This window comes from Carassius auratus, chromosome 3 (assembly GCF_003368295.1).
Source record: "Carassius auratus strain Wakin chromosome 3, ASM336829v1, whole genome shotgun sequence".
Classification (NCBI taxonomy): Eukaryota; Metazoa; Chordata; class Actinopteri; order Cypriniformes; family Cyprinidae; genus Carassius; species Carassius auratus.
Genome location: NC_039245.1, coordinates 24248651 through 24315297, shown reverse-complemented (window position 1 = coordinate 24315297; position 66647 = coordinate 24248651). Strand labels below are relative to the sequence as shown.

At 38.1% G+C, this 66647-nt stretch overlaps 5 protein-coding genes and 1 long non-coding RNA gene across 11 annotated transcripts; 2 read left to right on the top strand and 4 right to left on the bottom strand.

The window, feature by feature from the left end:
- Positions 1-6417: 6417 nt before the first annotated feature.
- On the bottom strand, positions 6418-15120 carry LOC113051855 (HMG box-containing protein 4). 5 transcript variants are annotated; one of them, XM_026216037.1, is made up of 13 exons: positions 15016-15120; positions 13270-13332; positions 13090-13199; positions 12328-12406; positions 11010-11642; positions 9819-10040; positions 9526-9701; positions 9364-9445; positions 9215-9279; positions 8351-8453; positions 7692-7867; positions 7489-7611; positions 6418-7343 (listed from the first exon to the last, which is right to left on the bottom strand). In XM_026216037.1, the coding sequence occupies exons 2-13, from the start codon at positions 13304-13306 to the stop codon at positions 7299-7301; spliced, it is 1851 nt and encodes a 616-aa protein (XP_026071822.1). In that variant the 5' UTR covers positions 13307-13332; positions 15016-15120; the 3' UTR covers positions 6418-7298. The 5 variants fall into 5 exon arrangements, with proteins under 5 accessions (XP_026071822.1, XP_026071797.1, XP_026071813.1 ...); XM_026216028.1 differs by having other exon boundaries at positions 7299-7343; positions 13060-13199; positions 14733-15120; XM_026216020.1 differs by having other exon boundaries at positions 7299-7343; positions 13060-13199; positions 14737-15120.
- Positions 15121-15258: 138 nt separating this feature from the next.
- On the bottom strand, positions 15259-19027 carry LOC113051889 (ankyrin repeat domain-containing protein 54-like). Its single transcript, XM_026216058.1, has 8 exons — positions 18418-19027; positions 18086-18133; positions 17904-18002; positions 16965-17036; positions 16810-16857; positions 16606-16730; positions 16311-16418; positions 15259-15630 (listed from the first exon to the last, which is right to left on the bottom strand). Exons 1-8 carry the CDS (start codon positions 18776-18778, stop codon positions 15556-15558), a joined length of 936 nt encoding a protein of 311 aa, XP_026071843.1. The 5' UTR covers positions 18779-19027; the 3' UTR covers positions 15259-15555.
- A 3420-nt stretch (positions 19028-22447) lies between these two features.
- LOC113051898 (heme oxygenase) lies at positions 22448-25072 on the top strand. The gene is made up of 7 exons (XM_026216068.1): positions 22448-22536; positions 22620-22662; positions 22837-22948; positions 23523-23738; positions 23831-24103; positions 24557-24605; positions 24685-25072. The coding sequence occupies exons 2-7, from the start codon at positions 22622-22624 to the stop codon at positions 24810-24812; spliced, it is 819 nt and encodes a 272-aa protein (XP_026071853.1). The 5' UTR covers positions 22448-22536; positions 22620-22621; the 3' UTR covers positions 24813-25072.
- A 95-nt stretch (positions 25073-25167) lies between these two features.
- LOC113051849 (DNA replication licensing factor mcm5) lies at positions 25168-30537 on the bottom strand. Its single transcript, XM_026215989.1, has 16 exons — positions 30192-30537; positions 29518-29644; positions 29190-29318; positions 28870-29042; positions 28565-28720; positions 27737-27906; positions 27481-27652; positions 27285-27396; positions 26939-27082; positions 26794-26859; positions 26512-26688; positions 26306-26418; positions 26086-26214; positions 25838-25980; positions 25623-25750; positions 25168-25535 (listed from the first exon to the last, which is right to left on the bottom strand). The coding sequence occupies exons 1-16, from the start codon at positions 30359-30361 to the stop codon at positions 25434-25436; spliced, it is 2211 nt and encodes a 736-aa protein (XP_026071774.1). The 5' UTR covers positions 30362-30537; the 3' UTR covers positions 25168-25433.
- Positions 30538-31358: 821 nt separating this feature from the next.
- On the bottom strand, positions 31359-36799 carry LOC113051881 (2-amino-3-ketobutyrate coenzyme A ligase, mitochondrial-like). The gene is made up of 9 exons (XM_026216049.1): positions 36495-36799; positions 35546-35676; positions 35356-35457; positions 35127-35273; positions 34685-34839; positions 32676-32758; positions 32342-32513; positions 31923-32044; positions 31359-31819 (listed from the first exon to the last, which is right to left on the bottom strand). The coding sequence occupies exons 1-9, from the start codon at positions 36715-36717 to the stop codon at positions 31668-31670; spliced, it is 1287 nt and encodes a 428-aa protein (XP_026071834.1). The 5' UTR covers positions 36718-36799; the 3' UTR covers positions 31359-31667.
- Positions 36800-37160: 361 nt separating this feature from the next.
- LOC113051905 (uncharacterized) lies at positions 37161-41979 on the top strand. Of its 2 annotated transcripts, none has more exons than XR_003276961.1 (4): positions 37161-37374; positions 38260-38340; positions 38439-38539; positions 40084-41979. It is a non-coding gene; the product is annotated as an uncharacterized LOC113051905 (long non-coding RNA). The 2 variants fall into 2 exon arrangements; XR_003276964.1 differs by lacking the exon at positions 37161-37374 and adding an exon at positions 37612-37889.
- Positions 41980-66647: the final 24668 nt, after the last annotated feature.

Sequence of the window (66647 nt, the reverse complement as noted above, 5' to 3'; positions counted from 1 at the left end):
TTTCCAAACCGCGTTTTTGGCTTGTCCTGAATCACTAGGGTGCACCTATAATAAGTGTTTATATTCGGACTATTTTAGATTGCTTCGGGGATACCGCGGCGGAGTAACCCAGTACCTTTGTGATTCTTCATAGACATAAACAGAGAGAAGTAGTTCCGGCTACGATGTTCTTCCGCAAGACGCAAGCAGTTCTGTTTATTAACCACTAGAGCGTCAAAAGTTCCCTACCTCAGCTTTAATGAATGGCAGAGACGTGCGGGTTTGTTTACTACATAGACTGAAGCGCGTGACGCCTGCATTAATTTCAGCATCTGAGCTTCACAGTTCTCTCTCCATCAAGCGATCTGAACTTTTCAGGTCATCTCAATGGAAACACAGCGCACCTGTATTTGATGCTCTGCAAACTCTGTGTGAAGGCGCACGACTCACCGTCACTTTACTGATAGCGCTGTTTCTCACAGATGCAAAGAGAGAGAGAGAGTCTTACCACGCTGAATCGACACGCTATATGTAAACTATATTCTTTGTTGTCTTCTCCTGTCAAAATAATGGAGTTAATTTAGAATTATTCATATTCATTTTCGAACAAGCAGAAGACACACCGCGTTTCTCCAGTAGTGGGCGGAGCTAATGCGCAAATGGCAATTTTATTGGCTGGCGCTGATTTAGTACCGTCCATGTTTTGATTTCAGCAAATCAGTTTGACCTAACGCAGACAACGTGATTAATATTCATGAACCCACACTGTAAAAACTAATCTATAGGATTTACCCAATAAATGTGAGGTAACAATTTGCATCGACTTTGGTGGGGTAGATTTAATCCCATTTATTGAGTATAAACTATCTGAAGTAAAAAGCTATTAAATGCTTGCATAAATTGGGTAACAATACCTCATATTTATGTATATATTCAACAGCTACTTACTCATTAAAATAAGCTAAAAAATATCTCAGCAAAAATAAAATTTAGTTATTAAAAAGTTAAAAAGACAGTTCAGCTCATAATTTATTCATGCCGCAATGCATGATGGGAGCAATGGATGAGTTTTTATTGGCTACAACATGCTTTTTTGATGGTCACCATTGTTGAGATGCTCACGCTGATTCTTGATGTCTGTGTTTCTAAACGTTATAATTCTTTCTTTATGTAGAACTAACTTTTAAAAACATTTCATATTATGCCAAAAAATGCTGGATTCCTATCCCCCCACCACCACTTGATTTATGTATACATTAAAGAAACCTGAACTGACGCATTCAGGTCATTCCATGACAATTAGTTCTAGTGGTGGAAATTATGATTCTTTCTAGTGATTCGTTCATTTTCAGTTCGTTCACCAAAATGATTCGTTCAGAATCGTTCACTGATTCGTTCAGTGACCATTTCTTCGTATTACATAAAATAAGCCAGCAGATAGCAAAAAGTGTATTGTGTTGTTATGTCTTAAGTCAACGAACGTATTCACTTGTTACAAAAACTGATCTGGCTTTATTAAAATGTGTGTATAATCGCATTCAATATAAGTTGTTCAAATGAACAAAGCACAAGGTTTTCTTGCCTAAATAGCATTTTAATTGTTTGGTCAGACAGTTTATTCACATTCATCAATCGTGGATTAAACGTGGAGTTGCTAAATATCAAAACAAGCGTATGTGCACAATACAGTACCTATAACTGCGCTTTGCATTTTTGCGAGATTGACATGCTAAATGGCAGACTGACCCGGTTTACTCTCATTCATTTCGTTCACGAACGAGATAAGCTATGTACCAGTTCATTTCATTCACGAACGACATGTATCCGTTCATTCAGCTCGTTCACGAATGACATGTGTGCCAGTTCAGTCATTTCATTCACGAACGAGATTTTCTAAATCATTCAACTCGTGCACGAACGACATGTGCTTTGCCGATTGAGAAACGTGATTGGTAAACGGTTTGCCAGAATATACCCTGACCATCAGGTCAGTCATTTCATTCACGAACGAGATGTATCATTCAACTCATGCACGAACGACATGTGTGCCAGTTCAGTCATTTCATTCACGAACGCTATGTATCAGCTCATTCAACTCATTCACGAACGACATGGGTACCAGTTCAGTCATTTCGTTCACGAACGATAAGATCTCTAGATCTAGTTCAGACTCATATGAAACTCGTTCATTGAAGGGCGTATTCGTTCACTACATTCAACAAATCAAATACTCTGTCACATCTCATACTCGAAGGCTATTGGCTCGAGGTTGAGCAATTCTTTGACAGGATGAAACAGTTGTTACCTGGTGCACTGAGCTGCGCATGCGCTGCTTATAGCGCCGCGCTGCTGTGGAGGGAGGAACTTCACTGAACGAGAAATATGAGTCAGTGGATTACGTGAACGAGAACGATTCGTTCACCTAAAAGATTCGTTCAAAAAGAACGATTCGTTCACGAACGACACATCACTAATTAGTTCTAACAACAATCAATAGCACACATGATTGTCTTTGGGCTGGTCTGTCTGTTATCATTCTGTTAACACAGCCCCACAAAGTCTAAAGTAAGCATCTGAAGGTTCAAGAACCCAACTAAAGGAAACATTGACCACTATAATGGTAACACACAAATTGTGATTTTCTAGTTTGGTGAGTCTGCTTGTTAACATCAGATGTCTTCAATAATGGTCAATCATGACCCAATTAATTTCTTAATTATCTCATTAACTTCAACTCTGCTTCAGTGTTACTTTTAACACTGCTTCAGTGTTTATATGAGTCCACACTCAATCAAAAACGCGGGCTGACGCATGCGCAATTTAAAGCAAAATAACTCACGGTTTGGGGGTATATTTTACTGCATTTTTCTATGTGATGGTTCTTACTGTTGATGAATGGGTAGCATATGTAGAATTTACCCATTACTTTAGAATTCGTTGGCTGGCTGCAATAATCATGTACATTTTATATGGTTTCCACAGATTATATTTACAACTCTCCAAAATCACTTTTTTCAGTGCAGCAGCTCATCAATTCATAGTGCATTGTATATACATTAGTATGATAGTTGAATTAGTAGTAGTATAATTAATTTGATCTATTACTATTTTTTTACAGAAACCCTCAATGACCAAAAATATCTTAAGCATCACCACCAGTCTTAAGTTCAGTTAAAATGACAAATATGTATTCATTAGGCCTAAAAGTTAATTTTTACATGAGGGCATTGTGCTAGAAATATTACTATTATTTAGTAAAATGTATGCGATACTGTTACTTCTGTTGAAAAAATAAAAAAACTTGAATTTTTTAAGAAATAAATTACAATATTTCTTCCATGTTTTAATTTTAATAGCAAATCCCCTTCATTTACCAAAAATAAAATGTTTAAATTTCATAAATTAAAAGACAAATTAAATTTGGGTGAAACTTGTTTACTGTTTTTCGTAATTATATAACTTGTAGAAAAACTTTAAACACAATTGTAAATAAGTATAAAGAATGGCATAGGTTTTATTTTTAGTGCTAAAAAGTAATTTTTTTTAATTACCATATTTTTGTGTTTTGCTTTGGTACCGAAATTGGTACCGAGAACTGTGGATTTTCACTGGTATCGGTACAGAATACTGAAATTTTGGTACCGTGACAACACTAATATGCACTGCAAAGTTGTTTTGCAACCTGGTCTTTTGCTGGTCCTTTGCTGGTTTATGCTGGTCTTTTGCTCATTTATGCTGGTCCTTTGCTGGTTTATGCTGGTCTTTTGCTCGTTTATGCCCATCCTTTGCTGGTTCATGCTGGTGCTTTGCATAATGGTCCTTTGCTGGTTTATGCTGGTCTTTTGCTGGTTTATGCTGATCTTTTGCTGGTTTATGCTGGTCTTTTGCTGGTTTATGCTGATCTTTTGCTGGTTTATGCTGGTCTTTTGCTGGTTTATGCTGATCTTTTGCTGGTTTATGCTGGCCCCATGCATAATGGTCCTTTGCTGGTTTATGCTGGTCTTTTGCTGGTTTATGCTGGTCTTTGCATAATGGTCCTTTGCTGGTTTGTCCTTGGGATGAGACATTAAACTGGGGTCCTGACTCTCTGTAGTCATTAAAAATCCCATCCTGGCTAAATTCGCCCATTGGCCTCCGACCATCATGGCCTCCTAACAATCCTCTTATCCACCGATTGGCTTCATCACTCTGTCTTCTCTCCACCAGTAAGCTGGTGTGTGGTGGGCGTTCTGGCGCACTATGGCTGCCGTCGCATCATCCAGGTGGATGCTGCACACAGGTGGTGGATGAGGAGATACCCCGACTATGTAAAGCGCTTTGAGTGCCTAGAAGGTGCTATATAAATGTAATGAATTATAATAATAATTATTATTATTATATATGCTGGTCTTTTGCTGTTTTACATTTATTCATTTAGCTGACGCTTTTATCCAAAGCGACTTACAATTGCTATAAATGTCAGAGGTCACATGACTCTGGAGCAACTAGGGGTTAAGTGTCTTGCTCAGGGACACATTGGTGTCTCACAGTGGATTCGAACCCGGGTCTCTCACACCAAAGGCATGTGTCTTATCCACTGCGCCAACACCACCCATAAGGTTTAGGTTTATGAGGTTATGGTTATGGTCCTTTGCATAATGGTCCTTTGCTGGTTTATGCTGGTCTTTTGCTGGTTTATGCTGATCTTTTGCTGGTTTATGCTGGTCTTTTGCTAGTTTATACTGGTCTTTTGCTGGTTTATGCTGATCTTTTGCTGGTTTATGCTGGTCTTTTGCTGGTTTATGCTGGTCCTTTGCTGGTTTATGCTGGTCTTTTGCTGGTTTATGCTGATCTTTTGCTGGTTTATGCTGGTCCTTTGCTGGTTTATGCTGGTCTTTTGCTAGTTTACGCTGGTATTTTGTTGGTTTATGCTGGTCCTTTGCATAATGGTCCTTTGCTGGTTTATGCTGGTCCTTTGCATAATGGTCCTTTGCTGGTTTATGCTGGTCTTTTGCTGGTTTATGCTGGTCTTTGGCTGGTTTATGCTGGTCTTTTGCTGGTTTATGCTGGTCCTTTGCTTGTTTATGCTGGTCCTTTGCTGGTTTATTCTGGTCTTTTGCTGGTTTATGCTGGTCCTTTGCTGGTTTATGCTGGTCTTTTGCTGGTTTATGCAGGTCCTTTGCTGGTTCATTCTGGTCATTTGCCAGCACATGACCAGCATAAACCAGCAAAGGACCAGCATAAAAACATACCTAATCTGCATATGCAGTTTTTTTTCAACAGGGCAGTTTCCTCTCTCAGTGTGCTATACCAAACAACTGATGTCTGCTTCTGATTATGTGAAAGCTGACACACAGACTTGAGAAGCTTACCTTCAAGTCAGGGACTGCTCTTTTGTGTACAGTTTGCTTATGTACTGGCCTGGTCTGTGTTCTTCTGTACTTCATGTTTCTCCTCCTGCAGTTCAGCTGTGTCTCTGCCCGAACATGTGATGCTGTTGGGCCGCCCTCCTCCTCTCTCTGTCTCTGAATCACTCCTTTTTATTGAGACTTCTTAAAGGTGTGTCTGTTTTCATGAATTGGGTGGATAAAGGGCTACAGATACCGCATTTATATCAACTGTAATCACAAACAGGAAGTTGAGCACTCTTCCTCGGTTCAGTCAGCCAATGCTTCATACATTTATATGCTAAATGCAGCAGTTCATCTTATCTTTATAATGTTTAGTCTCTGTTGTGACATTATGTTGTCGCTGTTGTAATTTAATCTTGAGGCAACACAAAGTTTTCTTGGAAAAGCTTCAATAGGAATTTCTGGCTTGAAAAGGCATTAAACCCCTAACAATAACTCTGTTTTTATCATAGCAACACATGCAACATATATGTATAAATACAATGTGTTCTAACAAAATCTGATGTTCTGATTCTTTGGCGTTCTTTAACCAATTACAGAAAAAAGATGATTGTTCGAAATGGTTTTTAAATGTGATAACAACATTTAACATTTATGAGACACATGTATGAATGTATGTCTTTATAGAACTAAGAAAAGAAAGTCAAGCATTAAAGAGTTCAATCCCAATTTTTTTTAATTCTGTCATCATTTACTCACCTGAATGACTTTATTTCTTCTGTGAAACATTAAAGATATTTGGAGAAATGTTGGTAATCAAACAGTTTTGGTTCCCACTGACTTCCATTATATTTTTTTCAGTGCAGTCAATTGGAACCGAAACGTTTGTCCAAATATCTTTAATGTTCCACAAAAGGAAAAAAGTCATAAAGTTTTGGAATGAGTTCATTTTGATGGAATTTCCGTTTTCGAGGGAACTATGTTTTAATGGAACATGATCATATTAAATGTGATACTACATAAATGTAGTTACATTTGAAATTTATTATCTAGCACATGTGGAAAAAACTCCCTTTATAAAAGTCTTTTATAACAACAAACCCACTTAAGTTCTTTGAGATTTAATGAAAATAAGTTGATGCAAAATACACATAACAATGCAAATATATTTTACTTTTTTCCCCATCTTCTAAAACTACCAACATTCACTTGTTTAAAATGTTCACTTTAAAGGTAAATTAAATTGTTGGTGCAGTAAGTTTTTTACTGCATCAAGCAAAAATGTTTCCATTATTGATTCAATTTAAAAAAGATTTCAAAGGCATATTTGATAAAGTAATACCAAATAAGTGTTATGTCAGGGAGGACCTTGTCCACTGGTTTGGTTGGGGTCTTCATGCCTGTTCACATTATTATAAAAATATCTGTGAAATTTGAATTAATTTCCTAAGGTGTAAAAAGACAAAAACAAAACTTACTGCACCTTTAAAATGATATTTTAAATGCTTGCCCTGTAAACGTGCTAAAACTTGAAAATTATAATATTATCACAACATTTGGATTACAAAAATACAATATGCAAGACATGAAATTATGACAGTGCAGTTAAACTGCTGTTGATATAAATTAACTCAACACTAAATTAGAAAAAACAACAACAACAACAACTTTTGGCCCTAAAATGAAACTGCACATATATGTATAAAACATCAAATGTTTTAGAAATTATGAAAGCATGTGAATCAGATCACTCTCACAAACACATCTTAAAACATTGAAACTAAACACATCTTTAAAAGTGTCCTCTAAAATAGAAGATCTTTTTTTTTACAACAATAAAAAATGACCTTTTAAATACGATGATGTCAGAGGGCGAAGAATGTCCACTGATCAGAAAAAGTTTAAAAAGGAAACTCCGGTCCTCTGTTTGGTGCTTCTGGGAATGTGTCCATATGTAACCCAGTCTGTTGTAAGTGCCTTTCAGGAGATTCATAATCCAGGCATTATGTAAGCGATGTTGTCCAAAGTATTCGACTGCAAAAAAAAAAAAAGTGGGTAAAGAGTGGAAATCATACACTTTCTTTTTAAACAGCAATAGGAAACGTTTGTTATGGTTCTGGATAGAAACTTTGCATTTTTAAGGACTTCATAATAAAAAACTCTAGTGTGTGTGTCTCACCAAAATACTGCGTGGACATCCGTTGAGCTGGGGAACCTGTGCTGTCAAGCAGGTCAATGGACCAAGAGCACATAAAATAGAGTCTAAAAGCACTGAAAGACTGCCAGACACTGCCACCATCCCCTACAGGACGAACAGAGACGTTTATGGACATGACTTCTTTGTGAACAGACCTTTACAAGGGACAGTTGTGCGACACAAACCTCCGTCTCCTGAAGTCGATGTCCAATCAGAGACAGCGATTCGCCCAGCAGCTGCAGGTGAGCTGCTGCATCTATGGGATCCACATCAGGTATCCGCGCCGGAGACAAAGACATTCCCAGAGACGAGCGGCCCAGCGGGGCCAAGCCCGCTCCCAAACTGACAGCTTTACTGGAGCCTGAGATAAACAGAGAAGTAGGAAAAATGTTGATGCATGCGTACAAATTACATTTCTTCGATAACCTGGAATTCTGTCATGAAAACTCTCGGAGAGTTTAGTGTGGTAATGTACATGACAATGTTAATGTGTCTTAATGACAATGTTAATGTGCTGCTGCTGCGGCAAATCAAGTACCAAAACTTGTTACTGCAATACATCCAGAGACATGCTGCTGCTGCTATATAAAATTACCCCCATACATAACATACATGAAATCACCCTTTAGAAGATCTATACAGGTGGAGCTGGGGAAGGAGGAGGTGTGTTGCAACTGAAACTTTCAAGTGTTTGAATGTTGAGCAGCAAGTGCATTGGCTGCTGGTGTGAAAAGAAACCAATCAGCTGTGCCAAGTCAATAATAATGTGATTATGAGACTGAGTAAGAACCTATTGATAGTTTCATGACTGAACTTTGTGTAGACTGATCAGCTTCGGTCTCACCTTTACTTTTACTGTCTGAGGTTGCTAAAGTTTTCCGCTTGACCGTCATAGCTTCAGCTTTATTCTGCTTGTGCTGGAGATATTGAGCTTTCTGTCTCCAAACCTTTGGTGTGAGAAAGAGGACAAAGAGAGGAAATGCATCACTGTCCCACAACTGACTGAAATGACAAAACAAGCACCGCTCGAGCACTTGAAACAACCCATCTTACTTGTTACTTATGTCATGATTTTTCTAATTATTTGCTATGATTGCCTCTTCTGAAACTATACGTTTTTGGTTTGTTTTAACTTAACTTAACTTTTTAACTGTTTGTTAAAAGCTGAAATAAAAGAAAAAAATTAAATAAAGATGAAAACTTAAAATTAGAAAAATGTGACACAATTTTAGTAAGTTTTAGTTTGAAATAAAAATAAAGCTAAAAATAAATTACAAAAATGGCAAACGCACATCAAATTACTTAATAATCAAATGAAAACTGGAAATATAAAATTCAGTTAAAAATATAAAACGTAATTCAAATGATTAATAAATACTTCAGTAAAAAATAACAGTAAAATAAGCATTAAATTAAGAATTTAAATGCTTCGTATTTAATAGCCATTAAATTGCCGTTAATAATAAATAATAATAATTTATTCAAATAAATAAATAAATAATATGGAAGTCAATGGCTACAAGCAAATGTCTGGTTAATGTTCTTCAAAGCATTTTCTTCTGTGTTTAGCAGAAAAAAAGAAATTCATCCAGGTTTGGAACGACATGAGAGCGAGTAAACATTAGCAATATTTCTGTATCCCTTTTAACTCTCCCAAAATAAAGTCAGTTTATTTGAAATCTATAAAGTAAAGGTAAAAAGTGCTTACCAGTTTGTCTTTTTCAGGCAGCTGATTCCACACTTCTGCGAGTTTCTTACTCAGCTCCCCGAAGACTGAGGCGGAAAATTAAGCTGATTTCAACCAATTGTGAAACAGCACAGATGATTGACAGATGTGCACACAACAACAGCACTCACCTAATCCGGGCTGCTCCGCGTTGATATTGACCCTGTACTCCTTACAGAACACCTGATAGGCCGTCGTGTTCTTCTTCTTCGGCTGACAGGATGTACAGAACATTAATTAATGGTAAAAACCTCAAGGCATTTCCACTGGTGGAGGGAAGTGATTTAATTTACCTTGTCCTTGTCATGCTTGTCTCTGTCCTTTTCCTCCTTCTTTTTCTTCTTCTCGCCCACCAGTTCAATGCTTTGATGGGGATGGGATGAGGTGGGTGGAGCCATCACGAACATCCCACCAGAAGAGCTGTGATTGGAGGAGCTGTGAGAGTGGGCGTGGCTTCTAGACTGATCACCTGTTTTGCAGAGAAAAAGAAATTTAAATAGAGTTGAACTCAATTTCATGTAACAATGACAAAATGACAATACCAAATAATAAGTAGTAGCTTTAAAGAAAGTGAAATACGTCTCACCTGGACAGCTTTTCTTCCCTCCACTTCCTCCTTTGCTGTGTTTCTTCTCTCTGGATCCTCTCTCTCGGTCTCGGTCTCGCTCTTTATCTTTTTTCTTTTTGCTCTTCTTGCTCTTTTTCTTCTTTTTCGAGAGATGTGTGTAGGAGTCGTCAATCACCAGCTCGCCGGCCTCTAGTTCTCCTGCTGAAGACGAGCTGCCTGCGTAAGAGCCGCCGTAATGACCTGATGAACACAAACACACACATTTAATACTGCTATCAATTCACGTCAGGGCTTAGATGAGGATCTCAATCAACAGCACGATCTTCTCATTTATGCAGAAAATCGATACAAATTCAGTGCAGACAAAATCAGAGCATTTTGAACATTAGTGGTTAGTGTCTGAGGGATTTTTTTTTTATTTTTAAGAGTTTTTTTTTTTTTACGACTGAAACAGATCATGTTTGTTTCAGTTAAACAAAAATAAGATTTGGATTAGCGTAGATTTTTCTCAAAAACTAATTATTTGATTTTTACTTTCATTTAGGTTTTATTTCCGATTTTGGACAAAAAAAAAAAATCATTAGAATACAAAATAAAAACAGTAAAATATATATATATTTTTTTTTACTTTTTTTTAGTCAATTTATTACTTATTATTTTTGTTGATATTGATGGTATTATATTTCTGCAGAGCTGTTAATGTTCCAAATTAATCAAAAAGCATATTTTTATGTTTTTTATAAGTCTCTTGTGCTCACTAAGGCTGCCTTTACATGATCAAAAATACAGTAAAAACAGTAATATTGTGAAATATTATTACAATTTGAATTAACTGCTTTCTATTTGAATAGATTTTAAAATTTAATTAATTTCTTTATGAAACGCAGTATTTTCAGCATCATGACTCCAGTCTTCAGTGTCACATGATCCTTCAGAAATCATTCTGATATGCTGATTTTTCTGCTCAACAAACATTTCTGATTATTACAAATGTTGAAAACAGTTGTGCTGCTTAATATTTTTGTGGAAACCTTGATACTTTTTTTTAAGGATTCTTTACTCAATTTCATTGCATGTGAATACAGTTGTGTGGTGCTTTTCTTGAAAGATTTTCAGCAGACCTGCTTTTAAAGAACTGACTAAATCAAAAAGTGAAATACAGGTCAATCTTTAATCATAGAGATATATATATATCGAGTTCTTACTCACCCACCACCTCCACCTCTTTCCCCACTTCAGGCAACGGCTCTCGGCTGTGCTGCTTTTTCTTTGGTGGCTTCGGCATCATTTTATCTTTGTCTTTCTCCTTCTTTATCCCTCCTTTCTTCGAGCTGGAGGACGGATGATGGCCTACGACACCCGAAGAGGAAGAAGAATGTGTCGGGAAGGAGAATCCCTCGTTCCCCCCTACACTTTCATTCTTCTCTTTTGAGGAAAGGACGAGCTTCATCTTGAGGCCTTCAGCTTCACAGAGCGTCAGCGGCTCTCCTTTCCCAGCTCCTCCGTGGAACAGCAGAGACTTCGAGGAGGAGGAATGTTTTTTAGACGACGATGAGCCGGGCGGACGAGAGTGTGAGTAGGAGTGACTGCTCTTGGAGCTGCCGTCATGTTTGCGGTCTTTGGAGGAGTGTGAGGAGGTGTGGGGAGGGTAGGAGGGTTTTTTGTGGAGGTGAAGGGTGGGCTCGGAGCCCGTGGTCAGCGGGGAGGTGATGGCCTCCAGGAGGCCCATAGCGGTGTCTGTGGAGTGGGACGGATGAGAGGAGGACGAGGAAGAGAGCGAAGGCGAGCGATCTGAAGACTTGCGCTTCTTCTTGTGGGGCGTCTGACCAGAGCTCTGATGATCTGTGGGGAGAGATTAGAAGTGATTTAAAATCCCAAATCATATGTGACCCTGGAGCACAAAACCAGTCTTGAGTCGCTGGGGTATATTTGTAGCAATAGCCAAAAACACACTGTATGGGTCAAAATGATCGATTTATCTTTTATGCCAAAAATCATTAGGATATTAAGTAAAGATCATGTTCTATGAATATATTTAGTGAATTTATTTCGGTAAATTTATTAAAACTTAATTTTTGATGAGTAATATGCATTGCTAAAAATTTATTTGGACAACTTTAAAGGTGATTTTCTCAATATTTAGATTTTTCCAGATTTCAAATAGTTGTATCTCGGCCAAATATTGTCCGATCATAACAACCTATCATAGCTTATTTATTCTGCTTTCAGATGATGTATAAATCTCTTTTTTGAAAAATGTACCATTATGACTGGTTTTGTAGTCCAGGGTCACCTATTTGATTCAGTTAAGGTACCTTTTTTAAATATTCAAATTTAAGAAATAATATTTTATATGATATAACAGTCGTGCTAAACATAAAAAAAATATATAGATACAATAATATAGCAACAAAAATATAAAAGTCATATAAAAAACATTTTTTTGTGCTTAGATAATAAACATGCAGTTGTCTGCTCCCATAGAAAGTAACATCCTAACGAGAGCTAAAGAGACAAACCTCCTCACCTCTGTCATAGTGGTCATCACTCAAGTGCTTCTTTTTCTTCTTGTGAGAGTCTCCTCCTAATAGGAAAAGCTCAGAATCCTAAAAAGACAACAGTGCATGGTGAAATACGCACCTCAAAGGTAATGTAAGTGAGGAAACAATCCACATACGGTTACTGATCTACTACTACGACTGCACAAACAATGGGAAGAGTAGGGATGCTCTGACCAGGCTTTTCACAGACTACTGTTAATGCTCTTTAATCTGGAGTCCTTTAATAAAGACATCTGAAGCGTATTCCACTTTGGATCCCATATTGATATTGTTCTTACGCTTAAAGAAAACTGAGGAGGAGTATACATATCTCATCGTTCCTCAACACTTATCACACTGGTGATGACTTTAAAGTAATGCTAAAGTCTTACAGGAGAAGACTTCCAGCTGATTCACAGGAACTGATCGCAGCATCCCTAAACAAGAGTCAATGACAAGTGGCCTGATAGGGGAAAACACAGGTCCAAATCCTTCTCAGACCAGAAGTCATATCTACCTGGGTAACAAAACATCAAGTTGCGCGTTTATTAATGCCATTTGAGTTTACAAACAGACTCTGTGGTAATTATTTCTGGCACAACACAGTTATGGCACATATGTGTATACTGACAAATCAATGGATGACAATAATTCCTGTCAACCACTTGTTGAAATGATGCAACTTGATGTTAGATGTTACCCTAACTCCCTGCTGTTACCTTGAGGGGTTTCTTGGAGGTTTTGCGCACCTGCGCTGCGATTTCTTCTTCCTCTCTCAACAGATCTTTATACGAGCGCCTCTTCTCTCTTTGGCTGCGACCCGCAACAAGACCGACCTCTCCTTCCATCGCTGACATATCTACAAGGAGAACTATGTTTCAGAGTAGGTTCGGACGGGACATATCTGACATTATTATGATAATTATTACCCATCATTCGTTTCTTCTTGATCTCCTCAAAAGCCATGGTCAGTCCTGGTCAGTGTTGTGATTCTAGTGCACAAGAACAGATTTAATTCATAAAGTTCAGCCAAAAAAAACTTCATTCAAAACTTTCTAGTTACAATGACCTTTCCTGCTTAGATAACTGATAATGTGTGATTGCACTTCTGTATTTACTAGTTATCCATGCTACTTTTTTAAGCAATGAATATTACACAACAAAAATTACAAATATGTTAAATGTATTCAGGCCGTCCAGGATGTAGATGGGTTTTTTTCTTCATGGGAACAAATTTGAGAAATTTAGCATCACTTGTTCACCATTGGATCATCTGCAGTGAATGGGTGCCGTCAGAATAAGAGTCCAAACAGTCCAGTCCAGTCAAGTGCAAAGTGCATGTATGAAACAAATCCTACATAAAGGCATTTTAACGTTAAACTGCAGATTCTGTCTAATATATGAGTGCATAATCCAATAAGTCCATCCACTGTTGTCCTCACACATCAACATCCACCAACATATTTGGTTAGATCTGTTTTGGTGTGTTTTTGCTTTTAAACACTGCTTGATCCATGCATATTTCTCTCCTGATTCAGACGAGACAACTTTTTCACTGGAAAAAAATGAAATTATGGATACAGGATTTTAGACAATAGCCAGTTTAAAGTCAAAAGGATTTTTTTTTTTTTTTTACATGCAGCTTTTTGCTTCGCAAGACATTAACTGTTGGACTGGAGTGGTGTGAATTACTAGTGGATTATTGTGATGTTTTTATCAGCTGTGTGGATTCTCATTCTGACGGCACCCAGTTGAACTATTCCTTTACATCACATTCGCGTTCAAAATAGCATTTTATTGGACAGACACACCAACAAGCAACATATATATATATATATATATATATATATATATATATATATATATATATATATATATATATATATATATATATATAAAATCATAATTTATAAAATGTCCTTTTCACTGCAAGATAATGAAATATGCGAAAATGCTAAAAATACATTTTGATCATGGACTAAAAGCAACAACAGTTTTCTTCAGAACATATAGCCATATAATCAGATGCTTAACATTAAAGACATACAACCAAATAAATAATCACTAATACAGGAAAAACAACAAAGAAAACAAATCTCATCACAAAAACCAAACTAAATAGCCACACCTTAAAATTCTAATAAAAGCTTCTTCTAATTGCAATAACGCTGCGTGCAGAAGTGTTGAACAACTCTGAAGATGTGCTACAGAAAGCACACACACACACACTCATTAGTGACAGATCAGAATCAGCACCACACATCAGCTTGCTAGCTTTCCAACAGCCACAACTTTAGTCAAGCTGCCATTGACATTTGCACGATCGAGAAGATCAGCCTCAACATGCATTATTGCACTTTTCCCGCCTACTTTCGAAGAAATGCACACTCACACACCCCCTTCCCCTCTCTTCATCAGGATCCAGCGCTTCCCTGTTTCAGCTCAAGAGGATTCGGGCAGCTGCGGACGTGTCGCGAGTCTCTGCCGGATCGTCCCGCGCGCTCGGTCCCGCGGCTGCGGCGCACTTAGGCCGGTATCGGGTTACAACTCGGTTAACGGTGCCTTCCCACCATGCAATTTTAACGGATTTCTACAGTACTGCAATAATGGCACGGAATGCATGCGATTTATGTGAAGATATTAGAAGTGTTGTGTAATAATCAGTGAGATATTACCTCGGGTTGGATGTGGGTTTAGTTGGCGCGCGACGCCATCTTTGATAGGAGTCAACAACAAAAGCAGCCAGAGATGAGGAGGAGGGACTTTGAGAGCAGAGAGTGTATCAAAGCAATGAAAGCAAGCACCCATTTTTGCTCACATTTAAAAGGAGAATAAAAGCGATTTGCATATGCACAGCTTATACTTTAGTGTTAAAGTTACTACATCGTTGTTTCAAAAAACAGAGTCCACATACATTCTTGGCATTATGTAATTTATTTGGCTCTTTCAGTCACTTACAAAAATTAATATACAGTAAACAGCGACATAACAGGCTACAAAAAAGGCATAACAGAAACGAATGAGAATTGTTTCAGGAACAAAAATAAAATGAAGGCAATTTAGAATTTTCTCAGGTAAAGTTGGATTTAAATGACCATAATTACACAGTTGTGCTGTATATGTTGGCATGTCATTAATATATAAACTGTATATAAATAGTTTCTATAAAACCCACAGTTGTCTCATCCTCCATGTCTTTTCTTCCATCCATCTCTCTACCTGTCTCCTGTATTCTGCATCTGAATACTGAGAGACGTGAAGCTGGCCAGTAAATCGGTCACCTCGTCCACCTGTGGATCATATGAAAAGAATTACAATGTCCCAAAACTACAGTGAAATCAAACATACAGTGTAGAATTAACACTATAAAGCCTACTGTACTGTATTGTATTTGATACACAACGTTCTAAGGCCTCTAAATCATCAACACGGACCTAGCTGAAAAACCTACTCTACAATCTACTTTGCACTACAATCTGATTTCTAATTTATACTTTTGTTAAACAAGAATCTTTCGGTTTCATTTTAAACACCCCCCTTTAGTGGTTTCCCATTAAACAATATCTTAAAGAAGAACTGGAGTAAATCAACTCAGGTTTACCTGATTATCCCAAAATCATGTTAAAATGTGTATGTCAGATATGATATATCAGGCTTGAGGACTTTGCATTTGTACGTTTCCCATCATATTTTGCCCCCACAATAAAAACTACAGAGCCTTAAACATAAAACATTACTATTCGCTGACTTGTAGCATACAAGCTGTAATGCATTTCATTTTTAATAAAAAAATAAATAAAATGTACATTGATTATTTTAATAATTACTGGCTTATCCAAAAAGGCCATAGTTTAGATACTAAATATGAAAGATTTCAGTTGTTTCCCTGAAATATAGCTCTTGGAACTGAACAGTGCTCTTTATTTAAAAATATTGAAGGGAAAGAGTAGGTGAACTCAGCGGCTGTTACCTGTTCTCTGGTGCATGTGTTCTGCAGCTGGTTTGAGATATTCTCCAGTTTCTCCCTCTCTTCGCTCTGTCCCATTACATTCAGATATACCCGCAGCATCTGAATAATCTACAGACATATTCAGACATCATTCTGGCACTACAGCACAAAATTAGGAATCATTACGTTTACCTGGAAGTCATTACATCATGCATTTGGCAGATGCTTTTACCCCAGGTAATCTTCATAGTAGAAATATTAACAAGAAGCATGAAGGTCGCATGTGCATGACGTCTCTCAGTCATCTGTTAATCACCTGTGTGACCTCTCCTCTGAGGGTTTCTAGGCTACGTGAGTCTCCCTCTTGTAAGATGTTGAGCTTTGAACGGGCCAGATGAAGAGGAGTCCTTCCAGCACGGTCCAGAGCATCAACACGGGCACCTGAGGGGACGTTTAGAATCGTTACGAAATAGCAGAAAAACCTCCGATGAGTAAGATTTAGATGCATAATCAATCGCACCTCCCCGGAGTAAGGTTGTGATGACAGGCACATGATTGGTGCAGGCAGCTGTAAAACACAATTTAACTCACCATAAGCTTTGACCATAGATTTAATCATACAGAATTATTTTAATTATTATGTGAATAAAGTAATCTGCTTCTGCACATCCTTACCCAGATGCAGTGGTGTATTTCCAAGGCTGTCTCTCTGGTTTGGGTCAGCACCATAACTCAGCAGCAACTGAACTACATCGTTAAAAGAGGAGATGAAAAGAGAAAGTAGAAAGAGTTTAAATATAGTGGAAAACAGTGGCCTCAAAATTTTTTTGGATAATTAAGCCATACTTAAAGGAACAGCTCAAATGGAAATGAATTATGAAACATTTACTGAAAATGTACTTACCTCAGGCCACCTCAAAGTAGATGAGTCTGTTTTTTAATCAGAACAGATTTGGAGATATTGGGTATTACATCGCTAGCTCATCAATGGATCCTATGCAGTGAATGGGTGCCGTCAGAATGAGAGTCCAAACAGCTGACGGGAACTGATGGATTAGAGTCATGTGGATCACTGTGATGTTTTTATCAGCTGTTTGGACTCTCATTCTGACGGCACCCATTCACTGCAGAGCATCCTTTCTCCAAAACTACTCTGATGAAAAATAAAAACTCGTGTTAACACTATGTTACTTGAAAATATATGCCACTCGGTTTGTTATTTTGTTATGCAATTTGACACCAATGACATTCATTTTCATGCCACTATGAAAAGTTTAAGGATTAGTTAACTTCCAGAATAAAAATGTCCTGATAATCCGCTCACTCCCATCATTTCATTAAAGATGTTCATGACTTTCTGTCTTCAGAGGAAAATATTTTTCTCCATCTAATGGACTTCAATGGTGGCCAAAAGACTGATGGTCCAAATTGCAGTTTTAGTGCAGGTTCAAAAGAATCATTATGATTTGAAGTCCATTATATGGTGAAAAATCCTGGAATGTTGTCCTCCAAAACCTTAATTTCTTTGCGACTGGAGAAAGAAAGACATGAACATCTTTGATGACATGGGTGTGATTGTTTATTCTGGAAGTGAAGTTCTCCTTAAATGCTTACCGATACTCTCGTTGCCATTGCAGGAGGAGAAGTGTAAGGCTGTCCTGCCCTTGTCATCAGCAGCACAAGGATCGGTGTCCTCTTCCAGCAATCTACGAACTAGAAAGGAAAAAAGTGGACCGACTTTAATTTCAAATCTTAGCACCAAGAGTGACTACTTTTGTCATGCTGATTATTCTCACCCGTGTCAATATCATTGGAGTTGGCAGCTTCTCTGAGCCTCTTCACAGCTTAGAGGAGAAAACAAGGCATTGTTTTATATATATATATATATATATATATATATATATATATATATATATATATATATATATATATATATATATGCAACTATGTGCACCATACTGAATTGCATAGCATCATATTTTTCATTGCATCGTACTGCATCAAATCAGTTGCTGCTTCATATGTATATTTTATGTATCTTATCGTTGGCAATGCATCGAGATTAGAATTAATTACAATAGAAGTGTTATTTTGCATTAATGTATGCCATGTCTATTCATGCACACACCATACAGGTCTTTTCCCATGGGCCCCATGTTCCTCCGGGCTCTTCCCAGCCGCCTCACCCTGCTCGATGTGATCTTGCCCGGTGAGCTCCGTCCCGCCTGCAGCAGCTCACCGGGCTGCCACAGCAGGTGCAGGTACCGGAGCTCGGTGTCCGCGCACGCTCGTGTCCGGTTGAGTCTGCGCGCGCTCAGCGTGTCCAGGCGCGAGATACTGAACCCGACCGCACCTGCAGCCTCAGGCGCCTCCTCCTCCCGGTTCTCGCCGTCTCTCACAGCAGGTCCGTTCGCTACCGTGTACTCTCCCTCCGAACTGGACCGGTCGCCATCCGAGGCGGCGGAAACCAGTGGGCAGGACACGTCCATACTAACAAGGCGTATGCTGCACTAATGTCAGCATGTAAGTGTCAGAACCGCCAGGATGAAAATACTGTATCTGTTGCACAAACCTAACGCGGCATTTTTACACTAGCAGTATTTTTCAAAACTGCATTTCGAGCTAAGTTTTAATTTGCTTATGCGTAAATTTCATTTCTAATTCAATTTTGTGATATTGAATACAAACCGTTCCGTGTTCTGACAAGCACTGAGCCTATTTGAGCCAAAATGGCGCCGCTGTTTCAATGTTTTGCGGGTGTTTTCAGTAAAACACGTCTGCATTGCTTAGTCTGAAGTCATCGTGATAAAGGCAGCCAATCAACATCGATGTTGTTAAAGTGCTCTTCCAATCAGAGAACGTATCGTCAAAACGTTGACCTACGTATTTATTTATTTTTTTAATAAAAAAAAGTGATTTCTGGCTTATTTTATTATGTTATGAAAAAGATTAGGGTTTTGAATTTATTGAAGATTTCTGCATTTCTGTTAGTTATGATTTGCACATTCAATGTGGGCCCTCAGTATACTTACACAAGAGCCGCAAAATGTAAAAGTAAAGTACATTCAAATAATTTAACAAATCACAGTTAAAAAAAATAAAATGTCCTACTCTGGATTAAAACCGGGTACTTAGAACATTCTTATCTTGACAGCATTACACATAAACTAAACTGACGGATTTTTTTGTTGTTGTTGTTTTCTTTAAGAACAAATGTTTGAAGTTTATTTAATTTTCTGATTTGCAATACTGAGATTGAATTATTGCAGAAAGTGCACTGAGAAATAAAATAATCGAGAAATATAACAGCATAATTAAATAATAATGAATAATTAAAAATATACATATATGCACATACTTCTATTCATTCATGTTGTATTGTTTAACTAACAATATTTCTTTTTTTTATATAATAAAACATTGTTCATTTAGTAAATGACTACAATGGTGTTTTATGCTACAAAAAATATAACCAGAAACACTTTTCTGTAATTAATTATTGAGATGTGATGTACATGCATGTCAAACCAAGAATTATATTTTAAAAAAATGTTATGCATTGTATTGCAACACCATAAAACAGTATATGTATCTATACTTTGGTCTATAAAAACTATGGCAAGGCAATAATTATTTATCTTAACTGTATGTGTGATCGTAGTCTCAGGATGCTGGATGTGGGATGTTTGGAAATTAGATTGAGATTTGGAGGTAGATGAGCAGGATTTTAGCAGGTCTTTGGTACGATTAATAAGGTCAAAGTTCATTCAGGTATTCAGATACTGAAGTGTCTCCCTGATTATCTGCCTCATGGACATGTTTCCACAGGTGGCTGTTTCCCACAATGCCCTGCTTTCTTAAACAACCCTTGATGGCAGAAGAGGGGTGGTGTACTACTGGTGAAGGACAGAAGGAAACAGGATTCAGAAGAAAAAAGACACAGAGGCACATAATAAATGATGAAGTCCTGCAAGAACAGCTGCAAAAACTAACTCCTCTATGTTGTTTTTCATGACCATGACCAGAAGACCATGATCTGAAAGGACCATCCAGACAGAGCAGACAGCCTTTCTGATAAAAGCGAGGTGTGCTCTGATTGGCCAGCTATCCAGTGCGTTGTGATTGGCTGAATGGCCTCAAGCGTGTGACGGAAATGATAAATGTAAACCGTGATGGCAGGTGTCTCGGAAACGAACAAAACCCATTACAAACAAGGCATTTCTTACATCCAGTGGGGACATAATTACTGATTATAATGAATTAAACTGTCTTTATATGCGTTGCACTGTGTACACAGAAACATAAAACCATGTCTGCATTTGTGATCAGAGAAATGACAAACAACAAGCGTTCCTCTACACTGCTCAAAACTCACTTTTAACAATCAATGGGAAATTCTTTAAATATGTAAATGTAAATACAGACTGTGAGTGAGAAGCAAGCGCCAGACTGTCCTTGCAATGTTGAAACTGCCCCACTTTATAGAAACGGATATGGCATTTTAGGTTATGTAGGCTACTCGCACAGGAAACAGTCCTCGTTCTCTGTAAAATGCATTGCACACATCTGAACATTTGGGTTGAACTGTTCTGAAACAGTGTTTCTTGGAAGTCCAAACAAGTAGTTTCGCTTTCACAACAAAACACACAGCGACTCCACAACATGGCAGCAGCGGCAGCAACAATACTACAGCGAGAATGAGTTACGCCTTTTTTCTTTGCGTGAACATTTGGGCGGCATTATGCAAACCTTTTCCACAATGTGACGTAAAGAGGTTTTAAGAATTTAGAGAATCGATTGTTTCATTGTAATGAAAAGATGATTGATTAACATGCTGCTTAAACTGAGGCATACACAATACACAGCGTGAAATGTACATTATCGTAAAACATATTGTTTATATTTCACTATAAAATTGCAAGAATTTAAAAGCTGAAAATTTTTATTATATTAAAAGTACCAAAAGCACAAAGAATATTGGGTGGCTGGTGCACTACAAACAATGAATGCATTCGAAGACATGAAGTATTATTTTCAAGCATAATGTCCTTGTGAGTATACGACACATGGTATGATTCCTGCTAATAATCCAACATATATTCAAGTTCTTTTTCTTTTTCACATAATTTCTCTGTGATGCATGCAGATCCCCTCATGGATATTGTTTGTAGACTTATTAAAATATTTTGACTATAAAAGAGAGAAAATAATAGAGGTCTCTTTGCCTGCGCCCCGCTGTTGCGCTTTGTTTGGCTAAAGGTTGCAGACTCGCCTCCAGTGGCTCTGGTAATGCGTCACAGTCTGCTGTGTCATGTTTAGCAGCACCAGTAGTGAAACAGCACAGTCATGAAATCATAGTTCATACTCAAACACTCACAACATGGAAACATTTACAAACTTGATCTTTGACCATCTCTAGTTGAATTATTAGACTGGAAAGAAGCCCGGTTGTTACCCAACAAGTAGGCTACTGCATTCCCAATAAAATAAAAGAAGTTCATTTAAAGATCCGAATTCATAAACATATACTTGAATACATTTATGTAGATAAGCACCTTCATTTTTGATCCAAGGAATTGAAGTATTCCTTAAATAGTGTAGGTTTTTATATATAGACTAAACTATAGTTTAGTATAGTTTTAAGCTTTTAGTATATATATATATATATATATATATATATATATATATATGTGTGTGTGTGTGTGTGTGTGTGTGTGTGTGTGTGTGTGTGTGTGTGTGTGTGTGTGTGTGCGTGTGTGTGATGATTATCTTATTTTATTCATTTATTTTGTTGGTGTGATAATTTTTTTTTTATCCTGTAGAGGTTCTACATGTTCTGCCTTTTATGTATGGTTAATGTGTAATGCATAATAATAATAAACAGAAACATTTGTATCTTTTTAAGATGAAATACGTTTAAGACTAGATTAAATAAACACTTTAACCCTATAAACAAACCGATTCAGACAACTTGTTACGCTATAGCCACAGTACTGAGGGTTTGTTTGACCTCATGTGACTCACGTTGCTCCGTCATGAGAAACTGCTGAGATTTCTAAATCGAGAAAACGTCTAGTCATGGTTAGTGTAAGCATGTGGTACTAACTCAACATTTTCACTTCCTTTCACACTGAATCCAGTGACTCAGATGGGAAGGAGAAGGTATAAAAGTGAAGTGAAGCGGTCAGGGAAGCGCAGTGAAGACAGGACAGGAGCATCAACCCACAGCAGGACATCTTCAGCACAAGTAGGAACATGACAAAACTTTATTAAGATCTGCTACAGGGCATAAAGATGATATCTGATGATAACAAACATCTGTTGTTTTAGGGATGGATTCCATGGCAAGCAAACCAAGAGAAGCCACCGGCAGGTAAAATACTATTTATCGTCATTCATTTCATAGTGATTATAAATGCATTTCAAGCCTGAAGTGAATCATATCAAAAATACGAGTTGAGTCCATGATGGACAAAAGCTCAAGTATTAAGAAGCTTATCTATTCAGCGAACTACTTGTGATGGATTGTGTGTTGTTTCCTTCTCAGTGATCTGTCCGAGCAGATAAAAGCAGCCACCAAAGACGTTCACGTTCGAGCTGAGAACACACAACTGATGCTCAACTACCAGAAAGGACTGATCACACAAACACAGTACAAGGTAAAACTACAGGGAAACAATTACAGTATTATAGATCAAGCAATAACAGGAGAACATGAACTAACTAAAGTACCAAAAATGATCATGACAGTAAAAGCACATGGCAGTACTATGGTTTTAACTTATTTAAATGTACCATGGTACAAACATTGTATGCAAATACCTTAGAGTCCTACATAAATACTATAAAGTTACCATTCAGCACATATCCAAGTACCTCATACCTCATCTAAGAGCTGATAACTGATTATTTATTTGAGTATTCAGCATTTTATTTCCTATAACTTATTGAGGGGAAAACATCTTTTGCACCATTGCTGAATATTATTTATTTATTTGAGATTCTTCTGTTGAACACATAATAAGTTATTTTGAAGAATGCTGGTAACCAAACAGTTTACGGTAGCCATTGACTTCCATTGTATTCCGAAAATCATACAGATTGGGAGCAACTTAAGGCTGAGTAAATTATGACCATTTTTTCATTTTGGGGGGTGAGCTATCCCTGAAAACGTCTGAAGTACAGCCACTGTAATCTTTTGAGTACTGAAAGCTGTATTGAACGTGTTTTCAGCTGCTGCTGTGTTCTCTGTATGAGATCTACCGAGCGCTGGAGGATGAGCTGGACAGGAACGCCGCTCATCCCGCGGTTCAGCCCGTCTACTTCCCTCAGGAGCTGGCCAGACTGGAGGCTCTGGAGCGGGACCTGGAGCACTTCTTCGGACCCCACTGGAGGACGAGGATCACCGTGCCGGCCGCCACACACAGATACACCCAGAGACTGAGAGAGGCGAGTCTGGGAACCATCTGTTTTAGGAAGAGAAACTGCATTTAGATTCCAGCGATTCTCATTGTAACTCTGTGCTCCCGGTTCCCCTTTAGATTGGCAAGAGCAGCCCGGGTCTTCTGGTGGCACATGCATACACGCGCTATCTTGGTGATCTGTCAGGAGGACAAGTGCTGGGAAAAATTACCCAGAAGTCCTTGGGGCTGAGTGGGAACAGCGGGGTTTCGTTCTTCTTGTTCCCTGGCGTGACGAGCCCCAACAGATTCAAGCAGCTGTACAGGAGCAGAATGAACAGCATCGAGCTCACGGAGCAGCAGAGACGGGACGTCCTGGACGAGGCCACCACAGCTTTTGAGCTCAACATCGAGGTGAGCAGTGACACCTTACACCTGTGTGTGGAAATTAATGCTGTTATTGAGCAAAGATGCATTAGTTTGATCAAATGTGCTTTTCTTTGAACCTTCTGTTTATCAAAGAATCTTGAAAAAAAAAAAATGTATTGGTATCAGTTATCGGTTTATAATAATACATGTATCTTGAGCATCAAATTATTATATTAGAACGACTTCTGAATGATTGAATATCAGCTTTGTTTCACAGGAATAAATTGTTTTAGAGTATATTCATTTAGAAAACAATTTGACCGTTTTATCTGTATTTTTTGCTCCGATAAATGCAGTCATGGTGAACTTGGCTGGTCAAAAACATTTAAAATCTCACCAGGCCAAAACTTTTGAGATCTATAAAGAACAAGATAAATGCTGAAATTAAAGAAGTGAGACTTTAAAAGGTTAATGCGATGCATTTGCCATTTTCAACAGGTTTTTGATGATCTTCAGAAATTGCTGAGCATCACAGAGGAAGCTTCAAGTGAGTTTCAAGAAATACGAGTCGTTCAGTTCTTTAAAAACAGTACCTGTATAAGATACTATTTTTCCTGTTTGTTTAGGTGAGAAAGGAAATGACGCCACATCCAAAACTCTGTCAAAAACCTTCTCCAGCTCTCCAGCGCTTCAGTTGGCATTAGCTGTGGGAATCACGATGGCAACGGTTGCAATGGGAGTTTATGCATTTTAATTTATATCATTTTTTAATCCTTCATATTTTTTGTAACATCTAAAATCTACAGGCTGATCTTGAACAAACATGGATATTATAAAACATCCACCCAGGAATAAATCAATGATATCAAATAGTTTTAGAAAAGAGTATCATGTAAAAAAAAAAGAAAAAAAAAAAAACTCTAAAAATGTGCACATTTTTAAAATGCTTATGTACATTTGTAAATGCTTTCTATGTATTTCTGTGAAATGTAATAAAGCTATTTTTTAATTCAACACTGTCTTTTGTTGCCAAGAGATGCAAAATATAAAATTTCCTTAAATGCTTTGTTACCATACAAAACAAAAATAATTTTACTTCGACACGGAACTGACAAATCAAATTATATTTTTAATGAACTCTTTCCACTGAGAGAAACCACATAGACAAAGCATATCGTCATGAGGGTAACACACTTGAATCATATCAAGCTTCGAGCAAGATGAAGACAACTCAGCAAACATTAGGAATGACAAACAGGACATTTCTCCAGCAATAAAGTGTCCAAACAACTATGTACAATAAATCTGAACTCGACATCATTTCTGCGGTGGCTTATTTCTGCACATCGGTCTTCAGACGCCCAGCGGTCGTCGTCTACTTGACCCTGTAGAGAACCTTCCTCTGCATGCGGTGCTGCACTTCACCCCTCCTCATCATCAGATGAAGGACTTTGTGAATGGCGTGCTCTGGATATTTCTGTTCAGACGAGAGAGAGAGAGAAACACATTTTATATACACATGAATTATGAACTATAATAGTGATTCGAGAAGCTGTTAACTGACCTGTTTGGTGAAGTCCTGTATGATGCTGTGCTCGGACACCTGGGAGCCGATGGCGAAGCGTCTCTTCAGCTGTTTCTCGATGCGAGAGATCAGCTCCTGATCCTCCTGAGTGGTAAATCCTTCAACACCTGCAATCGTACAGCTCTGCTACATCAGACTCTCCAGCTACGTTTATGGCAGCTAGACCGTGAGACGTGACATCCTGACACACTCACCAGAGAGACTGCCGGACATAGCTGCGTCCAGCGTGGACACCTGGAAGAGTCTCAGAGCCTCGTCCACCTCTTCCTCTCCGGCGATGGGCTGCAGCTTCATCTTCGCCAGAGACTCTGCGATGCGCACCACGGCCTCAAGCTGCCTGCAGGACCACATCAAGAAGTACATACTGTAAATAACTACATCCAGGATGTAGAAACATACATCTAGGAACAAAAGGTGTCCTAACACTGAAGTGAGTGTTTACCTGACAGTGATGGGGATGGACACTCGTCTGTCGGTCTCTCTCTCGTGTTCCTTCGCTCCGCTCCTCATCACCACGTATCTGTTCTTCAGTTTCTCCGCGGCCGCCGCAGACAGACGCGGGCCACATTTCCTGCGTGAGTTAATGCATTGTTATTTTGATAGACACACACGGAGGAATGCGATTTCAGGCGGCGTTTAAAGACTTAATGATTCAGACTCACGTTCTGCAGTAGGCGATGTATTTCTTCAGCGTGGCCAGAGAAATCTCTCCCTCGACACCCTCCATCTGCGTCTGAGCGCTCAGGTGAACGTTCATCACGTGCCGGGCCAAAGTCTTGAGAAACACACACATGGGGTTGTGCATTAGTTCATATAAAATCTAACGCTTCAGTGAGATCTGTGAGCAGAGGTGGTTTTGTTCACCCACCATGTCTCTCTGTTGGTCATGATGGTCTTTGATGATGAAGATCATGTCAAATCGAGACAGGATAGTGGGCATGAAGTCTATGTTGTCCTCTCCTTTTGTATCGTCCCAGCGGCCGAACACAGAGTTGGCAGCGGCTAACACAGAGCAGCGGGAGTTCAGGGTGGTGGTGATGCCGGCCTTGAGGTGAACACACAAGCGTTACTCAAAGACATGGATCAGTCCAGACCGTAAGCTGAAGAAATAGTGGATTGGTCAATGCAATCGTGTAAAAAGGCCTGGTACCTTTGCGATAGAAATGGTCTGCTGCTCCATGGCCTCATGGATGGCGACTCGGTCATCCTCTCTCATCTTTTAAAAAGACGAACGCAACAGTTTAGCATGACGGAAAAAGCTTTTCTGAAGAGTGCATGAATGTTCAAAGTCCAACCTTGTCAAACTCATCGATGCAGACCACTCCTCCATCAGCCAGCACCATGGCACCACCCTCCATGACGAAACCACGAGTGTGCGGGTCTCGCAGCACTGAGGCGGTCAAACCAGCGGCACTGCTGCCCTTCCCAGACGTGTAGACCTAACAGAGACAGACCAAATTCACTCCATTATAGGAAACATCCATGCAAGTGAAGACTGATTTATGCACATTCACATACACAATTTATCATTATAAAGTTACAAATAAAATATAAAAGTTGTGATCTATAACATACTAAAAGCATAACGTTACTGAAACTCATACGAATGACATGACGGTGCATCTCGGTCACAAGTCTTACCCCAATCGGAGAACATCTCTCCACAAACTTCAGCAGCTGAGACTTGGCTGTGCCTGGATCTCCCAGCATCAACAAGTTAATATCCCCTCTGCGTGTCAAACCATCAGGCAACCTAACAAAAACAGTTTCACGCGGATCAGAAAGATGGCAAACAGACATAAGCTGGGAAGAGGAGGCAGTTTGTGTGATTCCTCACCTCTTCCTGGAGCCCCCGAACAGAAGGCACGCGATGGCTTTCTTCAGGTCGTCGCTGCCGTAGATGGACGGGGCCAGAGAGCGGGCGAGCGAGTCGTAGACGGAGGGAGAGGAAGCCAGAGCCCTCAACTCCTCTTCCTCCTGAGGAGAAACAGACCCCGAGGCTCCACGGCCTGGAAGACAGTCAGAAGGACGTGAGAGATATGAAGAGAGATGCCGTTTTCAACCAAAACACAGGTGTTTCAGCACATGCTCACCTGCTCCTTCAGTATCCACTTCAATGCCCACGACACGCAGGTACGCCGCTCGGATGCCCACACCTGCTCCCTTATCACGACCTTTGCCCTTGGCCTGCGCCACCTTCTTGATGGAGTAGATGCCCATGATGGTGACTCTGTTGCCTGGGACTACACGGTCACATAAGTACCTGGGTAGAGTGGTTAAAAAAAGGGGGGCTTGAAATCTCATGATTTGATATGCTTATTGAGGTCACTGTTTGATTTGAATCTGATTCTTAGTTTAGAATCAATATAATAAAACTACTAGCAAAAAAAGGCACTTTTAGGTACATTTTCGGTTCAGTGCAGTTCATAAATGCATTTACTAGATTACGGCTGCTTTAAATTAAATGTTCTAAAAATATGAAACTTAAACCTCCACTATGGCAGAAAATAACCCCCGTCTTAATGAGTGAGTCACTGAATGAGTCAAGTGCTATATAAATGCCTCATTCAGGTTCAGAGCTAAAATATGCATCTTGAAGTTCATAAAGCTCTTCAAAGAATATTTTACCTAAAAATTAAACCTCATTTACTCACTTACCCTCATGTCTTTCCAAACTGTATGCATTTTTCTTCCTGCGGAACACAACAGTTTCAGTTCCCATTGACTTCCACTAGTTTGTTTGACCTTACAATGGAGGTCAACAGGAACTGAAACCATCTGGTTTACTAATATTCTTTAAAATCACATGCTTTGCACTCCACAGAAGAGAAACATACTAGTTTGGAACAACACGAAGAGAGTAAACCAAGGAAATTTAGTAAAAAAAAAAAAAGTTAATTGCATCAAGAGACAGCTTGTACCTGTCGCAGTACAGCTGCATGTGTCGTGGCATCTCTCCGTGTGGAACAGCATCAGGAGCTTCCTGCAGACGCAGAGTTTGGAAATCCACACACACGCATCTGTCCGGAATAATGAAATACGGATCCATGGGGCACTTGACACGTCCCGCCTGCTCACTGTGCGACAAAACAAATTAAAACATTTTACACGTGCTCATTCTCTGTATCAAGACAGATGCGGTTGTGTTTACGTTCACGGTCAGCATATAAACAGTTAGTGCTACATTATTTCTAAACAGAAATCAAATATTTTGCAATATACTAACGTGTTGCACTTGCGGGGCAGAGCGTAACCCTGCAGTCCCGGTGGCAGAGGGATGTTACTGATAACCGCTCTGCAGCCACGGCACTGAAGACACACTCTGGTGGCTTTGGCCCTCACAGCCGTAGCAGATATGATTATACCAGGGATCTTCACGAGACGGGACACCTGCTCCGACTGCAAAAGATGAGAGAAAAACACTTAAAATCTTAATGTAGAAGTATAAACGTGGCGCTCTAAGGCACACTTCAAGTTAGCAGTAGAATAAACAAATATGCATCAGTTTTTATTTCGAATGGTCTTGTTTAAAGTTTATTTCCTCACTTTCAAGTTACGGATGGAGGCCGGGTGGGCGTCGCTCTTCAGCATGACCTGGATGTCCTGTACACTCTCTTCTCCTATTGGCCGCGGACGTGTGACCTCATCAGCCACTTCCTGCGCCGCCTCCTCCAGCTGTCATTCAAAACACAGCCAAATATCATAAACAGCTGATGTTCGAAGCCACTTAGCATTTCATAAACAATACAGCATCTAGGACGGTCATATAAACTTGATAATAAATTAGGTAATTACTTTAAATTGTATGCTGTAAACAAAACCAACTCAATTTCAGATTTCATTTGAAAAGTTATTTTTGTAAGTCTGTGCTTACCAGAGGCAGGTTCTCAGTGGGCAGTTTGTACAGACAGTCTGACAGATCTTCATCAAAACTGGCCAGATCCTCCATCTCCACCTCAATCCAGTACTCTCCCAAAGTATAGTGCCTCTTGAGTTCATCTCTGAAAACCAAAAACACAATCAACAGTGTCCTAAAGAACTTCAACAACATAAACAGATGAAGATGACAAACTCGGTTTAATAAAAGTACACTGTTCACTGTATTATGGGAAATGGATGTTTAAGAGTGAATCGGTTCTTTTGAACATTTGAATTGAATCGACTCGAAAACGATTCCCGGCTTAGATAGTGCCGTCACTAATTTGCTTTCAGAATTATTTTTGTGGTTTAATATTTGCACATATCATATTTAGTACAATGTAACATTAACGTTACCCCAGCAAATACGTGATAAAAACCCAACATGCAATGAATCGATTCAACTGAATCACTCAAAAGAACAATGCGTTCACGAACCGGACATAAGTTAAAGGTTAATCTGCAACAACTTTAACACGGGCTAATATAAAAAATAATTATTTTTATAATAAGTTACATAACTAAATGATGGCCAACGATTAATAGACCAACTATAGGTACAAGTTGTTCAAAACTGAAGACAGAATCACCAGAACGCATGAAACCACCTCTGATGTCGCAGCACGTTACCTGTATTTGTAGGTGAACCCAGTCCGATCGGTGCCGACTCTGAATTGTCTCAAAAACTCTCGAAACTTTTTTTTGATCTGGCTGCGTTTCACGACCCCCTCATCACCGATGCCTTCACCTCCTCCGAAACTGTCACTATAATAAACTCCTGGATCATCAAATCCCGACATGCTGTTAATATTCAGATTCCTAGCAATAAACGATAACTAAAGTGTTACTTAAATAAGTGCTGTGAATGTTAAATTTAAATATATAACTCTCTGTAGGTCAGAGAAAACAGTGAAATCCCCGCTGCAACACGCGCACTGGCTTTCGCGGCAAAACCTGCCTCGCGCCGAGTTCAGACCCCGCCCTCACTGACTTTTTCGTCCCGCTTATTGGTCCACAAGGCGTCATGACGAGCTACGTCACGAAAAAGGTGGAACCAAAGTGGAGTACTGGCGGGAAAAACACAAAGCGAAGTGCTGGGATCGGAACTGGCTTCTTTGATTGGCGCGGAATTTCAACAAAACCTTATTTATATTAAAATAAAAGTTGATATTAATGAAATAGTAATCAAACTATAATGTTTTAAGAGACAAGTCCAATTCCATAAATATATAGAGGTGGTTTAAATTATAAAAGGGAAAACCGTTAAATTTATTCTCAACACTAAAACGCCAATGTTATCATATAATTGTTACAGCAGTTAAACACGGTAAACAAGTGAACTCAAAACCAAGCTCACATTAAGAATACAAAAGTCAGATATGAATAAAATAAAAAAATAGATTTTAGCGTAAAACTCAAACGGTGTTGTCAAGACAAAAGTTTTATATATAAATGTCAGATTTTAAATGTTATCTTAATGGTCCAAAACAATGGTTTGACATTTATATTGCCTTTTATATTTTAATAGTCACATACAACAAATTGTATGCATTTGTGTCAGTCTATAATAGGCTGTTGTTTCATAATGACAGGTTTACATTGTGACAACATGTCCCACTTTTGGCATATTGTTTGAGAAATTGTTGCATTGACATTGCATTCCTTTATTCAACATTCAGATTTGGGTGTGATTTCATACAGCTGTGTAAGGGCCAGTATATCTCAGGTCTTGAATTTGTTTTGAAAGTAGTGAATTTAAGTAGTCAACAACCTTCACGTAAATATCCAGAGAAGACATTAAATGGCATAACTTTTTTTATTTTTACCCATCTATGAACAGTTGCAGCAGCATCAGCATGATCAGTATAAACTTGCAAATAATGCTGATGAGACACAAAGTCTCAACTGGTACATAGACAAATTTGGTACATAGCTGGTGTAGAAGACTGCCCTAAAAGAAGCAAATATTAATCTTAAAAGGAAGTCATTTATTCTGTCGATTCCAAAAAAATCTCCAAATATTCTTTGACCTTCACTGATCTCAGAAGATGTATAACTTAAACCTCACTCTAACAGTCCTCATCTTTCTCAGCTGTGTTTCTGACTTTAGGAAATGACGCCATGCTTCCTGCCGGTCTGTATGAAGGCATCTACAGTCCGATCAATGTCCTCATCAGTGTGAGCTGCAGAGATCTGGACTCGAATCCGGGCTTTTCCTTTGGGAACAACCGGGTAGGAGAAACCGATCACATACACTCCTGATAACAGAGAGAAAAACATTGTTTTAATCAGGCTGCCGGACTTGCATCATTTATTTTATAGCAAAACATTTAGATGAACTATACACGTCTGAATTCTAACCCAGTTTTAGCATATCATCAGCCATAAGTGAAGCCAGACGGGCGTCTCCTAGCATCACAGGACAGATGGGATGAGCTGTGCCAGAAATGGTGAACCCTGCCTGTGTCATTTTGTTTCGGAACCTTTGGGAAATAAGAAAAGGAACACAAAAGATCATTGTTCTACCTTTAGCTCAATGAACTCCAAAAATCCCTTATTCTTAAAAGCATTCCTACTTTCAAACAGAACCAGCAAAAGTCAGCTCTTTTTGTTTTGACTGCAATGTCACCCCAGATAGACTTTGAAAAGGAAACTCTTTTTTGTTAGTTTTAACTCTGCTGCTTATCTTCGGTCCACAAAAAGAGAGCGGTAACGCAAGCTAAAGGGTGTAATTGAGTCTATAAATATCAGCGAGCGCCCACTCCCTCCTCCGATCTCACCTCATGGTTTTAGCTGCCATGGACTGAGCGATAACACTGGATTCCAGCAGCAGTTCCACGGCACGGGTGGCACAGCCCACCACAGGAGGAGGGAGGGAGTTTGAGAAGAGGTACGGACGAGACCGCTGTCTCAGAAGCTCAATCAAAGCCTTGGGTCCGACAGTGTAACCACCTGACAGAGAATTAGAAAAATATACATTTGAAAGAGCTAAAAAAAACTTCAGCCTTCTTAGTAAAGAAAATGAAACTTGCGATTTTTTTTGTTATTTGACCTGCCATAGTAGCGTGACTATGTAAAACTGTGCTTCAGATGATGTTTGATATTAATACACACCAGCAGCTCCTCCCAGTGCTTTTCCCAGAGTGGAATTCACAATGTGCACCCTGTCCATCACTCCCAGCAGCTCATCGGTTCCTCTGCGGGAAAGAGATGCATGAACATCCACTAGTAATATAATATGACATAATACTTTCTTAAACAGTTTAAATAAGTCTTCATACATAGAAATATGAAACTCTCTTTATATTTGAACTAAGATGGGGATCTCTCTGAAGCGATTTTCACATTAACAGGTCCTTGGTTCGAGTCCCGGCTCGTGGACCTTTTTTCGATCACATTCTCAACTCTCTCTCCCACTTCACTTCCCGTGTACTAACGGTCATATCATTATAAAGGCAAAAAACACCAAAAGTAAATCTTAAAGGGGGGGTGAAATGCTATTTCATGCATACTGAGTTTTTTACACTGTTAAAGAGTTGGATTCCCATGCTAAACATGGACAAAGTTTCAAAAATTAAGTTGTACGTTTGAAGGAGTATTTCTGTTCCCAAAATACTCCTTCCGGTTTGTCACAAGTTTCGGAAAGTTTTTTTCGAGTATGGCTCTGTGTGACGTTAGATGGAGCGGAATTTCCTTATATGGGTCCTAAGGCACTTCTGCCGGAAGAGCGTGCTCCCGTATAGCAGAGCACTGAGAGCACAACAGACTTCACTGATCAGAGCGAGAGCGTCGCGAAATTTCACAAAAGAAGTGTGTTTTTGGTTGCCAGGGCAAGACAACCCTGCACAGATTACCAAAAAAAAAAAAAAAAAACTTTAAGGGACCAGTGGACGGAGTTTATTTTTAAAGAGCATCGACGGAGTTGTGCAAGTGTTTGTTCACTGCATTTCGAAGATGCTTGTTTTACAAACAAGGCCCAGTTTGACGCCGGATTTGCGTATCGTTTTTTTCTTAAGGATGATGCAATCCCAACGAAAAAGGGCCACGATCATGTGTTGGAACCGCAGGCGGTGCTTCAAATATCTCTGCCTCCTTGTTAGTGCGTCCGCCTCCCATGCCGAGACCCGGGTTCGAGCCCCGCTCGGAGCGAGTCGTTGCTGCTGCTGCTCTCGTTCAGTTTCAGCCTCGGGATCTGATTCTGGATCATAAATAAACGGCTGAATCTGACTGTTAGTCATGGTTTGTTTTGGATGATGGGTTTTCCCTCACGGTAATGTCCAAACGCTCTCAAAGCAAAAGCCTACTCGCGCTCGTGATTCTTTAGCTCCGCCCACCTGTCACGCCTCCAGTCGGTCGTGTTTTTCCGAAAAAAATCGGCACAGACTATTTTTCTCTTATAAATATAATAAAACTAAAGACTTTTTGGAGATATGAAGGATGCAGTACTACTCTATAGGTACTCAAGATTAACAGGATATTGAGTGAAAATGAGCATTTCACCCCCCCTTTTAAAAAAGTATCAAGGAACCATAAAGCCATGAATCAAACCAACCAGCTACAAGATGAATCACAACATCAAACAAAAACAAAAAACAAAAAAACGACTTTAATGACAGAACTACAATCTCATCAATAAAAACGATCCAGAAATGTTGATTAAAAAGCTGTTAATTACACATATAGAAACAATGCATTTTATTATTGCAAAATATTCATACACAACAAATAGATTCACTATCATGTCATTTGCAATGCTTCGGTGTTGCTACAGAGCTCTTTGCACAATTTGCTTGTTTTGGTTTTCTTATTGTTGGGGCTTTCTCTGCAAAATTATGGGTAATGTAATTTTTCTCCAAAAATTGCACTGTTAAACATGATTATTTAAATATTAAGTTTAAATAATGTGGGTTGATGGCTTAAAAAAAAAAAAAAAAGTTAATTAAAATATATACATAAATATACACATACACATACATAACCTTGTAGCTCACAATGGTTCTGTCTTTAACATTTTTTAAGTTATCATTAAAAATTAAACCCCCGAATGAGAAAATAAATGGGATTCTAACCTGACTTTTTCACTCAATTTTCTTAAAAAGTGTTTTTTTCTGTTGTCCACTCACCGGCCACGGGGACCCATGAATCCTGTGGCATGACATTCATCAATGAAGACCAGGGCACCGTACTGCTCAGCTAGATCACAGATACCCTGCAGAGGAGCCACATCACCATCCATGGAGAACACACCGTCTGTGACCACCAACCTCAGACGAGAGGACTGTAAATAAATCAAGAAATCAAGTGAACGGACCAATAAATCGTTGCATTTTCAAATGCTTTGAGTTGCTGAAGCTTAGACATTTGTAATAGCTAACTTAAATTGTTGCATTATATATTTTTAGTTTTTTCAACAAACAAATCATTATCATATCAAAATATCAAGCCACCACACAATCAGTTTAATCCAAGCATTATTTAAATATCACCATGCACATAAAGCACTTGAAGCTTGCCGTGCAACCTCTGATTTGCATGAAATCCAGTAACATGAGTGACAGACTCTACCTGTGATTCTTTCAGCTTTTCTTCCAGGTCATTCAGGTCCATGTGTTTGTAGCGGAACCTCTTGGCACGACACAATCGAATGCCATCGATAATAGAGGCGTGGTTTAGTTCATCAGACAACACGGCATCATCGGGACCCAACAGGACCTAAAGCAAAGAGTACCAATGTGTTGTTCCAGTGTATTGGCAGCGGTGCTTCAGTATATCAGAACGAATGGTTAAAGCAAACCTCAAACAGACCAGCATTGGCATCGAAGCAGCTCGCATACAGAATACAGTCTTCTCTTTCATGAAACTGGGCTAGTTTCTCTTCCAAGTTCTTGTGGATGCTCTAGAGAACAGACGGATTAACAAACACATCTAAAGGCATCAACAAGCATTGCTATCAGTGTGTGTTCAAATACAGTACTTGACCTCACCTGTGTGCCGCAGATGAAGCGAACTGAGCTAAGGCCAGCGCCGTACTTCTGCAGAGCATCTATTCCTGCCTTCACCACCTCTGGATGACTGGATAAACCCAGGTAGTTATTTGCACAGAAATTCAATATGTCTGAAACAAAGAGAGAAATATGGGATCAGAAGATGAAGAGAAACAAAAATTTTTAATATTTAATTTGAGCTATGAACTCTGCCCACTATAATTTAATTAATAATATAAAACAATAAAAATATTAGTAAATAAAACTTTGTAAATATAGAACTACTCTACTACTCATTTAAAGCATCTACACATAAAACTTAAGAAGAGTTATAAGAAAATAATAAACGTAATATGCATTTAAACTCCTAACTTCAATGTTATTCAAAAATACATTATACAATATTTAATAATAAGAAGAAATAATAATAATTATATATATTATATAATAAATACTTAAAAATATATATACAAGTATCTAAACATAAACCTTAAGAAAAGAGTTTAAATAATATAAGGCATAAATTCAGCAAACCCTTAACCTCACTTTTATTTTTTAAACTAAGATATAACTTTATAGGAATACATTTGATAAAATAATTTTATAGAAATATATATTAAATTAAACAAAGTAGGACATTTGCGTAAATGTGACAAGCTTTAAAATTCTTTAAAAAAAACCACTTTTCAATAATATTGTATTACTGATTATTTGAACATTTTAGCGCCTCTGTTAACCAGTTTATATAACGTGTTTGTTACGTTTTTGTTTTATACATTCCCATGGAGCTACAAATAAAAGTTGAAAACTGAAATTGCAGCACGCTATTGACTTTCTTTCCCTAGGCTTAGGGTATGTGCCTTCTGGAATATTTAAGGGATATATAATTGTTGTATCTAGTGTTTATCAGACACTTTGGCTAGGCTGTCCTCCACACACTGCTGCTCACCGCCTCTGCTGCCGTCCACGCAGATATGAGGCCCCTGGCTGGACGTGATGACCCGCTCCCCCTTCCACGTGCCCGCGACCCGGATAGAGTCCAGCTCGTTCCCCAGCACCGAGAGCGCCTGAGCCACGGCCGAGTACCCTCTGTTTGCACCAGCAGAGCAGGGCTGTAAGACACTCCTGAAGCTCGGAGCCCCGAGTAGACGAACAGCTGGGCGAAGCGACATTTCTCTCGCACTGTTACAGTCAGCAGTACAGTAAAAGTACGTGCACTAGAAGAGCGAGAGCGGATATATGTCACATGGGCGTCGACAAATCAGCCAATCAAACGTGTTTATCCAAGCAGGCGGTGCACTCTTTGTCCAATCATAGCGAGGCTAAGGTCCATGCGTTTTAAATAACCTGGACTGATAGCTTGTGTTGTTCATCATCATAGACAGTAAAACACGCTGTATTTATATGTGCAACACACACACAGAAATACATGTTCTCAGCTTGCATAAATAAAAAGTTATTGTCGGCAACTACTACTGCAAGATCTGTTGTGCATCTGATATTTTGTGAAAAAGTTAATAAAATGAATGGGCAAAATGCAGAACCAGATAAAAAGACTTCACTGGAAGTAAGAACCGCGGGAAAGAGGCGGAGCTAGAGGGAAAGTGCACGAGTCGAGCACGTCATTTTCGCGGGAACATCTCCCGGCAACTGGCGATGTAACAACAGCATTCTGCAGAAGAAAAATGTTGTCTTTATAAGTCGTATTATGAAGATGTTGAAAAAAAAGCATAACAACGTAAGATTTTAACTTTTTTTTTAGCTCTATACTGGAGCTCCTTAAGTTAGGTGATGGCTTGCAGTGGAGTAAGAGAGGAACACTTTAAAACGTAAGTAAGGTTAGCTTTTATGTGTTTTCCTCTATTGTTATCTTTGTCACAAAAAAAGAATGTACTTAGTCCTTATGAACACATTTCAGTTGAGCAGTTCGGGTTATTTATAGTATTTTATTGGTTATGATCCCAGTTTAGATTTGTTGTGTGTATCACATATTGATGTTTCTTAATTCGTCACTTTAAAAAAATCGATTTTTGTAAATAATTATAGCCTATAAAGAACTATGGTTAATATCTCAGAAATTCAGGCAGCGCAAATGTTCGTTCCGCTTAAGCTAATTTACGAATAAATCCTTTTTCACGATTTCATTATTTATCATGTGTCGCTCCTCGCTACAGTAGAGAGCGATCTAGTACAGACTCCTCGTGACGTCACGGACACGTCAGAGGGGGCGTTCCATAACCGCGGCAAATCCGAATCCCTTCGTGTTACGTTCTAGACAATAACAAAACACCGAGCTTTAAACAACAAATACGACTGGAATTCAATATGGAACTTAGTAAAACAGGTCAGAATTGTTCTGTTTTAGCCCTGTATGTATTGTCAAACTATGTCTTGCTCACACGGACTGGATGTTTTCTTCTTCCTGTAACTTCCTTTGTTTTTAAGGTGGACGACATTATTCTTAACTTATAATAATCGCCATTTCAAGCGAATGCATGCAATATAGAATGTTTAAACGGATAAACAGTGGCGTTAAAGCATCATTAGACAGATGCAAATAAACTTTTCCGCACTCAATATGACAATAAAAGACGTTTTGACGAAATTTTTTTTCGATTGAAGCGGATTTAGCTATGTAAAATGGCATTTATACTTGATTACACAATTGTTTCGCTTTTTAGGAATCATACAAATTTAAGTATCTCTCACCACAGATACAGTAACCGGATTTTTTTGGCGTCTTCTACGAACAGCCCGGAGATTCCTGTGCTGCTGTGGACATGATGAGAACTCTGGTGAGGACGAATAGTATTCTTTAAGAAATTAACAAATAATGAAAGTTTAAACACACTGAAGACAATCTGACTAAAGTTAATGTGAATATGTGTTACAGATGTTCAGTTCTCAGTTGAAGAAACAGCTCCATCTCTTGGTGTCAGCACTGTGAGACCGTGGAGTCATGGTGAAGATGAAAGTATTATCAGCACAGTTTAGGTGAGAAACACGTGACAGTCTTACATTCACCAACTGGACATGCTTTGATCAAAATGAAATTATTTGCATCTGAATTCATTCATTTTAAATGATTGATGACGTCGCATTGAAGCAGTGTTAATTTTGACACAAAATTTTAATTTAGTTTTAGTCTTAGTCTTTTGACTATAATTCTTTTTAGTTTTAGTCAAGTTTTAGTCATCTGATTTGTTTTAATTTTTGTCTTATTTTAGTCGACTAAAATTGCTTGGTATTTTAGTCGACTAAAATAAGACTAAAATCAATAACAGATTTACTAGACAATTTCTTTACAGCTGGTATAGGAAACAAACTTAACCAAAATATATAAAACACAAATTCAACTTTATTTCAACACAACTGTGTCTTTATTTCGATTCAGAAGCTTTTATGCAGCAACAAACACTGTCATGATAATGTAAACAATAACTAGCTGCCAATTGACCATCAATAAAAGAAAAATAAAGTTAGGTCCAGGACCTTAAAGTTTACAGCTGAGCTGAACAATAAGTGCATACATTTAAAGTAAATATTTAATAAGTTGGGTGGATAAAAAAAGTAACATGATTTTATAAGGTATTCATTTGTCTAGCAATATTGTATGTTTTAAATACGACAATATTGCTAGATTTGTATGTATAATGATAGGATGTGAACATTCACGTTTCACATGACTAATATAGAAATATTTGTGATATTGTCAAAAAGTAGAACATTATAAAATATACTAAACATTAGTATTAATCAAATGTATGTATCATAATATTACGTATTAGTATTGTGCTCTCATCTAACTTGAAGAAGGGGCTATTTTACAGTACTTTTCAGTTCGTAATATTTAATGCTACAACATCTACGCACTGCACTATTCCAATTTTGCTTAGCTCAATAAACAAAAGAACATCGTTGTGAAATTACATTTGAGAAAATGTCCGTGTGGCTCGTCTGTAAATGTCTTTTCAAATTGGTTGTGTTCTTGCCACGAATGAGCGCTCCGCGTGCTTTACACTTTGTTTTGTTTTGTTCGTCGTCAAACATGAAGTGAGCCCACAAGTCTCCCCTTCTTTTTTCCCAGCTGTGGACATTTTGTCGCTCTTTTAGACATCACCTCTTCGAATGCCGTCTTCCCGGGAGCTCATTTAAAAACTGAAAACCTTCGCCTCACGTCTCAATAAGTCAGGCTCGGATTGGTTCTCTTCTCTCATGCAGTCTCGCCTATTCCGTTTTGCCGGTTCTGTTTTGCCGGTTCTTTTGCTCATTCCTTGCATCTCTGCCATCTGCTGATTTGATTTTCGTCACAGTCTATTTTTGTCTCGTCCTTTATTCGTTGACGATAATGTCAATCAATTTAGTTATAGTTTTAGTCTCCATCAGTGCCTTCTTTTTTAGTTTTTGTTTCGTTTTCGTCTGCAAAAATATATTCGTGACGAAAATAATGACGAAAATATTTAGTCAACGAAATTAACACTGCATTGAAGTGTTAAATTGTATGTTTCTAATGGCCTTTCCGTTCTTTTTCAATACAGAACACTTGAATCAAGATTGATAAGAACTATAAGTGTAGCACTTATATGATAGAGGATTGTCCCACTTGAAATCATTGTCGCCCCGGCCACATCTGTTGCACTTCCCGAGAGGAGCTGATGTCGAGTTACTGGCGCTCTCGCCCCATGCACGGAGGAGGAGCTCTGGACCTGTTGGGTTGGGTTTGGTTCATGCAGAGCAGCATTAGAGCATCATATTGTCTATTTGATAGTAACTGAGAGCCATGCCACGTGTTGTCACTAAGATTTGACTAACAGGTTTAGGTTTCTGATGTCAAATTAATTCAATCACTCATTCATTCCTGCTTCATCTTAAGGAAGAATATTAGAGCTAGTATACAGCACACACGTTTATACCAAAGTTCAATGGGAATATTTAAAGCCAGTTAGGAAGTTTATTTCTTCTCTCTCAAAGAAAATTGTAAAACAAAGTATCAAGCTATCAAATTATGTACAGACTGAATTTAAATGAATACATTATTGGAGCATTGCCTTACTTCATCAAAGTATGATATCATGAGTTTACACAGAAATGAAGTCTTAGTCACAAATCCACAAGAAATATTGCCGGAAGAATGTGAATATTTTAAAACTCTGTATTCTAACGATGCAATATTGGAGCCCCTAAATGGTGTGACTGAGCAATATTTCCCTTTGAACAATGTCTCTGTGCTTTCTACTTCGCAGCAATTAAGCTGTGAAGGCGAAATAACAGAGCAGGAGTTATTGGAGGCAATTAATTCATTTTCATCTGGTAAATCTCCTGGTATCGATGCAATTCCTATCGAGATGTATACGATTTTTTTTACAGAAATTAAAAAACCCTTATTAGAATCTTTCAACTTTTCATTTCAACAAGGTATTTTATCTAATTCACAAAGAGAGGGAGTTATCTCAATACTCTTACAACAAGATCCTGATGGGAAATATAAAGATCCAAAATGGTAAAAAAATTGGCGTCCATTGAACCTGCTCTGTTGTGATACTTGTATTTTATCTAAATGTATTGCTTTAAGAATAAAAAATATAATTGGAGATGTTATAAACAACAATCAAGCAGGTTTTAATAAGGGGAGATTTATAGGAGATAACTTGAGACAAATACTGGACACCATACATTTTTATGAGAACCATCAGGAACCAGGATTATTGTTTATTGCTGATTTCGAAAAGACGTTTGATAATGTTCAATGTAAGTTCATAAAACAATGTCTTAGCTTTTTTAATTTTGGGAAAAACTTAATACAGTGGTTTGAAACTCTTTATAATCATCCAGTTAGTCGAGTGATTAATAACGGTCATATAAAAGACAGATTTTTATTAACACAAGGAGTCCGTCAAGGGTGTCCTTTGTCACCATATCTCTTTATTTTATGTATTGAAATTCTGGCTATTAAAATTAGGAACAATCCAGATATATCAGGTCTATTTCCAAACGGTAAAGAGATTAAGCTAACAATGTATGCTGATGATGCAATCTTTTTTATAAAACCAACACAAGGACTTTAGAAGGACTAATAAGGGAGTTAAATAGATTTTCAAAAATATCTGGTTTGAAACCTAATTTTGCGAAATGTAACATTCTGAGAATTGGGACATTTAAACACACAAGTTTTATTTTAAACAGTTCCGTTCCTGTTAAATTGATTAATGGAGACTTTAATTTACTAGGGATTCATCTACCTGACAACTTTAAAGAAATTGATAAATTCAATTATGAGAGAAGGATGGAAAAAGCAGATAGAATTTTACAACCTTGGAGGCATACCTGTCAAGTTTTGGATTTGAAAATAAGGGAAATTTTCCAGCGCCCATTGCGAGCAGTCCCACCACCCCAACAAAGCTCCAGTATCCCTTACATTTTAAGACAGGTGTTATAGCCCAAATTAAAACACAAAAGGGTATATATGAAGAGCATTTATTTAAAGGCTTATTTGCATATTTTCTGTTAATTTAACATTGATGTCTTTACATTTACATTTTATTTTAATTCCACACATTCTTTTCATTTCATATTGCTTTTCTTTAACAGTTTTTCTTTTCATTTCACATAACTTTTCTTTTACTCTTTTAGTGAGTTGTTGTACCAATTTGTTGCAGACTTTGCATTCTTTAAAAAAAGTAAATTCGCTGTCCCATTTATCACGGTATTTACACATGGGTTTTGGTTTTTTGGCAGGTGTGCCTTCACTCTCTATTGTAGCATCCATCATCCGTCTCTGTTTTTTCTTTTGTTGTTGTTGTTTTTCCCACGTTATAACTCATGTCATCTGACCTCACACACCCCTCGCGACAGGCTGCTACAGGTGGGAGTTATCGCGAGACTAGTGACAGAGCTCAGATTGGGAATGTTTTTATTATTATTATTTTATTAATAACGCAGGTAAAAAAATTAATAAATAAAAATACGGGAGATTTACGGGAAAATACTAATACGGGAGGACGGCGGGAAAGAAGGGTAAAATACGTGACTTTCCCGGCCAAAACGGGATACTTGACAGGTATGCTTGGAGGGGGAACTCTCTGACAATTCAAGGAAAAGTAACTCTGATTAATACATTAGTAATTCCACAATTTACCCATTTACTAATGCTTCTTCCTTCACCTAGTATGAAGTTCTTCAAACATTTTGAACAAAAAAAATTCAAATTTATATGGAACAATAAACAAAAAGATAAAATTAAAAGACAGTATTTATATAACTCTTATGATAACTGTGGACTGAATTTGAAAAATCTTCGAATGATGGATGGTACCTTCTGGGTTGCTACAATTTATCACAACAAACAATGGATCACAAGCCAGAGATTATATTCAGCCTTTTCCTTTTTCTCGAATAATATATTTCCTTTTTTACCAATTAAAAGCAATACATATTGATAAAATATTTCAAAATAATTTAAAAGAGTTATCACCATTCTTCAAGGATGCACTGAAAGCTTGGTTGAATTTCCAGGACCACCCTCCAGATACAATTCAAGACATTCAGACACAGTTGCTATGGATGAATTCAAACATTACGGTTGGAGACAAGCCATTGTTGTTGGAGGAATTTGTCAAAAATGGGTTAATTTTTGTCAATGACCTTTTAGATTTACCTGGAGATTTTATTTCTTATGAAAACTTGAGAAATGTTTTTAGCATTTCTCTCAGTCAGTTACAATTAAACCAGCTGATTTCTGCAATTCCTAAAACTTGGAAAATGAAACTGCAAAATGAAAAGAATAATAAATTAATGGTTTGTCTCCCACCAATAAGATGTCTTAAATGGTTGTCTGTCTGGTGTAAAGATAAATAAAATAATATATATTTGGAATTTAAATAATTACAGGCACTGCACTTTTTCCACACAGAACATGCCTGCTTTGAGAAGATGAATTTAATGATCCAATTTTATGGAAAGATTACTTTAGAACAATTTTAAGAGCTACAATCGATTTATATTTCAACTTAAAATCTTTTATAAAATTATTGCAACAAAAAAATCTCGGTTTAAATGGCAGATAGAACAGGATCCCTGTTGCAGGTTCTGTGGGGATGAGGAGGAGGACCTGATGCATTTGTTAAATTTTTGCCCACATGTGGCTAAGTTTTGGGTCAGTATACACTTATGGTTAAGGTCTATGGATATTGTTTTGCAAATGACACCTCAGAAAATGTTGTTATGTATCTTTGAGGGAAAATGCATACACTTTTTGAATATAATTATTTTGATGGGTAAATTTTTTATTTTTAAAGCTAAAACTTTATCAAACCTTTGTATAAAACACTTTAAGAATAGAGTGTTTTATCAGTATGTGCTAGAAACATTTATTGCAACAAATAAAAACAGAATAACTGAGCATGAAAATAAATGGAATGTCTGCTTATTTGAGTTAGAGATATAAATATAAGGTGTACGTTCTTAAAGATGCTCCATGTGTTATGGCATAAATGTTTTGCAAATTCAATTGTTTTATGTTCATTGATTTTTTGATTAGTGGTATTGATTTATTTTATTTTTCATTTTCTTATGTTATTTACTTTGTTTGCTTTGTGCTGCGTTTTATTTTGATTTCTTGTCATAACTGTGTGTTTGATTGTGGTACTGGTATGAATGCATGGTGGGGGGGGGGGGGTTGTAGCTTGTCTTGTTATTTAGTTCTGTAATAATAAAAAAAAAAAAGTATAATATCTTACTTTTTGCACCACTGCATTTCATAAATATCATTTCTCACTCATTGTTGATTTGAAAACATGACGGTGTCTGATAGAATCACTATTAACCACACAGTGGGAATAGAAAATAATCACATTTAGTTGCTTTGCAGGCTGAAATGAAGACAGACACAGTTTTTGTTTTATTCAACTGTATTTGCTAAGTGCAACTTATACCATCCAAGTGAAAGACATAAAACCATCATGTCAGAAAAAATAAAAAAAATCACCCCCTTCTAAAAAGTGACTTGTTAACTTAATCAGTTGTAGCCAATCACCTTCTCAATGACACACCAAATGAAAATGCTTGAATGTATACATTAATTTGGTATATTAAGTTATAATTAAAAGCCATGTTAAATTTATGGACATCAACGATCAATGTGTCTTTCCTTTTACAGTTTGAAATGATATAATAAATGTATAATTCTAAAATACTATGTCTGCTTTGAGTTGTTCATGAACTCAGAAAGCTTCCAAATTATGTTTATATTGAATTAAATTTGTATAGGTTTCTGTGAGGGTTACGTTTAAGGTTGGGGGTCTCTCTCCCATATAAGTGGCTGATTTACACTTTTTTGTACATCTTTCTTCTTCATGTCTACATGCGTACAGGCACAGACACTCGAGCACATAGAGAGACATTTACGTGCAAAGAAACCTGTCAGGGCTGTCCCGCTAATCAATAAAGTAGTTTACCATGAAAAGCTTTAGAAATAAGCACTTCTTAGATTTGCCTATTTATTATTAAATCTGATTGCTTGAAAAACCTAAAATAATTGAATAAATTATTTTTAAAAAAAGCTATCAGTCTATAAGTTAATAATGTGATCAGCTGTCCACACTGGTTATCCCACACAATCGTCCAAGGTGTGAACCTCTTTAAGCTTTGCTGTTGTTGGGGGCACCTGTTTGAAGGATAGGCTATATATATATAATTAACACAGGTGCCATGCTTGAATGTCTGTGGAGGACACTAGTAAGAGTCTGGAGACTCCTGTTCTGCTACGTGACTGATGACTCTGGTATGTAGGGAAAAGGATTTCCAAAATATCATTTCACTACACTTATACACTTCACAGATCAGATAACCTGCAGTTGCAGTATTTGTTTTTGTTATTTATAATCTTAAGAAACACAATGAGATCACGTGGCCAAAGTAAATTCTATATGTGATGTCTTACCAGAAATCAAACTTTCAGAAGAAGAAACTGAACCAGCGTCCATCATCACCTGCGTTCCTAGCTCTGTCCATCCATGGTTTGAGAAATATAGAGGAGTTTAGTGTGGAGGGGTGAATACATTGCTTCATGTGTTATTATTGTCATTGCTCATGGCTATTATTACTCAATTCAAATTATTCAAGTATTTTACTTTCCTCGATGAGAAACAAGTTACAGTCTTTCATTCACAGGCTGGACAGGCTTTGTACAAAGTGAAATTATCAATTTTGAGTGATGGAAATTGATGACATGAGATTGAAGTGTTCAGTTGCATTGCCAATGGACGCTCACTTCATCTTCCACACAGAACACAAGGCATCAAGATTGAGAAATAACATTACAAGTTTAGCAAATCAGAGATGGAGGACTGGCCCTCCTTGAAATATCATTACTCTGAACTGTTGCAAATTCACAACAAGAGCTGATGTAAAAATTTGTTCTGGTTGGGTTTGGTTTGATTCATGCAAAGCAGCATTAGAGCATTATCTTTCTATTTATTGGTAATAAGGAGCCGTGCCAAGTGTAGTCTCAAAGAATTAAATCATCATAAGCACAAATGCAGGGCTGGTGCACAGCACACCATTGCAAGTGTGTTTTATATATATATATATATATATATATATATATATATATACACACATACAAAATATCAAGGAGAAAATATTTAGTTAGTAGGTATATAAGAAAATAGTTCCAAAACAACCCAAAGCATCAAGCTTTTCATGTTACCAACTGCTCAGAATGAATATCAACTTTTCACAACTTCATATTTATTTTATATTTTTTTATTTTTTATTTTATTTATTTTATATTTTAATCTAAATCTGCTGTAAAAGGCCGATCTGTTTAGGTTCAGTATATAAAATCACGGGCGTAATTTCCTATGGGGACAGGGGGGACATGTCCCCCCACTTTTCAAAATCCCGTTCGTTTTTGTTTTTTTACTGCGCGTCGTCATCGTCAGGGAGGAGCAGGGCCGAGTAGAACAGACATCCTGCCTGTCAGTTGTGATGCGCGCGTCCGCGTACAGGCAGGGACGTCTATCTAAATAGTGAATTTTTACTATTTACTAAATAGTGTAAGCGCACTGAAAGTTCTACTGAGCAGCCGGTATCGCAGTCAGTCATGAAACGCCAGCAACAGATGACTTTAATGTCTTCGTGGATGAAAAAAAGAAAGGAGATGTGAGTTTGTTGATTCAGTAAATTAGCTCAGGTCAGGGTAATCAAAATGTCTGTCTACTTATTTTTTACAGTCTATGGTCTACACCTGTTGATGAGCTAACGATAACATACACTGTTGCTAGGTAACTTCAGACCATTAGCTAGCTAACCTAAACATTTATTCTATGCATTTTTGAATTTACCTGTAAAGTCGTTCCGGTAATTTTACGGAAATTAACTGGTATTACTGTGTGAAAGAGGCTAATGTTGCAGAACATTCTGTGTCCATTTTAAACAGCAGCGTTTTCTGTCAGTAATGTATAGCCTCTGTCATACAGTTATAGCCTACCAGGAAATTGCCGTAAAATTACCGGAACGACTTTACAGGCAAATAAAAAATGAGCTGTTAACACAGTCAACAACACTCCATTTTTTCCCGGAAAAGCACCATTCACAGGATTCAGAGGGTGTGTGGGTGGGGGTTGGGATGGTAGGGGTAAAGAATGTATTCAATATTGTATACAAACAAAGTATTAAAGAAATGTATTGTTTTTAAAGAAATAATATGTTTTAAATTAAATGAGATTGAAATCACATATACATGGCCTCTCTGGTTTATTGTATTACAGAGACAATAATTATTTTACATTCGTAATATAAAATATATTTGTAACTAATGTATAAAGGCAGTGAGACAGGAAATAATCTATTTATTATGAAATAATAACTATTTATTTGACTAAACTATTTGTTTGACTTAACCCAGCAAGAGGGTTAATTTTACCCACTGGTTGGGTCAAATGAATGACCCAGTAATATGGGTTAAACGGTAAAACCCAGCACTTGGGTCAAACCAACCCAGCGCGTGTTCTGTCCAATAGTGACCCAGCAGCGTGGTTAAGGTTGGGTTATTTTTTAACCCAGCAGTTTTTTTAATGTAGACGCGCCTCCTAAACGGATTATGATTGTATTGAGATTTTGTGTTGTTTGTTTTTATTATTTCGTTAAGTAGTATAATTTAAAGCTTTCTATATATATATTTTTCCTGTCTGTGAGGCATGTATTCGCCGAGTTTCGGTTTATTTTTGTAAGCTCTCCTGTTCAAGAGAGACGGCAGAAAGCATGTTTGTTTTCTTTTATTTTTTATTTCTTTATTTTATATTATGATCGCGCTGGCACCTATATGTGCACTCTCCACACAAAATATTCAATATAGCACACATGTATCTGGGTTTAACGTTAAAACATAGTTACATGCTTGAACTGTTTTATATCTTTAGATTTTATTTTAGACAATTCGTGATGATTTGAGAAGGCTAAACTGATTAAACATAGGCTATGTAAACTCTCTCTCTGTGCTGGCCACTTTAAAAACAAAACTTATAGGCCTAGGCCTTTTTAATGATCAAAAACTGCTCCAAACATACAAAACTGAACTATTTTAATAGCTGAAACAGTAGTATAAGCTGTTTTGGTTGAATTGGAAAAAAAGGAGGGCTAAACATCCTCAAAGTCCCTTTCACACTGCAAGTCGGACCCGCAATATTTCCGGAACATTGGTCCGGGTCGCCTTCTGTGTGAAAGCAACCACGTCCCGGAATTGATTACCGAATCGAACCCGGGTCGGGGACCTAGTAACACTGAAGCCCCTTTCACACTGCACGTCGGACCCGCAATATTCCCGTAACATTGCCTGGTCCTCTTCTGTGTGAAAGCAACCACGTCCCGGAATTGATTACCGAATCGAACCCGGGTCGGGGACCTAGTAACATTGTGGTAATCGATCCGGAGCGAGCGCTGTGTGAACAAAAGCCAGATCTAATTCCGTGATGACGCGCGTTATCGCGCGACTCTTTTACCGGCTGTTTTGAAGAAAGATCAACATTCGCAACGAAAACATATGTGCAAACTGTAATGAAGCAGAGATCAGTTAGTTCCTCACTTTCCGCGCTGACGCCGAGATCGTTTGCTTGCTTCAGTTAAAGTATAACCTGCCTAACGTGACTCGTACATTACACGTCACGCGCTGATGTCACGTGTCGTTACGGGATCTTCAAGGTAGTGGTGGAAATTATGATTCTTTCTAGAGCAGTGGTTCCCAACCTTTTTCAACTCGCGGCCCACACAACCAAAAACATATGTTTGCGCGGCCCACTTCAAAAAATTTAACTGACCCCGCTATTGTTGGGTTAATAACTTAGTACTCAGAAGCTAGATTTTAAACTGTATTTATTGAATTAACTAGGGCTGTGCGATATGGACAAAAAAAAAAAAAAAAACTAAAAAAAACTTTTTTTTATCAATTTTGCAATTGTGCTTTTACAGTCATAAATGCATTCAGGATTAATTTGAAACATATTGCCAAAAGAAAACCAATCAGAGCTTTATCAAAAAGTTGTAACATCTCTAGAACAGACATAAGTCAAAATTATCACTATAGTGAAGATGTAAAAGGCTTTGAGAGAGATGGACATTCGAGAGACAAAACAAGAGAAATATGATTAGTGCCCACTGTTGACTTTTCAGAAATACTCAATTCTATTTAAAAACATGTATTTACACATTCCATTTGAGAGCTTTAAAGGTCACCCCAAAAGTGAAAATTTACAGGAGAATTTGCTCACCCAGAATGAGAGTCCAAACAAAAGCATTTCAATAATCCATAAGTAACACACCTCCAGTCCATCGATCAATGTCTTATGAAACTGTTTGTGTTTGTAAAAAAAATCCATCTATTAGACTTCAGTCTTAAAACAGTTTCTTCCAGCTGAAATATGAGTCAATAATATTGCATTCTTCAGTGAAAAAGTAATCTTTTCTGAATCAGGAGAGATATGCACAGATCAAGCACCGCTTACAAGCCAAAACAGTGCCTTAATGATGAATTTATTTCTTACAAACATGTAACATTCACTTTATAAGATATTAATCAATGGATTGAGTTTTTAATATGCTGTTTGGACTGTCATTCTGACGGCACCCATTCACTGCAGATGATCCATTAGTGAGCAAGTGATGTAATGCTACATTTCTCCAAATTTGCTCATCTACATCTTGGATGGCCTGGGAGTGAGTACATTTCCAGGTAATTTTTGTATTTTTGGATGAACTACTGCTGTAATTCACAGGAAATTCCCTTAGTAAAGGTCAATCGACTAAGAGATCACATTCACACATTTTTACAATACTTATCCGTAAAATACCCATGACACACATATTCACCCTCACAGAGTATATCCTATATTTTAGTGAACAACCACACAATTGCTTTCTTGCGGCAGTATTCCTCAAGGCATGTTGCTCCTGGCCATGTCAAATCTAAATCTGATGTGATGTGAAATGATTTATGTGGTGTTTTGTGTCCCCTGGTGATCGTCGAAGATCCTCAACACAGTGGGAGAGAGAGAGAGGAGAGGTCACAGTCCTCTAGAGATTCGTTCATTTTCAGTTCGTTCACCAAAATGATTCGTTCAGAATCGTTCACTGATTCGTTCAGTGTCCATTTCTTCGTATTACACAAGCCAGCATATGGCAAAAAAAAGAGTGCATTATATGTTATGTCTTAAGTCAACGAACGTATTCACTTGTTACAAAAACTGATCTGGCTTTATTAAAATGTGTGTATAATCGCATTCAATATATAAAGTCTAATTAAGTTGTTCAGATGAACAAAGCACAAGGTTTTCTTGCCTAATTAGCATTTTAATTGTTTGGTCAGACAGTTAGTATATTATATATTCACATTCATCAATCGGGGATTAAACGTGGAGTTGCTATATCAGAACAAGCGTATGTGCACAGCGCTTTGCATTTTGCGAGATTGTCATGCTAAATGGCAGATTAACCCGGTTTACTCTCATTCATTTCGTTCACGAACGAGATAATGTACCAGTTCATTTCATTCACGAACGACATGTGTGTATCAGTTCAGTCATTTCATTCACGAACGAGATGTATCAGCTCATTCAACTCATTCACGAACGACATGTGCACTCTAAAAACGGCTGGGTTATTTTTTAACCCAAAATGATGGGTTGAGTATGTTGGGTCATTTTGTTGGGTTATTTTATTTCTTTTTAAACACTTTTGGGTAGTTTCAGTTTACCAGGTGTTGGGTTAAACCTGCTGGGTTGCGTCGCTGGGTTGTTTCAGGCCAGCGCTGGGTTATTTAACGCGCCTTGAAGATGTTTAAATCGCTCCCCAACTGTCATTTTGGAAGAACAACGGGGCAAAGCCACGGCTTTCAACTGTTTTAAGGTAAGTTTATTTAATTTTTTCTTTAATAATTATCATACATTGGCAGAATTATAACTTTTTTGCGACAACGATACTATTAAACGTCTACAGGCCAACATTATTTACGTTAAATGATGAACTGTTTACCTCAAACGGGAAACGTTACGTGACTCGCATAATCGTGTTAAGGTATCTGAGACGACAGATTAATACAGTTTTATTACGTTTCAGACAGTGACGGATGGCTGAAATATGCGAATACCTGTGAAAATAGAGGAAAAAGTAGTTTCTGACACTGAAAAGCGAATTTGACATTTAAGTGAGTCAAATGAGTTCAAAAAGTCAATACGACTTTCTGCTCTAATGTAAACGACTACAGTTGTCCATATCGACATGTAAATCATACAAATTACGTACAATATAGTCGGACCGCTGGTCTAAGAGAACCGACGATCCGGTTCAAATAAACCGGTTCAGTAATTCTCGAACAAAGTGATTCCCGGAAGAGAATCGACGTCTCAGGGCATTTCAATGTGCGCGCACGCACAGCGAGTGACGTAGGCCGCGTTAGTGAGGTGATTAGATGCTTGTGTGGTTTATAAAGTCTTTTTACATGCATATTATAATTCAAAATGTTTTTTTTTTTTGAGAGAAAAACTCTTCAAGTGCAGTCTTATTGAGGCGTCTAACGGTAAGTTCTTGTTTATTATTCATTTTACATAATTGTTTGTCTGTGATAATCAACTAACTTAACGTTAACCCTCACGTAACTTAAACGCACATAGATTTTAATTTCGTGTTATAGTTAAAGCTGCACTTAGTAACTTTGTGTTCAGAATGTACATAATTTATGAGCGTAAACATCATAAACATCCAGATCGTGTTTTTGACTTGTCCTTATCACTTTGGTACACCTATAAGTGTTTATATATGGACTGTTTTAAAGCTGCGGACTAACCCAGTACCTACGTGACTTGTCATAGAAATGTCTGTGTGATCGCATGCAGTGTGATCGCCCTTATCTGTGCCAGTGACTGTGTGTTTGATATAGCCAGCATATGAACATAAAACTGTGATTTATAATGACTGGAACATCCCATTGATTAGACAGTTTGAAAGCACACCTTTCAGCCAATCACTAGAGCAAATTCTGCTTCTGTAGACCAACTCATAGGTGAATTTAACAAATAATCATGATGTGTAAATTTCATGATTAACTTCACACAGTTAATTGAACTGAACTGAAATGTTATTAAAACCATTTTTTATTTATTTTTTACTTTATTTTAAAGGTTGGAACAAACATGGAATTCCTTAACCGAGCAGAGTCCACAAAACCCCATCCAATTGTTGTGGCGATTTAAAAATGCCAGCAGATCTCTCAGGCATTGATCATAATCAGTGGACAGGTAAGGATATTCTGAACTATTTTCAAAAGGAATTGCAAATTGTATATTTAATTGCATTTTTCCACATGTGGACACCTACATTGTGACATAGTCCAAACGCAATTGAAAAGCATTTGAATTTCAGATGCTTTACACAGAAAGCTGTCAATTTGTGTCAAGCGTGGGACTATACTATGGCGTGTATTTTATTGGGATATATCCTGTAGTTTTTACCCCAAATCTCTCACTTTTTGCACTCTGATGCACGTCAGCAAAACAACATTGCAGTTCTACTCTTGTTTACCTATTTGCATCTTACCCTACATTTTATTCCTCCGGTGAAAAGCATTTGGTTAATGGTGAATATTGACCAATAGTACCATGTGGTTCTAACTGTTAGCAGGGGATAGTAGCTGCATTTGGGGTAAAAATGACGGAATTATTTATTGTGTATGGTGCTAAGAATATAGGGAGATCTGGGTTGCACTGTCTGTTCTTTAACACGCATCTCTTGGTGCGGCAGCTGCCTTTAGTAGTGCCTTTACCTCCATTGTTCAAAGCATTTTGGCACAATTGTCTTTGAGTGACATCACCTCCCAATACAAACACTCTCCATAGTATGGTCCCACCTCTGACAAAAATTGACAGTTTTCCATGTGAGGCATTGGAAATTCAGATGCTAAAGTAATTGCGATTCCATTTGAGTTTTGGCAGGTAACGTGCAACACAGTGAAAAAACAGACATGGTAATTAATAAAACCTCATGTACTTGTTCTTATGCTGCATCTACACTAATATTAGTCTGTTTCTCTCTTGTTCCGAGGTCACCGTGGCCACGAGATCCAGTCTGTATCCAGATCAGAGTGTCACTGCAGTCACCCGGATCCAATACGTATCCAGACCGGATGGTGGATCAGCACCTAGAAAGGACCTCTACTGCCCTGAAAGACAGCGGAGACCAGGACAACTAGAGCCCCAGATACAGATCCCCTGTAAAGACCTTGTCTCAGAGGAGCACCAGGACAAGACCACAGGAAACAGATGATTCTTCTGCACAATCTGACTTTGCTGCAGCCTGGAATTGAACTACTGGTTCCGTCTGGTCAGAGGAGAACTGGCCCCCCAACTGAGCCTGGTTTCTCCCAGGGTTTTTTCTCCATTCTGCACAGATGGAGTTTTGGTTCCTTGGTTTTCCTTAGTTGGGGACCATTAAGATCAAGCGATATCATCGACTTGATTGCACAGAGGGACGATACATCACTGAATCAATGATGAACTGACTTTAACTGAAAACTGAGTGTTTACTGTTGTCCCTTTGCATTATTACACACTATTTTCCAATTTAATACTGTAAAGCTGCTATGATGCAGTATTTGTATAAAAAGACAGGCTTATTAGTCATAATACATGGAAAATACAGCTGCAAACGGACTTTGCTTTTCCATTTGAAATTTGGCAGTCACTGTGCATTCATTAAAAATGAAACCGTAATTTTTGTTCAGTGTTTTTGAAAGTGTTTTTGTTCAAGATTTGCAATTGTGTTTGGATTGTCACATGTGGAAAACGCAATTGAAAATATAATTTGCAATTCCTTTTGAAAATTGTCCTTCCGTTGACAGGCTCTATAACAGAGTACACTGCTCTCATGTGTAGATCTTTGCTTCAGAGCTTAAGTGTTTGACAATAGTACACCCAAAAATGAAAATTGTCACTAATTATTCAACCTGGTCTGAAAGCTCTCGAATATCATCGAAAATATCTTAACTTGTGTTCTGAAGATGAACAAAGGTCTTACGGGTTTGTAACGGCATGAAGTTGAGTAATAAATGACAGAATTTTCATTTTTGGGTGAACTATATGTTGAACTACCCTAAGCAGTGCACATCTACCTACATAGGAGTCTTTATATACTTGATATAAATTTAAGGACATCTTTAAATTATTTTACATTTAAATTTAAAGAATGTTAATTGTCAATGTCATTGCACTGTGTATATAATAGCTAAACATGTCAAAATGTAATAGTTAAACAATTAGACACAGGTCATTCAGAAATAATTTTATTATTTATTGCAACTGTAGTTCTGTGATTTTTATTTTAATTATTTATTTTGCATTTGCTGGAAACAAAAAAAAAAGGAAAATTCCATATTGTTTGTCATTGGTACAAATTTTTGAATGTCAGATGGCATTAAAATTATTTTTTAACAGTCTAAATAACCTGTATTCTTCATTATTTATTAATCCATGATTGCTTTGTTAAGCAAAAGTGAAATTATGAGAATAACCCAGCAAGAATAACCCAGAATCATAAAAATGCAAACCCACAAATGGTAAAAATGACTCTTAACTTGGGTTTTCTAAATAACCCAGCATGCTGGGTTAAAATGTGTAAACCAGCATGCTGGGTTACTTTAACCCAGCACGTGTTCTGTCCAATATTTACCCAGTGCTGGGTTGCCAATTGGGTTATTTTTAACCCAGCCATTTTTAGAGTGTGTGTATCAGTTCAGTCATTTCATTCAGGAACGAGATGTATCATTCAACTCGTGCACGAACGACATGGGTTAGACATGGCCTCGAAAAGGCACCAAGAGTCGGGGGCGGAAAAAAAAGAGACAGCGGGATGATGCTCGTGCGTTGCTTGCAGGTAAGATCCAATGTTTTAAATAAAAATGTTAGTTTTAAAAGAACGGTGTGAGGTAACGACTTTATATTTTCAGTAACGCGGTAATCTAACTAATTACTTTTCCCGTTGTTACAACGCCGTTAACGTTACTGAACGTTAAATGCGGTGCGTTACTATGCATTGATTTAATAAACTATGCAATCCGAACGCACCCCTTACTCACACAGAGAGTGAGCAGACCTGTGGGTTAAAGGGGGGGTGAAATGCTATTTCAGAATCAGAATCAGAATCAGAATCAGAATGAGCTTTATTGCCAGGTATGTTTACACATACGAGGAATTTGTTTTCGTGACAGAAGCTCCGCAGTACAACAGAATGACAGCGGCAGAACATAAAACACATAATAAAAGAATAAAAAATACAAATATGTAGACAGTGAATGACAATATACAAATGACAATTGTAGGCAGGTATATTACAAAGTGAAGTTATGTATGTACATGTATATTATGTGCAAAATTTAAGTGTATACTAAATATGTGTGTTAGATAAATAAAGTATGTGTGTATATAAATATAAAGTGTAGTGTGTTCGCCATTATTGTCAGCTGTTCATAAGATGGATTGCCTGAGGGAAGAAACTGGTCCTGTGTCTGGTCGTTCTAGTGCTCAGTGCTCTGTAGCGTCGACCAGATGGCAACAGTTCGAAGAGGGGGTGTGCTGGATGTGAGGGGTCCAGAGTGATTTTGACAGCCCTTTTTCTCACTCTGGATAAGTACAGTTCTTGAATAGATGGGAGAGTTGAACCGATGATTCGCTCAGCAGTCCGGACTACTCTCTGTAGTCTTCTGAGGTCAGATTTAGAAGCTGAGCTGAACCAGACAGTTACTGAAGTGCAGAGGATGGATTCAATGATGGTGGAGTAGAACTGTTTCAGCAGCTCCTGTGGCAGGTTAAACTTCCGCAGCTGGCGAAGGAATTACAACCTCTGCTGGGTCTTTTTAACAGTGGAGTCAATGTGAATGTCCCACTTCAGGTCCTGAGAGATGGTGGTGCCCAGGAACCTGAATGACTCCACTGCAGTCACAGGGCTGTTCATGATGGTGAGTGGGGGGAGTGCAGGGGGGTTTCTCCTGAAGTCCACGATCATCTCCACTGTTTTGAGTGTGTTAAGCTCCAGGTTGTTGAGACTGCACCAGACAGCCAGCTCTTTTACCTCCTGTCTGTAAGCAGACTCGTCACCGTCCTGAATGAGGCCGATGAGTGTGGTGTCATCTGCAAACTTCAGGAGCTTGACAGAGGGGTCCTTAGATGTGCAATCGTTGGTGTACAGGGAGAAGAGCAGTGGGGAGAGAACGCAGCCCTGGGGAGCTCCGGTGCTGATTGTACGGGTGCTGGATGTGTATTTTCCCAGCCTCACTAGCTGCTGCCTGTCTGTCAGGAAGTTGTTGATCCACTGACAGGCGGAGGTGGGCACGGAGAGCTGATTTAGTTTGGGCAGGAGGAGGTTTGGGATGATCGTGTTGAAGGCCGAGCTGAAGTCCACAAACAGGATCCTCACATAAGTCCCCGGTCTGTCTAGGTGTTGCAGAACATAATGCAGTCCAATGTTTACTGCATCGTCCACAGACCTGTTTGCTCTGTAGGCAAACTGAAGAGGATCCAGCAAGGGCCCAGTGATGTCCTTCAGGTGGGCCAGCACCAGTTTTTCAAATGACTTCATGACTACAGACGTTAGAGCCACAGGCCTGTAGTCATTTAGTCCTGTAATTTTGGGTTTCTTAGGGATGGGGATGATGGTGGAGCGTTTGAGGCATGAAGGGATATTTCATGCTCAGTATGCTATTTCATGCATACTGAGTTTTTTACACGGTTAAAGAGTTGGATTCCCATGCTAAACATGGACAAAGTTTCAAAAATTAAGTTGTACGTTTGGAGGAGTATTTCTGTTCCAAAAAAACCTCTTCCGGTTTGTCACAAGTTTCGGAAAGTTTTTTTCGAGTATGGCTCTGTGTGACGTTAGATGGAGCGTAATTTCCTTATATGGGTGCTGAGGCACTTCTGCCGGAAGAGCGCGCTCCAGTAGAGCAGAGCACTGAGAGGCTGAGCACAGCCTGATCAGAGCAAGAGCGTCGCGAAAAGTCACAAAAGAAGTGTTTTTTTGGTTGCCAGGGCAAGACAACCCTGGATAGATTACCAAAAGAGAAACAGCATTAAGGGACCAGTGGATGGAGTTTATTTTTACAGAGCATCAACGGAGTTGTGCAAGTGTTTGTGTTTGTTCCCCTGCATTTCGGATTGCACATCGTTTATTTCTTAAGGATAATGCAGTCCCAACGAAAAAGGGTCACGATCGTGTGTTGGAACCGCATGCGGTGAGTAAAACTGCTTCAAATATCTCTGTGTTGTTAACTTAGCTATCAGCACATAAGCACATCAAGTAAACAACATGCGATGTTGTCATCAAACTGCACTTTCCACATGTACAGCTTAAAAAAAAAAAAGACGACATAAAGTGTAACTTAGTCATTTTCCAAAACCGCTAAGCAAATATATACAGTTTCAGTACATACCAGAGACGCCTTTGCTGATGCTGCTCTTGTTAAATTTCAGCCTCTGGATCTGTGTCACAGCTTCCAGACCTCTCAACGCAAAAGCCTACTGGCGCTCGTGATTCTTTAGCTCCGCCCACACGTCACGCCTCTAGGCGCTCGTGTTTTTCCGGGAAAAATCGGTAGACTATCCTTCTCTTATAAATATAATAAAAATAAAGACTTTTTGGAGTTATGAAGGATGCAGTCTATAGGTACTCAAGATTAACAGGATATTGAGTGAAAACGAGCATTTCACCCCCCCCCCCCTTTTAATGACGAGATAAGCGGTTGTGATTGGCTAAGGCAGAGTCATGTGTTTCATGGTAGCCAATCAGAGCCAGTGTTTTTACACACATGCCGTCACACGAGCCAGCGCCAGCGGCGCAAAACACACCCAACACACACACACACACACACACACACACACACACACACACACACGCAACAGCTACACAGAGATTCGCAGCAGAGATGGCGAGATGGTGAGTCAGGAGCAATCCGATGAAAAGCTGGCATTTTCAAGGTGAAGATATAAGCACTACTTCAAATTCATTGTGGTCAAAGGAAAGAACGTGCATGTAATGTGTTCATGCAATGTGTGACACGCATCTACAAAGCTAGTGGCCAAAAACACCCTTTCTTACAAAGATAATACTTGAAGTGCAGGATAAAACTCTTGCTGTCTGTTGACGTGCAATAAATATTGAAAGTTATACCTGTCTGTTCTACTCATTTCAACTGACTTGTGAAAACTGCTAAAAAAAAATAATTCTCTGATATGTAGCAACTTTTTTCTTTTTTACAGTAACGCAAATAGTTACTACTCGTTCCCTGGTAACGAGTTACTTTTATTATAGAGTAGCTCAGTTATTAACTCTTACTTTTTAGATCAAGTAGTGAGTATCTATAACTACTTTTTTAAAGTAACGTTCCCAACACTGCTGATAGCTGATTTTGCAGCTAGGAAATGTAGGCGTGTGCCTCTGTAGGGCCTCTGACAACTGATGGTAGTGAAAATGTTTAATATAGTTCTATAGAATAGCAGAATGGTCTCTTTATTGAGATGTAGCCCTCTGATGAGTAATTTCTACTGTGCAGTTATGCATGGTTATTTGCAGTTTAAAATGTGCACTTTAAAATTCATACTTCACAAAATTCATACACTTATACTGTTATTTGCACTGAACTTTTTTTTTGCACTTTTAACTTTCTGTGTTTACATTGTTCAGTTCCAATTATTCATTTGCAGCATTTATTTTGGAAGTAAAGAGAACCTAACTAAGAAATTCTGAATGGTAGTTATTTCTTTGGTTGGTGGGTGGTTGGTTGGGGAGGGGAGGGGGGGCACCGCCAAGCATTTGTGCTTAGGGCACCCAAATGGCTAGCGCCGGCCCTGCTCATTCCGTTAAATTGCCGGAACGAATTTACTGGTATTTTTTGAAAGGCCGTTTACAAATGATCTCTTTATGGCAATTTACGGTAATGTTCCCAGAAAAGTCTGTGTGTGTGAAAGGGCTCAATGACAAGCAGACTCTGGCTGCTGTTATAGGCTACTCAACTCATTATACTCAGATGCAGAAATAAAATAAGTCTTAATAATAAATGTTTTTCTAAACTTGAGCTATTGTTGTTCACTTATAATATGTTTTCATTTAAAATGGAAGTTAATTTGGAAAAATTGATTTACTTGTTCACAGAAAAGGTTTAATGTTGAGCTAGTCTGAGTTAGCCTATATTTAATATAGTGTTATGGTTATGTGGTGAACCTGAGTATAGTTTCACACATCAGCCCAGTCTAGTCTGTAAAGTTATTGATACGCAGTCAGAGTTTTTTTTACACATTGATCTGAAAATGAATGTAGCACACCCAGTTTTTAAAATGTACATCCAGAGACTCTTTTCTGGCTATGTGGACTCAATATGATCATAACTCAGTTGTTTTCATATCAAAGCACAGATGAGGTGGAGCTGCTTCAGAACAGAGAGGGTGAGATAGGGAAAAGCAGTAGCAGCGTTACAGGTAGGTTATGTGCTGTATGAAAGGCCAAGGTGAGTACATGATAAATAGTGAATACAGTTTGAATATTAGCAAATTAAATGTTCTCCTTGTAGGAGCCAAATTGCGTGTTGTTATTTGTTTAGAATATTTTTTAACATGGTCACATCATCACATGGGTGTGGTTTCATATTATTTACCTGCTCACTTGTGTGGTGGGAGAGAAATAGAATCAGGCCCTGATATTTTTCTGTTGACTGTTATAATATAGTTTCACTTGTGATGAACTTTTGTTTATTTTTTTTATGCCATGCTTTCATATCAGAGAACCGATGAGGTGAAGCTGATTAAAGACAGGGAGAATTAGCTCAGAGTTGCAGGTATGTGCTGTGTAAAGGGTCAGGTAATTAATTTTAATTATGTCATGTCAGAAACAGGCTAGTACATTTTCATATTTCATAGGTGAGACAGGGAACAGGCGCAAGCGAAGAAGTGCAGGTAGACAGGCAGGATGCTGAACCCAACCATGCTACCCTGAAGCTCATTGCAGTGCAGCAGCTCACCAACAAAACCCCAAGGTTCCAAGAAAAGTGGTACCGTGAATTTCCTTGGCTCCACTACAGTTCAGGTGTCAAAGGAATCCTATGTTTTTTCTGTGCTCAAGCTTTTGGGCATGAAAAATCAAATTTGCCCAAGAATGCAGATCCAACATTTGTCAAAACTGGTTTCCGAAACTGGAAAAAGGCAACTCAAAAATTAGCAAAACATGTCCAAAGCAATGCACACAAAGTTGCTGTCACTACCCATTGCCAATGTCCAGTTATCTTCAGCCAAGCTGCACAGCAACAGGAATCAAGACGGTGTCTCCTGAAAATTGCAGGCTCTGTACAGCTCTTGGCACGCCAGGGAGCTGAAGAGGGTAACTTAAACCAATTACTGAAAGTAAGATGTGAAGATGACCCTGGCTTAGAGAAATGGCTACCAACAAGAAAACATGCTTACGCATCCCCCAAAATCCAGAATGAAATTTTAAATCTATTTGCAAACAGCATAATTAGGGAAAGAATTAGCTCAATTCATATGCTGCCTCTCCTCCAATATTCCATTATTATTGATGGAACACAGGACATTGAAGGAACTGAACAGGAAGCCATATGTGTCAGGTAGACCATGATTTGGTCTCTCACGAGGTCTTCTTGGGATTTTACGAAGTCTCATGCACTACTGGAGAAAACCAAGCAAAAGTTGCCACAGACGTGTTGTTGCGCTTGAATCTTCCGCTGTCTGGTCTGCGTGGACAGACATATGATGGAGCAGCGAACATGTCAGGCAACAGAAAGGGAGCACAGGCCAGGATAAGGGAGATGCAGCCACTGGCTTTGTTTGTACAATGTGGCGCCCACTGTGCAAATCTGGTCACCCAGGCTGCTTGTACAGCATCATCACTGACATGATGCCCTGGATTGGGTCCACAAGTTTGGCTGTCTGTACAAAATGTCAGGCAAATACAAAATAAAATTTGTGAACATTGCAGCTGCAGCATCTGGGACAGTTAGCAACCTGCAACCCTTGTGTCAAACAAGATGGACGACCAGGACTCCAGCAATCTGGTCTGTGCTACGTCAGTACGCGTCCGTGCTACTCAGCTTAGAGGACATGGCCCAAACAGATGCCTCAAACACTGGTGAGACAGCAAGAGGGCTGCTCGAGAGGTTTGGAAAAGGTACCACAATTTTAGGGCTCATGATGGCCACCGAAGTAATTCAAGAGTTGGAGTGCCTTAATTGTACACTGCAGGAGCGAACAGAAACAGTGTCTGGTATGATCTCTGCAGCAGATTGTGTAAAGACCACCCTGAGGGCAAAGAAAACTGAGGAGAAGTTCCAGGAGATATATAGCCATGCAACAGAGATGATTACCAAGCTAAATATTGAGCCCATAACCATGCCCCACATCCGCCGTCCACCAAAACGCTTCATTGGTAATGTCACTACTGCACTCACACCTACAACACCAGAAGAACACTACAGAGCTGATTTCTTCAAGGTGCTGGATACTGTGGACATCCAGCTGAAGGAGAGGTTTGATCAGGGTAGTCTGAAAACACTGACGAAGCTGGAGGAAGCCCTCCTAATTTGGGATATAGACCCTGATGTGGTGGACCAGTTTCTTGAATAAAACGAAGGGTCACTGAAGGTGCAGCTGAACATGTTTAAGCTCCAATACTCATACACAACCACTTCAGAGGCCGCAACTATTCTGAGGAAGCAGTTGCCTGAAGTCCGTGGACTTTTCAACCAAATTGAAGCACTTGTTCGACTACTTATGGTTGTTCCTACTGCCTCTGCGGAAGCAGAGAGGAGCTTCAGTGCTCTGAGGAGGTTGAAGACCTGGCTGAGAAGCACAATGTAGCAGATTCGCATTAACAATGTAGCAGTCTGTCACATCCACAAATAAATGCTGGATAAAGTCAGCAAGGAAAACATTTGCCAGGAGTTCATCATGGCAAATGACAACAGGAAGCATATGTTTGGTTCTTACATTTGAGGAGACAGGACAGTATAGAAGGTTGAATAGTTGATAATTGATAGATGGAGGACAATGAAAAAAAAAAATCTTTATATTAAAGTTGCATGTTTGTTTTTATGTTTGTGAGATTGTGTTTCAATTTTGCATCTTGTGTAACATAATCTTGTGTACCTGCGGTTTGGTAGATGTGTCTCTGACAAATGTCAGATTTAACAGTTAATTTGAAATAAAAATTTGTTTAACGGTGGAAATTGTGTTTCACATTATTTAAATTATATTCACACACAAAACGTGAAAATTTTTAGTGAAAGTTTTTTCCTTTGTAAAATTATTCTCTCAAGTCTCGGCTATTCAACAATAAATAAAGTAAGACATATTTTTCTTATACATAGTAGCCTATTATTATTATTTTTTTGTGCAGAATTTATCATTATAATCAACTTAATTATTTCCTGGATTTTGTATCACCATAGTCCCTAACTGTACCCAGCCGGCATTTCAACGTTGATTCAACGTTGAAACAACGTCAGGTACCATGGTTGAATCAACGTTGAAAAACCTTTCGATTTTGCAAATTGGATCAACGTTGAAATCACGACGTTGATTCACCGTTGAAATCGTGACGTTGATGTACGGTTGAAATCACAACGCTGATTCACTGTTGAACTCCCGACGTTGAATCAACGTTGAAAAACCTTTCGATTTTGCAAATTGGATCAACGTTGAAATCACGACGTGGATTCACCGTTGAAATCGCGACGCTGTTTCACCGTCTTACCTGCATTATGGGTGAATTAGGGTCGTGCTGCAGCCCTGGGATGAAAGCTGAATGAGGTGTTGATTTTGAAAAGTTAATCAGCGTTGATAACACGACGTTGTTTCCCCGTCGTACCTTGCACCGTGTGTAAATACACCTAGATCCTAGTTGGCATTTAGATCAACAATGTACATGCAAGGCTAAAAATCTAATGACTGGCAGCAATGGCTTTACAAACAACTTCAATAAACTACCACATGCTCAAAATTGTCAAACAGCAGTTAAATTTTGGCAACATACTGTAGAAAACAGATGAAAATAATCCCACACTTTATTATGCAGAGTATGCATGGAAGTAATGCTAAAAACAGGTAGTAGAACAATCCAAATACAATAATATTTAAAGGTTTTTGTGAAATAATTTGGCACATAAATGCATATTTTTTGCAGCACTTACAAGACAAACCCTTGTACCTTTATGACAGAAACCAGTGGATCTTTTATTTTGGTGGAAACCTACAGTTTCTGTCAAAAACATGTTTTAGTAATGTGTCTCATTACAAGAGTTGTGTACATTTGTGCCGTGAAAATGTGTTGGAACAGTTCGACAAGGGAACCTTCCACCAGTTGGTTTCTAATGGGAACCCCCCGGACTGTGTCTTCTTTACCGTGGGGAATGCAGAATGAGATTTCTACCGCAGGGCAGTCTAAAATGTTAGAACCAGCAGCCTTAGTGTATACAGTGTGGTTGTGCTTCGGGTGATCCTTGAAAGTGTCCCAGCGCTAGGTCCTTTCTGACGCCGTCCCCTCCACTCTCTCCCACTTGTGCACTTTCTGTACCGTCCTGTATAAACATTTACATTTAATCATTTAACAGACGATTTTATCCAAAGCGACTTACAAATAAGAACAACAGAAGCAGTCAGGTGTACAAGCGAACAACAACAGTATACAGGTGCCATGACAAGTCTCAGTTAGTCTAGTACAGAACGCATAGCCAGGTTTTTTATATATATATATATATATATATATATATATAAAAAAGACAAGAAAAGAAGGAAAAGTGCTAGCATTAGTTGGTTAAGTTCTGGTGAAAAAGATGAGTCTTAAGATGTTTCTTGAAAATGAGTAAACACTCAGTTCGGATTGAGAAGCTGGACACAGTCCAGGAAAAGGTCCTTGAGAGTGATTGTGAACTTCTTTGGGATGGCACCACAAGGCGTCGTTCACTTGCAGAGTGCAAACTTGAGGAGGGCACATAAGATTTAACCAGTGAGTTTAGGTATGTTAACAATGTTTGACAATAACTTTGATATTGTGAAATATATTTAACTGAAAACTGAATGCAAAATAAATCACACAATATTTTCACTTTACAGTACAGTAACAGTGAGGTTGGAAACAAAGTGGACAACACTATTCATTAAACACTTATTTTAATGTATTCAGATGAAAATGTACAATATTAACAAATTATTCATAAGCAGTGTTTTCAGAGCCCCCAGTTACACTGTTTTAATCAGAACACTAACATTACAGTGTAGTAAAACAAGTCAAATCAAATTCAGTACATTTTTATTAAACTAAGCACAACCAAAACCTATCACAAAAGGTCAAAGCATCTCTAGCAGAAGTGACAGTGCAATGTAGCAGAAGAACAATTTCTTACCAATGTTTCAAGAACAAGCTGGATCCTCGATGACTCTACAAGGGGAAAGAAGAAAGAGTTTACTGAAAAGTTCTTAAAAAGCAGGATTTCATATTATACCATTTCTTTAAACCACTGGTTCTCAAACTTTTTATACCAAGTACCACTTCAGAAAATATTTGTTATTAAATATTAAGTTGCACCATAATGACCAACGTTACATTTCAGCAGCGTAGTAGGCCAAACTATTCAGCTACAGGTCTACAGTTAAAAAATGAGGCAGTTTTATTCTAATAAGAATATTTATTGTTGTCAGACACTTTACCATGTTTGAACATTAACACTACAACTGTGCTTACATACACAGGTAAATGAAAAAAAAAAGTTTAAATTAAAATGTAATTTTAAATGTAATTATGTAACAAAAGTTACAAAACTGTACTGTACTTTAACTGTAACATACTTAAATGTGCAAAAAAAAAAAACTTACTCAAAGATTAAGTTAAAATATATTAACATTAATTAGTTTAATTTAGTGATTCACCTGCATAACAACTAGAGGGGGCCTGACACTTTGAGAACCATGGCTTTAAACAATCCTTTTTTTTTTCATTTTCTTTAATTCATTAAAATTATATTATTTAAATACCGACATTTGCACTTATATGTTGCAGAAAACACTTTGAAACTAATATAAGAATACAAACATATATAACACACCTAATGCATGGGATTCATATCAGGAAAATATGGGAAAATCTCTAAAAGACAGACATTAACACATAACTCACCAGCAACACATTAGGTGAGCATCTAACTTGATCATCTGTGATAAAGCAATGCAAAAATAGACACACGGGTATTTATTTATCTGCAGGTTACATGTCCTTTAAACTACCCATTTGTAAACTCTGGTAATACTTTACTATTTTCAAAAGATAATAAAGATAAAGATAGCGATTTTCTTACCTCATTTTGACAGGATGTTTTCAGGACCTCGCAGAACACCTGACCCTTCTTGTGTTCACAGTTTTTGTTCTCCATTGACATGTCACGACTCAAATTCGCTCGAAATAAATAAAAAAGGCAAATATGAAATAATTCGGGACCGACCGAGCAGTCAGTTATAACGAGCAGCAGCTCACAGTTAGCCGCCTCACTCACAGAAAGACGACAATAACGGTCATATTTTTAAATGTAGAAAAGCGCGAACCGATTCATTGTCCAGTTTCCTGAATGACAGCCAGATTAACCAATCATGATAGAAGTAATAAAATAAAACTACCAATGGGAGTTGTTTCAGTGTGATAAAGCAGCGAAATGTATAGTTTTATTGTTGTTAATGATGATAATATTTAACATTTTAGAATAGGTATCATGACTAAAATATTTTTAAATGCTATTAAAATAATAATTAATTTAAATAATTTAATATAAATAATTTAAAAGCTTGTTAACCTTTTTCTACCATTTAGCATTAAACATATTTAACGTTGTTTCATTAAAACAACTGACCTTATCTCAACCATATTTCAACGTTGAAAGTTGGTCATGTGCTGGATGTTTTTCAACCATTCAGCTTTAAACGTTGAATCAACTTTGTTTCAACGTTGAAACCACAACTGACCTTATTTCAACCATATTTCAACATTGAAAGTTGGTCATGTGCTGGATGTTTTTCAACCATTCAGCTTTAAACGTTGAATCAACGTTGTTTCAACGTTGAAACCACAACTGACCTTATTTCAACCATATTTCAACGTTGAAGGTCGGTCATGTGCCGGCTGGGTATGTAAATGGGATTCAAATCGAAAAAAAATTCCCCATTTTGTGCCCCCCCCCCACACACACACTTCTCAAACCGCTCAAACAAAAGTTACACCCTTGTATAAAATGCTTGAATGTGTATGCTGGCACATTATGTAACCCCCCTCTACAAATTTTGCTCGTTCACCAATGACTCATCATCACTCGTTGTGCGCAAAGGGAAAGTTGGCTTCAACCTTAAAACAGTTCCCTCAAACAGCTCAACTTAGCATCCGTTGGCATGATGTCTGACTGCCTTGAACACATCTCTTAAATGTTACGGTATGTTTCTCAGTGACCCATTCTGTGGAAGTCTGCAAAGTGGGGCATTTAAAACTACAGCTGGAAATTCACAGCAGCTTGTCTCTTATTCAAAGTAGT

Bases quoted from the DNA above. Each gene is read 5' to 3' on its own strand.
- LOC113051855 (XM_026216028.1), bottom strand. From the start codon at position 13,306: ATGGCTTTTGAGGAGATCAAGAAGAAACGAATGATGG. The intron at 10,041-11,009 runs GTGAGTAAGAAC...TGTGTTCATCAG, and splicing joins GAAAGAGGTGGAGGTGGTGG to GTCATTACGGCGGCTCTTAC. The intron at 7,868-8,350 runs GTGAGACCGAAG...TGTTTATCTCAG, and splicing joins CTCAGACAGTAAAAGTAAAG to GCTCCAGTAAAGCTGTCAGT.
- LOC113051889 (XM_026216058.1), bottom strand. From the start codon at position 18,778: ATGGACGTGTCCTGCCCACTGGTTTCCGCCGCCTCGGATGGCGACCGG. The intron at 18,003-18,085 runs GTGAGAATAATC...TTTCCTTTCTAG, and splicing joins CTCCAATGATATTGACACGG to TTCGTAGATTGCTGGAAGAG. The intron at 16,858-16,964 runs GTAAGGATGTGC...TGTGTTTTACAG, and splicing joins AAATACACCACTGCATCTGG to CTGCCTGCACCAATCATGTG.
- LOC113051898 (XM_026216068.1), top strand. From the start codon at position 22,622: ATGGATTCCATGGCAAGCAAACCAAGAGAAGCCACCGGCAG. The intron at 23,739-23,830 runs GCGAGTCTGGGA...GTTCCCCTTTAG, and splicing joins ACACCCAGAGACTGAGAGAG to ATTGGCAAGAGCAGCCCGGG. The intron at 24,104-24,556 runs GTGAGCAGTGAC...CATTTTCAACAG, and splicing joins CTTTTGAGCTCAACATCGAG to GTTTTTGATGATCTTCAGAA.
- LOC113051849 (XM_026215989.1), bottom strand. From the start codon at position 30,361: ATGTCGGGATTTGATGATCCAGGAGTTTATTATAGTGACAGTTTCGGA. The intron at 27,907-28,564 runs GTACAAGCTGTC...CACTCTACCCAG, and splicing joins ATGCAGCTGTACTGCGACAG to GTACTTATGTGACCGTGTAG. The intron at 27,653-27,736 runs GTGAGCATGTGC...ACTGTCTTCCAG, and splicing joins AGTGGATACTGAAGGAGCAG to GCCGTGGAGCCTCGGGGTCT.
- LOC113051881 (XM_026216049.1), bottom strand. From the start codon at position 36,717: ATGTCGCTTCGCCCAGCTGTTCGTCTACTCGGGGCTCCGAGCTTCAGG. The intron at 35,677-36,494 runs GTGAGCAGCAGT...TCTTTGTTTCAG, and splicing joins CGTGGACGGCAGCAGAGGCG to ACATATTGAATTTCTGTGCA. The intron at 32,514-32,675 runs GTGTGTATTAAT...ATTCTCTGTCAG, and splicing joins AGCACTGGGAGGAGCTGCTG to GTGGTTACACTGTCGGACCC.